This window comes from Macrotis lagotis, chromosome 5 (genome assembly GCF_037893015.1).
Source record: "Macrotis lagotis isolate mMagLag1 chromosome 5, bilby.v1.9.chrom.fasta, whole genome shotgun sequence".
In the NCBI taxonomy this organism is placed as follows: domain Eukaryota; kingdom Metazoa; phylum Chordata; class Mammalia; order Peramelemorphia; family Peramelidae; genus Macrotis; species Macrotis lagotis.
The window spans coordinates 120,860,669-120,932,757 of record NC_133662.1 but is presented as its reverse complement, the minus strand read 5'-3'; the positions used below and the strand labels follow the sequence as shown (position 1 = coordinate 120,932,757).

At 33.7% G+C, this 72,089-nt stretch overlaps 2 protein-coding genes across 2 annotated transcripts in view; one reads left to right on the top strand and one right to left on the bottom strand.

Moving 5' to 3' along the window:
• The first annotated feature begins 12,293 nt into the window (after positions 1–12,293).
• GPRC6A (G protein-coupled receptor class C group 6 member A) lies at positions 12,294–43,274 on the top strand. The gene is made up of 6 exons (XM_074187437.1): positions 12,294–12,563; positions 16,848–17,151; positions 22,401–23,228; positions 34,190–34,402; positions 36,400–36,523; positions 39,684–43,274. The coding sequence occupies exons 1-6, from the start codon at positions 12,370–12,372 to the stop codon at positions 40,799–40,801; spliced, it is 2,781 nt and encodes a 926-aa protein (XP_074043538.1). The 5' UTR covers positions 12,294–12,369; the 3' UTR covers positions 40,802–43,274.
• Positions 43,275–66,335: 23,061 nt separating this feature from the next.
• LOC141489362 (importin subunit alpha-6-like) overlaps positions 66,336–72,089 on the bottom strand; it is a 23,144-nt gene continuing 17,390 nt past the window's right edge. The window contains exons 4-5 of the mRNA XM_074190033.1: positions 71,151–71,329; positions 66,336–69,840 (exon numbers count right to left, since the gene is read on the bottom strand). Coding sequence (XP_074046134.1) covers positions 69,653–69,840; positions 71,151–71,329 — 367 coding nt within the window. The 3' untranslated portion in view covers positions 66,336–69,652. The remainder of the gene's footprint in view (positions 69,841–71,150; positions 71,330–72,089) is intronic.

The following is a 72,089-nucleotide window of genomic DNA, read 5'->3' as shown; positions in this document are numbered from 1 at the left end:
TAGGAAGTTGTATTTGAGCTGAACACTAAAGAAAGATAGAGATTTTAAAAGAGAGAGAGAGAGAGAGAGAGAGAGAGAGAGAGGTAAATACAGACAAAATTAATGCACATAGGTTAAGAAGGCAAGTAGACAAATTATAAAAATAAATAGAATCTTTGTACTAAATTTCTCAGATAAGGGTTTGGTATCCAAGATAAATCCAATGATATATAGATAATTATTCACATATGCATACACTCATGCACATATACATATGTCACTAATACCCATTCCCCAATAGACAAGTGGTCAAAGTATATGAACAAAGAGTTCTCAAAAGACTTGCAAGTTATTCACAACAATATGAAAGGATTCTTTAAATCATAATGATAAAGAGAAATGCAGATCAAAATAACTCTGGAATTTCACCTCACATGATGCAAGTTGAAAAAGAAATTAAAAAATGTTAGTAGTCAATATTGGAGGGATTTGGAATGATAGGAACACTAAAACACCATTGGTGGAGTTGTAATATAACCATTTTGGAAAGCAATTTGGAATTTTGCAAATAAAGTGATCAAAATGCAAAATGTCTTTCTCCTTTGAACTAGGATATTTCATTTAAGGGAGGGCTTGCCCATTGATAAGAAAGAAGATATCAATAAGAAAATCTCTATATACATGAAAATATTTATAGGAGAACTTTTTCTAATAGCTAATATTTGAAAACAAAATAGAGGCTTGTTGACTGGGAATGGCTAAACAAATTATGGTGTATATAAATGGAATATTACTGTCCTATAAATGATGTGTGTGATAAATACAGGAAAACAAGAAAAGATGAATTGATCCATCGTGCAGTAAATAGAGGGGGAAAAATACATACATATAGCTAGACACATAGATATAGATATATACATACATCTACAAAAGTAACTAAAATATACATTGTAACTAAAACAGTACACATGAAAAGAACAGCCACAGACCCAAAAGATCAAAAGTAAACAAAAAGTAACAAATTATAAAAATCAAACAGGGTTCAATGGAACAGATATAAGTGAACACCTCCAACCGACCTTTTAGTACAGGTCCCAAAATGTTATATATTGCCCATGTTTTTTTAACTTTTTCAATAAATTGATCAGTTGTGCTGATATTTTTTTTAATTTCCAAATATACTCCATTATACGAGAAGACTCTTTAAGAGGAATGAAGAAAGGATATTTGGGATTACTATGATATAAGAAAAATAAGTAATCAATTAAAAACTTGTTTTTAAAATAACAATGAGGAGGGTTACAAAGGTACAGAGACAAAGGCACAAGATGGAATATTGTACCTAGGAAATTACAAAAATAGTTGGGTAGAGGAGAAAGATGTCTGAACTCAAATCTCTACCCTCCCACTTAATATCTGTGAGACTTTGGATAAGTCACTTCATTGATCTGTGACTCAATTTCTTCATCTATTTGCTGAAGGGAGTAGACTAGATAACCTCCAGAGACACCTCCTACTACAATTCAAAGAGCACATTTTGGCTGAAGTATGGGATGAGTGTAGGATAGTGACGGAAAATTGGTTTGGAGTCAGGTGGTAGAAAGATTTGAAGATGAAGTTTGTTGTTTATGCTAGAAAAAGTTAGGAACCTCTAGATTTTACCAAGCAAGACAATAATATGGTCAACCCTGTTCTTTAGGACTATCATTTTGTCAGGGAATTGGAGAGGAGGGACTAATTCAATGCACTAGAATTAATTAATAATACATTTGATTATTAATCCCAGAAGAAAATAATATTTTTTAAAAAGTAGTTTAATAAAGTTCTATTTTAAATGAGCTTCCTTTGTGATATTAATTTATTTAATAGTAAATAATTCTTTCAATTTCTAATATATTTAAGGGTATTGTTTTCATTTAGTTTAAGTACATTATTAAGCTTTATCTTATGCATATAAAAGTGTAAATGAGCCAGTATCATTTCTTACTCTACAACATTTAACAAAATGACAGACACAAATGAATAAGTATTTCAGCTGCCAATCACTTGAAGGATATAAAAACCTTGAAGAATATAAAAAACTTGAAGGATATAAAAATCACAGTAGATTTTTCAAATCTCTTTTAATCTTCTATTTTGATACATTGTTTCTTTCATATCCAAATAGAAAGGTTTTCTTTTCACTGAGTTTTCAATAGCTCTGCTATCTTGTTCCACAAGTAGGCCTTTGAAGGAAAGATTTAAATGATTAGTAGAAAGAGAGGCAGAGACAACCAGATCTTCAATGACCTACTATTCATATCTCTCCAGAGCTGGCTACTTTTTTGTGTGAGATAGATTAGATCTGTCGGTTACCTGGAATCCTGTGGAAGAGTTGATAATGGGGAAGACTAGAATTTTTTAAAAGATCACTTTGAAGTAAATATAACCTGAATCAAACACCCTTTCTCATTTTCGCATTATTTTATTCATTTAAAAATAATGCCCATTCCTAAGAGATCTTTTAGATTCCCAAATATCAATGATATGATTACCAATTATTACCAATGATATGACTTTTTATTCTTAACTATTTATCACTCATTTGGAATTTGTCCTACCTGTCTAAATCTAAAAACCACATATGTGAAATAGGTAAAAAAATTATTTTACTTCATAACACAATTGTCACAGCATAAATGAATCATGTTCCTATTGAATATATTGGCTATAACCAAAAACATATTGGGTATGAAGAGTCAGATCCATCATCTTCCAGATGTTTATTTGTTTGCCTCCATGGGAAAGGTGAGGGGGAACAGAGTATCAGGTGAATAAAGAGGTAACTGTGTAATTCTCCAAATAAATCTCTATGCAAGCATGACAAGTTGGAAATATCCAGAATGAATTTAATGTTCCTGTATTTGATGTTTGAACAGGCAATGTCTGTGCTCAACTATTTGTGGTGTTGGAGAAAGAACTCTGGGGATGAAGTCAAGGGAGATCCAAATTCAAATCCTGCTTCTGCCACTAGTAATATGAACCTCAGCTAAGTCAAAAATAAAAAAGGATTTATTAAGTACTAGTGAGTAGTCAGGTGTTTCAGTTTGGAACGAAGAAGACTCCCAAGTTCAAATTCAACCTCAGACACTTACTAGTTGTGTGACCCTGGGCAAATCACTTAACCCTTTTACCCTCAGTCTCCTAATCTGTAAAAAGAATTGGAGAAGGAAATGGCAAACCACTCTAGTCTCTTTGGCCAAAAAAAAATAGTGGACACAAAGAATCAAGTATATCTGAAGCAACTCAACACCAAATAAAAAAATGTTTAGTAAGTTATAACCTCTCTGAGACTGTTCATTTGTAAAATGGGTAGAATAATAATTGGGGTATTTCATCCTTACAGTTACAGAAGTTAAGAATGAAATTTAAAAATGAACATTAAAGCACCTTGAAAACATGAAAGTGATATATCTATATGTTTTTAAAAGCAACTATTTAGTAATAACCTGGAACAAAGTCAGTACCCATATATTCTGTGAAAAGTTAAATATGACAAATTAGCACAATGGGATACTACATATACAATATAATGTTGTTATGTAGTATATATTATATAAATATAATATGTAGTATATAATATATAACATATATTATATACTATATAATACATTAGTATATATTAGTATGTAAACTCATAGATAACATATTAATACATAATATATTATACTATTATAACATAAAGAGAAATTATGAAGAATTCAGAAAAGTTTTAGAAGATATGAATGGAGGTAGAGTGAAGTAAACAAGTTCAGGAAAACAAAATACAGCAAAAATGGAAAGAAAACAAATAAAATCAAATGCTATGCAATTACAATGAACACATTTGGTCCTAAGAAAAACATGGAAAATACAAATCTCCCCCTCCATTGTGAATGTGGAAGACTCTAGGTATGGATTGTTGCACATATGATTAAAGAAATTGATATATTGACTGGTTTTGCTAAACTAATTTTTTTCTTTTAAAAAAATTCTTTAGGGGATATTTCCCTGAAAATAGGAGTAGGAGGAGAGAGATATATGGAAATTAAAGTTGTATAAAAACTGAAGACATCAATAAAAATTGAAATGCATTTCAAAGAAACCACCTCCTTTCATTTTCTAAGGCTGTTTACTCAACTACCAAGGTTGCTAAGTGATTGAATAACTTAGCTCTCTTTTGCCATAGACTGCTAATTCTTATAGAATGACAGAACCCATAAAATATCCAAATTATCCATATGCCTCTACAAGGAAAAGAAAAATTTTTCTCCTTTGAAAATTGTATCAAATTGTCCTTTGCCTTAATCACCAAGGAGACCAGGTTAAATCATCTAAACCTAACTTATTTGTTATCACTGAATTATAGCCATACAGCAAATCATAACCAGAAAACAGAGAATTTCATGAATTTAGAAAAAGTATCATTCAGAGGACAATATAAAGACTCAATTGACATCTGAGTAAGGTTTACCATCAAGGAAATGCATTTGTTATGTAGAAAGAGTTAGGGATAGCATGTGAACAACACAAATGTCCTACTGGTATCATCTCAATGTCAGTTTATTAGTTAACTTTAATCAAGAAGGTTAACTGTAAGTTAACAGGAAAGAAGGTTAACCTTAAGTTAACATCAAGGAGTGAGTTCTGGGAGGAAGGGCATGAATAAAAATTATATGGTATAGGAAGGCATTGATGGGCTATAATTAACATCCCTGGAGAAAATATCCAAATTGATTAGATCACGGATCCATATGGGTATGATAGAGAAAAGAAAGCATGAGGGATCATTTGGGCTATGTCTATACATAAAATAATTTCACTAAAAGTAGAAATTTCAGTCACTCAAAAAACTGTTTAGTTTACACACACCAAACATTGGGTCTAACAGACTTTATCATTGATTTGATCATTTATTCATCTTTTACAATATTCTTTGAGTAGAGGCAGCTTAAAACAGAAAAGCCAATGAAGATTGGGATTTTTTTTAAAGCTGCTGCCAATGACTGAATAGTAGTAACTCAAGTTGTAGGATAAGAGTTTTATTTTAGGCAATAAAAAAAAAGAATATTAAGATGAACAGTGTTAAATACTAAGGTGGACAATTGAAGAAGGTTTAATTCCAAAGATATTTAAATGGAGAAAAGAAAAATATTTGTGTAGAAGAATGGGAAGAAAGCAGATAAATTATTCTTATCTTGATTAATCTTTACATTCCTATATCATGTGAATGCTGTAAATATTCATATCTATTTGGCACTCTAAAGTTCCAAGATTTGTGTTCAGAATGAAAAGTACATGAGTCAAGTCAATAAACATTTATTAAACACTTAGTGTATGCCAGCCCCTGTGCTAAACACTAGGAACTAAAAAAGTAATTTTCATTCTTTTTAAAGTGATTAGATACAAGAGTTAACATTCAAGCCTTAAAGGAGTTCACAATCTAATGAGGAACACAACATGCTAATAATACTAACAAGATCATAGGACATATAAGTGACACAATAAATACAGTGCAGGTCTGGAGTAAAGGAGACTTGAGTTCAAATTCAGCCTCAAATCTTCACTAACTGTGTGACCTTAAACAAGTCACTTAACTGTCTCAGTTTCCTCCTCTATAAAATGAGTTGGAGAAGGAAATGACAAACTACTCTAGTATATAGCAAGACATTCTAGAAATAACAAACCAATTAATCAGTTTTGAAGAGTCAGACACAACTGAATGACATTTTATATATACCTAAAAATAATTTGGAAATAATCTCAAAGGAAGGAATTAAGATCAGGAAAGACTTCTTAAAGTAGATGGTAATTTTAGGTAAAACTTGAAAGGAGCTAGAGAAACCAGGAAAAAGAGATGAGAAAGGAGAGAATTCTAGGCATGGGGAGTAATAGCCATTGAAAATGCTCAGATTGAGAAATGGAGTCTCTTGCTCAAGAAACAACATTGAAGTCAATGTTAGTAGGTTATAGAGTGCATCAAGAGAAGTAAAGGCTAATGCTGGAAAGGTAGAGCATGTGATAGTTATCATATTACTTCAAAAACAATGAGGCTAAAAATATAACAATATTTGGTAAGATAGACAGGAACACAGAATCAAGAAATAGAAAACAGCTATGAGATATGTGTTCACAGTCTAAATTATTATGTACTGTGATCAGAATCTTCCACATAGTATGTATTTAGAGCTCAAATCAACCAGATTACAACCAACCTTCAGTTCACTTTGTAACCAGTAGACCTGATCTTATCAGCGTAGTGATCTGGCTGAGCTCCTTTCTGGGATGGGTGAGGAGTTATTTGTTGTTAATATTACTCTGTTAACATAATATTTTAAATGATGTTTTGGGGTATGCAATATGTAATCAAAGCACGTGATGCCACTAAGCTAGACCCCTTCTAATTTTAGATTTATGACATATAAATTTCATCCAATCCAACTTCATTTTACAGATGAGGAAAGTGAGAAAACCTGAATGATAGCCCAAGGTCAAAAAGATAGTGAGATTTGAGCTCAATTACCATGGTTCCAGAGTTATTGCTACTTCTGTTTTATTATATCTTTTCCTTTCCATGAGAGAGCAGGAATGCTTCATCAAAGTCCCTGCATTACCTTCCTGTTCCTCCAGATGAACTTTAAAATTAATTTTCTAATTCTATAAAGCAATCATTGATAGCTTGACATTATCTAAAAATTTCTTTCAAAGGTGTCAGCATTTTTAGCACATCAACATGGTCCAGACTTAGTTATTTCTAGTTATTTGTCTCCCTTTATGTGAACTATATTTGTGTTTGTTTCTAAATGTGTACAAAATATAGTAAATCATTGCTATAAATTTTATTCATTGACTTAAAAATATAAATTTTATTGCTATCTTTTGTTATTACATCACAGACATTTCTAGATATAAACCATTGACTATCCTCACATAAACAACACAACATTAAACAAGACCATACTTCTGACATGGAATTTAACAGTTTTCATATATAATCTTCCAACATTCTACATATAGGAAGAAGTTAAAATTCATCCCGTTTTCTGGAATTAAGATGAGATATTTGTTCAGTTGTTTTTCAGTAGTGTTCAACTCTTCTTGACCTCCTTTTGGATTTTTCTTGACAAAAATACTGTATTGCCATTACCAGTTCATTTTACAGATGAGAAATTCAGGCAAACAAAGCTAATTGACTTGCCTAGGGACACCCAGTAAGTGTCTAAGACTAGATTTGAACACAAGAAGATGAGTTTTTTCTCAAAGGCCCTGCCCTCTATGTAATGCCCAGACTGGACATTACAATTGTTTGAAATTTAGTCTTTTTAAAAAAATATGTTATTATGATCACTGTGTACATATTTCCTGTTTTTGTTTCCTTCACAACACATTCTTTGAATTTTTTCAAATTTATAGTCATTTCTTCAAACATGATAATGTTCCATTCTATTTATGTACTACAATTTGTTCAGCCTTTCCTCAACAAAGGGAAACCCTTGTTTCGAGTTTGTGTTTTTTATAACAGCAGAAGCATCACCAACGTTTAAATGAATCATTTTCTGAGAAATAAGCTCAAAAAGATTGAAGCACCATGTTCTGTGAAATACTCAGTTGCCAAGCAGTAGTTTGAAATCTTATCTTTGGTCCTATCCTTGCACTGAAACATCTATAAATTTGTAATTACAGGAGACCATTGATATTTGTACAGACAAAGCAATGAAATGCATAGTACATGAGCAGTGTATCCAATTATAAGAGGTGGAACAAATGAATAATCCAAAGGCAAGTGGTATGAAACACACACACACACACACACACACACACACACACACGCAGCTGTAGAGTGTTTTCAGAAAGCCCACACTCAGAGATCCTGTAATAACCTTCCTGGAAAACTGTTACTAACTACTCTTGGTCACAGTGAGAACACCAATATGTAATTCCCTAGTGAATATCATAAGTTAGACTTTAGTAAATCTCTCACAGTACATATGTGTTGAATTGTGGTTGATTTACATTCTGAGTGGCATTACATGCCAATACTATGGGATAAAATACCAATTCTGATCCTAGGAAATGCCAGAATTCTTTTTTGCTCCATCCGCTTTTTCACTTTCATGAAGATTTCTTAAGATCATCTTGCCATCTGTCTTAAAGCAAGAAGATGAATAGGATTTGTAGGGCATTCATATGAGAATTCCACAATGGCATCTCTTAGCCAAGACTGTGAAAATTTGTCCCACTCAAGTTTCCATTTGGGAGCAAATTTGAGCAAAACCTGAAATTTTATATGAAAGGAACAGGAACTCCTTATGAATCATTTCCTTTCAGACAACAGTAAAAAATGCACCCAAACTCAGGTTAATCCAGATTTGTGAGTAGCTCAGGAATGGAAATTAGTTCATGAAAATTAAAAAGGACAAACTTTAAGGAAATTTTAATGACTCTGGCCTAGTTTTTGCTTTTGTGGTAAATATCTATTCCCAGATAAGTTCCCTCATATTTTTGGTTTAGCCATAGCAATAAGCACATATTTATTTTTAATAAGTTCATAACAAGTCTGATATTCATTTAGTCTTGAATGTGTTTTGACATACAAATATATATGCTTATACTTTCAAAAAAATTCAGTGTTTGACTTCCCCTAGAAGAGCAAATGTTTGCTTTCTTCATTCTTTAATTAGTTTTCATGAATGGCTGTGGTTGAGTAAATCATTCTTGGTTGAAGGATAATGCTAGAGTCTAAGACATAGGAGTTAGGAAGAACTGAATTCAAATCTTGCCTTAGCCACTTACTAGCTATGTGATCATATGTCAAGTCACGTAACCTTTCTCAGACTTAGTTTCCAAATCTATAAAATGGGGACAATAAAATCAGCTACCTTACAGGTTTATAGTGAGAATTGAATAACATCTCAAGTGCTCTCTAAACTTTAAAGTACTATGATAATTCTAGAAATTATTATTTTAACAATATTCCTAGAGTCAACTCTCTGATAATGAGTCTTACTATACTTAGCTAAGTAAGTTAGTTCTCAAGGATCTCCACTCCAAAAAGATTGTAATCAGTCTTCCTAAATTAGGGGTAGCTAGGTGGTGCAGTGGATAGAGCACCAGCCCTGGAGTCAGGAGGATCTGAGTTCAAATCCAGTCTCAAGATACATAATAATTGCCTAGTATGTGACCTTGGGCAAGTTACTTAACCCTACTGCCTTGCCAAACCAAAAAAAAAGTCTTCCTAAATTAGTTAACACACCAAGGCTTATAATCCATTAATATAGCCTTTAAGAACACAGATTCACCTTCACACTATAGTAAGGCACAGGAATAGGACATTAAAGAATATCTTATAAATATCATTTCCCAAAAAGTCAAGGCAATAAGTCAAAAAATCTGCTGGAAGAAATTCTATTAATGATAATTTTTTTCATAGTTAATTTTTAAGTTTTTGCTTTTGTACCATCTTATTCACATACAATACATAAATATAAGCACATTTATGTACATACCTTAGCCTACCTCCTGCCCCATTGGTCTACTCTTGTAATAAAGGACAAAAAGAGAGAGAAAAGTACAAGCAACATATCACCTGTATCTGACAGTACATGTAGTATCTCAAATCCATAGGCTCTATAAATCTCTGCAAAAAAATTAATTTTTCAACTTCTCTCCATAACCAAACTGGGTCATTATATTTATTCAGTATTTGTTTGTTATTTTTGTTTACTTTTTAATAGCCATTGTGTACCATTTTCTTTGTCCCACTTACTCCACTCTTTATCCATTTCATATAAGCCTTCCCATACTTCTCAGGATTCTTCAAATTCTATTATTTCTGATGATACATTGCATTTTATTATTTTCATATTCCATAGTTTGTTTAGACATTCTCAATTTGAAGGGCATCTATTTTGATTCATTTTTTGTCACATTAAAAGGCCAAACCACCCCGTCTACTCAATAAATTCCCAAGTCTCCCTATCACATTCAGAATCAAATACAAAATCCTGTTTGTATTCAAAGCCCTTCATAATCTAGCTCCTCCTACCTTTCCAGTCTTCTTACACTTTATTCTCTGCCATATATTCAATCCAATGACACTGGTTTCCTGGCTGTTCCACAACAAAACTCTCTATCTCTTGACTTCTCACATTTTTCTCTTAATGTGCCTCATACCTGGAATGTTTCTCCTTTTGATTTCTGTCTCCTGGCTTCTTTCATGTCCCAAATAAAATCTGAACTTCTATAGTAAGCCTTCCTTAATCTCTCTTAATTTTGCTCCCTTCTGTTAGTTATGTTCTATTCATTATATAGTTCCATATGTGTAATATATATGTGTGTGTGTATTTAAATGTGTATATATAATTTATTTGTACAAATGTGTCTTAGATTAGATTAAATTGTGAGCACCTTAAAGACAGGAACAGTCTTTGCCTTTTGTTGGTGTTATTGTATCTCTAACAATTAGCACAATGTCTGGTCTATAGGGGCTTAATAAATTCCTAATGATTGACTGACTAAATATTTTCAGGTTTGGGGGCTCTTTTGTCTTTGATCTTAAGAGGTTCTCTGGCAATGACATTGATCTCCTAACTATTCCACAAACAAAACACTCCATTTCTTGGTTCCAGACATTTTCTCTGTCTTTCATGCCTAGAATGCTCTTCTTTCTCATTTTCTGCCTTCTGGCTTCCTTCAAGTCTAAAAGTATGAATATCTGAATTATTTTAGCATAATTCCAAATTGCTTTACTTAAAGACTATATCAATAATAATTGCATCAACAATGAATTAATTGGTCTCTTTCCCCACAATCTATCTGACATTCTCTTTCCCCATCTTTTGTTATCTTTGTCAAGTTTCTGAATATAAGATAAAACATGAGATTTTTTGAAATTTTATTTTCATCTTATTTTTGGTTATGATGAGTAACTTTCATATGGTGTGAAGTTTGCTATTCTTATTTTGAGAAAAGTTTAGTCCTGACTGTTGACCACTTCTCTATTAGAGAATGGTTCTCATTCTTGCATATTTATGTTAACTTCTTCTATATTTTAGATAAAGAACTCTTACCAGAGATATTTGATGGAAAGTTTTTTTTCTTACCATTCAATGTTATCTTAGCTGCAATGATTTTGTTAATGAAAAAGTTTTCCAATATCACATAATTAAACTTTTCTACTTAAACTTTCTGTCTCTTGCCTGGTCAAGAATTTTTCACCAGTCATATCTATGAACCATACCTGATTTGTTTATAATTTTATAGTATAATTTTTTAATATTCAGGCCATATTTTCATTTTAGTTTGATATGAGATATGGCAAAATTATATTGGTCTGTAACTAACTTGTGCAAAACTTTTTCAGGTTTCCCCAAAAGTTTTGTAAAATAGGTAATTTATCCAAGTAATTTATTTCCTTAAATCTTATAGAACAGGAAGTTTTTAACTTGATTGAATGTTTCTGATTCTTCCTTACCTAATCTGATACACTGATCTACTTTCCCATTTTTTTTAACCAATTTGAAATAACTTCAATTCCTTATAAAAATAATTTGAGGTCTGAAAGTTTTTTCCATACCATTATTATTTTACTCCTATTATTACCTATGAGATTCTAACCTTTTGTTCCTCCAAATAAATTACACATCAAATATTAAATATAATTTTTCTAAATTTATAATAGTATTATAATTACCTCCTTAGTGATTTGATTAATAAATCTGTAAGTTAATTTATGTAGTGCTGTCATTTTCATTTTACTTGTACAATAATCCAACTATGAATCCTAGATATCATTCAATTAGTTGTCATTCTTTATTTCTCTGAGTGTTTTAATGCTTTTTAATTTGTAATGTATAGTGCATTTCCATATTTTCATGTTTTTCTAAAGGGAAAAGATCAAATTTGATACATTGTAAGAAGGAAAATTGAAAAGCACAGTGACATTCATAGTAGTACTTAAATACTTAATTTCATTTAGTCAGAAAGAGATACAGAACACTGAACTTTGAAAGGAGTTACTTTCTGCAGCTTATGAAAGAACTCACATTTTCCCCTTAAAACATTTGCCTTCTTCCTTAATGTAATAAAAAATACTTTTATCAAAGTGAGTTATACCCAAAGGCTATCAGTAAATTATTTCAAGTTTTTCTTCTTGTTTTGGTGCTTGAGACAGTCTATGTGAAAAATAAAAACAAAAAAAAGCTCAGTTTCTACTATCAGCAAGCAAATGAATATTTAACATGTCTACCTTTTTATTGTTCCCTTTACCTTCACTAGTGTTTACAGATGAAATAAGACCCAGGTTGTTGGTTCTATAATGAGCTTAATTGACTCCCAGGGCATTCACATACAGTGAGCAAATAGAATGGAAACATGGAATTATTGAGACTACTATTTCCCTGCTTTGTGATCATTTTAACTCTCTCCCAATCCTGCCAGATTCCTGATGACTTTGTGGCTGCCAGCTCTCCAGGACATATTGTGATAGGAGGTTTGTTTGCAGTTCATAACAAAATGGTCCATTCAGAAGAATATCCCAGAAGACCAGAAATCCAGACTTGTGAGGGGTGAGTAATGCCACAAAGAACACATATTAGATGTCAAGATTATGCCATGGGAGCCAGTCATGTAAATTGTTCCCTTTTACTCCTATTACCATCTAAATAGCTCTCATAAAACTGAAATCCATGAAGAACTTGATTTCAATGTTACATATGTTTGGTAAGCTGTATATATCCAGTGAATCAGTGAGAAACTTTCATTACTACAGAAAATTAGAAACAATTTTAACTTCAATTGATTTAATGTTTAGATTTTATTGATCAAATATTTTTAAAGGTTTAAAAAGATGAGAGAGAAGATACAAGCGTATGAAGCAAATTTGGGCATATCAATGATTCTTAACCTGTTATTGTGTTAGCACAGGTAATTAAGCAGTAAATATTTTTTAATTATTTCTTAAAAGGGGTGTTGCACTTTACTCAGTAGGCAATAATGAGCCACTAAAGGTCTTTGGACATGTCTTAGCCTATGAATAGTGATAATTAGTCTGGCAATAGTGTGTATTATGAATGGAGACAGTAAGAAATGAGAAAGGGAAGATGTGAAAGGAAGCTACTGCAGTAGTACAGGCAGATGATGAATAGGATCTCACTTTCAGATCTCATTTTGTAATAGGGAGAAAGCACTAAGAATAGAAAGAAATTAATATAAGAGGTGCTTACAGGATTAGAATTGACAGGAGTTGGTAACTACTTGGACATGAGAAGTGAAGATGGGGGGCGGCTAGGTGGCACAGTGGATAGAGCATCGGCCCTGGAGTCAGGAGTACCTGAGTTCAAATCCGATCTGACACTTAATTACCTAGCTGTGTGGCCTTGGGCAAGCCACTTAACCCCATTGCCTTGTAGAAACTAAAAAAAGTGAAGATATTTAAAAAGTTAACTCTAATTCCAAGTTTAAATATAAGAACTGAGTGAATAATGTGCCACTAACTAAAGGAATGAAATCAAGAGGAGTAACTATATAGTAAGAAGGAAGCTCAGTTTGGGGCATGAAAAAGTTGATATATAGCTGGTGATTGGTATTGTGGGCCTGATCCCAAAAGAAATGGTGGGAGATGGGATCTTCTACATAATTATGGTGGTTAAAGCTATAAGACTGAATTAGATCTTCTAGGGTGAATGCATATACAGAAAGAAATAAGAAAGTAGATAAGGATGATAAAAGAACAAGAAGCCAGGGAAGGCAATTGAAAAGAAGTTTGAAGTCATCCTTGATTCTTCCCTTTTTCTTCCACAGTCCCACATTCAATCAATAGACAAGTTCTTTTTCACTTACTCTTTCTTTCACTCTTTCTTTCATCTTTTCCTTACCACCCTAGTTCAGAACCTAATCACCTCTCATCTGGACAACAGAGGGATATATTTGTCCCGGACTCAGAAACCAATTTTATTTGTTTTATTAGTTCTGATTAGGATGAGGGAAAATTGAACTGCAAGTTTCCAGTTTCTTCACTCTCTAATTCATCCTTCATGTAACAATCAAAATAATCTTTCTAAAAGTTCAATGTGATCTTTCATGCTCAAGAAGTTTCAGTGATACCATAATGATCTGAGGATAAAAAGTAAATTACCATGGTGAACAGTGAAAACTCTTCATAATCTGACTTCAACTCATCTTTCCAAATTGATTTTATGTGACTTGCCATCATGCATCCTTGATTTCCACTAAATTGGATTAATTGCTCTTTTGCATACATAACATTCCATTTCTCTCCTTTATATCTTTAAACAGGCTATCCTCCAGCCACAAATACTTCTGTTTGCCACCCCTGACTCTTATAATTTCAGTTTCTTTCAAACATCATCTCAGATGCTTCCTTTCCTATATCTTTTAATTGGCCTCCAAATTATATTCATTTACTTTGCATACATTTTGTAGTTGTCTATCACTATTTATATCTAAATACCTTTATTTCAATCCCATTCCATCACCAAGGAATAGAATATAAATTCCTTGAGGGCAAAGGCTATTTTGTATCTCCAGAGCCTAGCACAGAACTTTGTGTGTGTGTGTGTGTGTGTGTGTGTGTGTGTGTGTGTGTGTGTGTGTGTATATATATGTTAAGAATTAAATAAAAACTAGTGATGTGAATGCATTGATCTAAAGAGAGACCTCTAACAATAGAGCTCTGTCCTTGGTCCTACTCTGAACATTTTTTTAAATCAATGGATTGGAAAAAGATACGGTGATTAAATAACTGGGTAACAGAACTCGCAAGACTTTGAATAATGGGTTGATTCTAATAAGATAATATGTAATGGGAACAAAGATAAGGTCTTATACTTAGGTCCAAAAAATATATAGAAAACATGGCTTAAAAGTTCATGTTAGAAAAGGACTATTGGTTTTAGATGCTTGAAAACTTAATGTGTTTTAAGATTGCATTGTGTATAACCAAAAAAAATCTAATAATAGCACAGTGTCCAAAGGTGCTGGTTTTATTATATTCCAATATAGAATGACTACATCAAGTCTATTGGATTCAGCTCTGATTTCCACATTTAGAGAATATTGACAAGCTTGTAATGTTTAACCACAAAAAGAGAAACTTAGGCATATAGAATCTTACAGTTGGTAAAGTTCTTAGAGTCACTTAGGTCAAGCAATACCTCCAACATGAATAACTGTTTTAAAAAACTTGAAATCTCTTCTGTAGGGGGGGGAAAAAGCTTTTATGGCATTCTTTGGATGACAGGAGGGCAGGTCAAGGACTGACAGACAAAAGTTTCACATAAGCAGTTCGATTTTGACTCAATATATAAAAGAACTTCTTCAACTATTAGTTATTATAAAATTCAATGGAAAATTATAATAATTTCCCTGTCATTAGAGGTTTTCAAGCTATAATTAGATGATATATGTGCCACATCAGGACACTTTTAGCTGCTGGAGATATTATAGAATAATTTCCTAAATGAAGGTTGAATTAGATAAATCCTAAGATTCTATGAGTCTATGATTCTCTTTCCCAATTTTTTCTCTCTTTTCCTCAAAAAAATTACCGTATAAGAAGTAAGCCTTGGATTTGATTGGGTTTTTTTAATCTCTCTAATTTTTGATCTGATAGTCCACTAAGTCAGATTTCACATGAGCATATGTGTATCTCCTGCTAGAAATTAGATTCTCTGTAGACTACCTTAAATCTCTCCAGCTTTAGGTCATAGAGAATTAATTCAGTTTGCCAAGGAGTTTTCTTGGCACTCAAAGAATGGTCATTGTTTGGAGACATATTTTTAACTAGGTCAATGAGAAAAAAAGAATTGGTATATACCAAAATGTCTGACTCTGAATGGGGAAAAAACTTTGAAACTTTAAATCAATACAGTAAAAAATAGTTACATCTTGTAACAGTGTGTTTTTGTTTTTGTATGTTTTATGTGGGATATATATATATATATATTATATATATATTATATATGGGCTTTCATATATCTGTGTATTCTAAGATTTTATTAATTGTAAACTCTCTAATTTTTAACTTTCTTGGAATTCCTGAGAATGAAAGATTTTGTCTTGAGAAAAATTCTGAAACAGGACTTAATTGCTAGATTAAATACAATAAACCATTTCCTCCCCATTTTAACTTGTTTTGAAGTAAACATTGTAAAGTCATAGAATAATAATATTGTGAAATAAGATGCCACTTACCCTTACAGATGGCCAATAACCTCAACATTTCCCTCATCCTAATCAGAATTAATAAAACAAATAGAAATTGGTTTCTGAGTCCTGGATAAATATATCACACTAATCAAGACTAAAATTTTATTCAATAAAGGAGGACATAGGTTCTCACTCCAGCTTATTGATTATTATTTAATTATATAATTCCAAGTGATCTTGATTTAACCATTTTACCAGATAAAGAGAAGTCAGAAGCAGCAAACTAGAATGGGAGTAGGGGCAGGCACAGTGAAAACTATAAGCAAGGACAGCTAAAAGATTTTGATCTGAAAACCTACTATGTTAGATTCCCTTAAATAAAACATAGGAGTGTGTCTATAAAGAGGAAATAGTAATATTAAAAAAGGCAATCATAATGACAATTCAAAGCCATCAAATCAAAGCTATATTTATAATCTGTTTCAAAAATCAGAGTGTGCACCAGAGAAATATTTCCACCAAAAAAAAAAAGACTCAAATGGACAAAGTCTGAAGAAATAGGCTTCAGTTATCTGAGAATTTACTTATATAGATTATTTCATTCCACTAAGTTCTCAGAGAAATGAGGCTAAAGTTTATCAAAGTACAATTCCTGTTTAAAAAAAATACTTATTTCCTGACAGCTTTGAAATCTCAGTCTTTCTTCAAACTCTTGCCATGATACACAGCATTGAAATAATCAACAATTCCTCACTGTTATCTGGAGTTAAACTGGGTTATGAGATCTATGACACTTGTACTGAAGTCACAATAGCGATAGCAGTCACGCTGAGGTTCCTCTCTAAATTCAACTGCTCCCAAGACATCGTGAAGTTTCAGTGTAATTATTCCAACTACACACCAACAGTTAAAGCTGTCATAGGAGCCAGCTACTCAGAAATAACCATGGCTGTTTCCAGGATGTTGAATTTACAGCTTATTCCACAGGTATGTCTTCTCTTGAAATATCTCATTTTTCTATGTTATCTACAGTGGTTAGCATAATATTTTTCAAACAATAAGCATTGAATGAGTGTTTTTTCATTCATTTGAAATTTACTTTTAAACATGCAGCATATATTCTTTTCTGAGTAAGAGGATCTGTGAAGAACCTGGGGAAATGAGCTAGCCAGTATTTAATTTTTGAGTTGATGCAAATGCATCAACTTTGGAAAGGCATGCATGTTGTCTTTGCACAATGTGGTAAAAATTTGGAAGATTTCATTTCCAAGTCTGATTTGGCCTCTTACTAATTATGTGACCTTAACCAAGTCATTTCATGATTTCTGAATTACAAATTCCTCATCTACAAAATGATGGAGATAGTGCTAAAATTCTCTTCTACTGAATGGAAACTAGAAATAGCAAAAGCTTTCTCTTATTCCCAAGAGGGTCAAGTAGGATGATGCATGAAGACCATAGACTTTTGAAACTTAAATTTAGAAAGGATTCTAGAAATTATGAATTTAAATGCATTACATATGGAAGGTGCTGACAGATCTATTTCATTGTTCATCTGTTTGTGAAATTTCATCTTTAAATAGAACTGGCCATAATTGGTCATACTTGGGTCTCATGCCAAGTTTTCTATATAAACTTATTTTCTCTTTCACTGTTTTTCCCTCCATGCTTATAAGGGCATACAACTCATAGTTTTCCATCCTGCTCAGTAAAGATTTTAGTAAATTACTTTTTATTCTAACCTTGTTTTGCCCTTGTTTTGCATGTCATTTCCTTTGAAAAAAATCAAATATGAGCTGTAGTTGCAAACCTTCAACAGGATTTCTCCCACTTTTGTTTTATGATCATACAAAATTCTTTGCAAGATATAACAATGATATTTTGTTCAATGACTCTCTGGTTAATAATATCAAGTGAGATACAAATTAAAAAGAGAGATGCTCATTAAAGGTATTCATTACTTTCATGAAGGATATCTAACATAAAGTCCAAATGGATGATGCACTGCCTATAGATCATGAATTCACCTAGAGGTGAACCTATAGGTGTTTACTTTTGTGTTAATTGCTTGAAGTTCTAGAATATTACAGACTACTAAATGATTGACACAAATACATAAAGAGTTCAGCCTAACAATCTGTACAGGAAAAAAAACAAGTAAATAAGGAATAATTCTTAACAAACTATGTGGTCCAGTTAGATGTACAATCTATTAAACTGGTTGTTCCATCAATACATATAGCTTAGAAAGACATATAGACAGATAATAAGCTGATTCCAGAACTGAATGTCAGAAAGGGTGACAATATAATCTGATAATTAACATATCAGTGATGATGGGAAGTAGTGTGATGTAGTAGAAGCAAAATGACATTGGAAATGAAGGTTCTGTGTTTAAATCTCATCTTGGTCACACATTACATATGAGATCTCAGGCAAATCACTAAACATCTCTGGGCTCAGCTTCCTCATTTGTAAAATGAGGGGGGCTATAATGTCTTTTCTAACTCTAAATCCATGATCCCATGATTATAGATAGGTTCATAATAATTCAATACTGAACTAAAATGGAGTTTATATTAAAAGACTAAAATAAAGAAAAGTTACACTAAAATGTAACTTTTGGGGCAGGTAGGTGATGCAATGGATAGAGCACCGACCCTGGAGTCAAGAGGACCTGAGTTCAAATCTGGCCTCAGACAATAATTGCTTAGCTATGTGACCTTGGGCGAGTCACTTAACCCCATTGCCTTAAATAAATTTTTTTAAAAATGTAACTATTTTCCATTTGAGCTTGTATGTAGAAGGCTATATGAATGTGTGCTTTTTGAGACTCAATTTCTGTGAAAGAACAGGAGAAATGACAAAGAATAGAAGCTAAAGATTATGACAGATATGAAAACCATCTGCTTATATCAAACCGCACAACAGAATTAATAAGGAAGAGGATATTTGGCATAGGCAGAGATATTTAGTATCATGATATTTAGACCTGAAAAACAACTCCTGGAACATATGGTTTATCTCACCTCCCATTCCATAGTTGAAGAAACTGGAGCTTAGATTTAGTAACTTGGGACTTTAGTCCCAAAGGTAGAGAAATTTGAACCCAGATCACCTGACATCAAATACAGTTCTTTTGTTATGAAAGCATGTAGTCTCTGAATAATAAGCCCATAAGTGAGGAAGTTATATGGGACTGAAGTAAGACAAAATACACCCGACTGAATGAAAGAAATAATTCAAAATGGCATGCCACTTTTACAACTAGGGGTTGATTTGACTACAGAGAAAGTAGAAACCATTGCTGCATTCTTAAGTAGATAGTTCTAGGCTATTTGGGAAGTGATAAACCAGGTCATGTTTAGGTATGGTTTTCTTATGATTGCTGATTTCTTTTTTAAAATTGATCATGGATAAAAACAGAAAATTTCTTTTTAAATCTTAGTTCTTTACTTTTAACTATTTTCTGACCATCTCCAACCTTTGAGCTAGCAAATTCAAGCTTTTTCTATAACCTTTCCTATGGTTCCTTTGTCAAAATGGTATTCAGGTCCAATCTGAAAATGGAATACACTATGGAATCAAAGCCTGAAGACAACATCTTTCTTTTTTTCCATTTTTTTTTTTAGCAATTTTATTTAAAATTATTTAAAATTCCAAATTCTATCCCTCCCTCCCTACATTCTTCCCTCCCTGAGGCAGTAAATAATCAGATATAGGTTATACATGTGTAATTATAGAAAACATTTTCCATATTAGTCATTTTGTACAAGGAGATTCAAATAAAAGAAAAAATGAAAGAAAAAATGAAAACTAGCATGTCGCAGTCTATTCAATCAATATCAGTTCTTTCTCTGGTGGCAGATAATATGCTTCATCATTGGTCATTATTCATAGTTTAAGTCATTCACAATTTTTTATTGAACAATATTGCTATTTTGTTATATACAACATTCCCCTGGTTCTGCTCACTTCATTGTGCATCAATTCATGTAAATTTTTCCATTTTTTTTTCTGAAATCGTCCTGCTTGTCATTTCTTATAGCACAATAATATTCCATTACAATCTTGTTTAGCCATTACCCAATTAATTGGCATTCCTTTGATTTTCACTTCTTAGTCACCATAAAAAAACTTCTATAAATATTTTTGTATAAATAGGTTCTTTTCTCTCTTTTGGATATCTTCGGGATATAGACCTAGCAGTGGTATTACTGGATCCAAGGGTGTGTACAGTTTTATAACTTTTTGCCAAATTGTTCTCCAAAATGTTTGTATTAGTTCATAACTCCACCAAAGGTATATTAGTGTACCAATTAATCCATATCCCTTCCAACATCAACATTTTTCTTTTTTTGTCATTTAGTTATTCTAATACATATGAGGTGAAACTTCAGAATTGTTTTAATTTGCACTTCTTAGATGAATAGTTTAGAGCATTTTTTCATATAACTGTATTTAATTTTGATTTCTTTATTTGAAAACTGACTGTTCATATCCTTTAAGGAAAATGTGATTCTTTAGGAAACCCACTAATCTTTGCTCCCAGATAGTACTGAGAGAAGCAGGTTTCCATGGTCTATTGAGAGTTCATTCCATTGCAATGATTTCATTCTGCTTTCACAAACTTATACATCATCAGAAATGAATGGCTGGGTAAAATAAAACTCAGCTTCTTTCCATTTGAGGGTCTCTTAGAAATCATTTATTGATAACTAATAGAACAAGATAGTGTTAAGAAGACAGCTTAGATGTGACCAGATGTTCCAAGATGTGAATATTACTGCTTTAACCTTTTCGGAGTGTTTTGGTTTTTGTTACTTCAAGAAACATATTATGGGTAAAGCAAAATAATGTCCCTGTGGAAATACCTGCTTAAATGCTTTGATGTTCACTTAGCCTGTTAATATAAAAATATGTTCTAGGTTTCAAGTATATCCTAACTAAAAGATGAGAGAAACTTTAAAACATTTCTTCAAAACAGTTTAAGAATAATAAATTGTTTTTCCCTATAATATTTTATTTGTAAACAACTTTCTGGAAACACATTATCCTCTGAATAAAACCTCAGGGTTACATGCTTAAATACACTAATGCTGAGATAACATTTTCCCACATATTTGACATTCCTTTGATATTTTCCTTAACAAAGAAGTATTGATAGGAATTTAATTCTATTTTTAACTTTTTGTTTTATGGAATCACCAAGGGAAAGTTTTTTTCTGTGTTTCTATTGAAGAATCACCTCTATTTAAAAAAAAATGACAGGTACCAACAAATACACAATGACTTTTGCAACATTTCATCAGATAAAAAGTTCCATACACATACACACACACACAGAGAGAGATACATAAGGCAAAAATATCTTCATAAAATGAAATAATCAGCATCTTAAAGCAAGAATAATATTTTGAATGTTGTATATATAAAAACAAAGGTATTTGACAATATAGGTAGAGAGATATGCAAGCAAGTTATGAGTGTACACACACACACACACACACAAACACAAACACACACAGAGAGATACATAAGGCAAAAATATCTTCATAAAATGAAATAATCAGCATCTTAAAGCAAGAATAATATTTTGAATGTTGTATATATAAAAACAAAGGTATTTGACAATATAGATCAATATAGGTAGAGAGATATGCAAGCAAGTTATGACTGTACACACACACACACACACACACATACATAGATATACCATTTGTTCAATACACTTGTAGTTACAATAAGGATATTTTGAAAATGCAAATGACAAAATCACTTCTCTCAAGGAAATATAACCTATTTGGGGACAGTTTTAGCACATATAATATTGTCACACAGAGAGAATAGATTAAAAAAGGAATTACATTGGATAATTAGGTTCTGAATGGTATAGTTTGTATACTAAGACTATAATAGAAATACAGAGGGAGAGGTCAGTGAGGGTTGGATTTAGGGGGAAAAAGGACTTTGATGGAGTAGGTAAGAAAAAATTAACATGACCTCAAACCTTTTTTTTTTTTTTGGCAAGGCAATAGGTTTAAGTGAGTTGTCTAAGATCACATAGCTAAGTAAGGTTTATTTGTCTGAGACCTGATTTGAACTTAGTTCCTACTGACTCCAAAGCTGATGCTCTATTCACTGTGCCACCTAGCTGCTCCAACCTTCAGATCATTTAACAGCCACTTGGGACTTATCCTTCATCCCCGTAACTAAGTTATTTGGTCCACTTTTAGGTGAGTTATGCCTCCACAGCAGAAATCTTAAGTGATAAGATACGCTTTCCTTCTTCCTTTCGAACTGTGCCTAGTGACTTCTACCAAACCAAAGCCATGGCACACTTGATCCAGAAGTCAGGATGGAACTGGATTGGCATCATCACCACTGACGATGACTATGGACGCTTGGCACTTGGCACATTTGGAATGCAGGCCTCAGCAAACAACCTGTGCATTGCATTCAGAGAGATCCTCCCATCTTTCCTCTCTGATAAAATCATTGAGGTCAGGATCAATCAGACACTTGAAAAAATCATAGAGGAAAAGCATGTCAATGTCATTGTGGTATTTCTGAGGCAGTTCCATGTGTTCAACCTTTTTAATAAAGCCATTGAGAAGAATATAAATAAGGTCTGGATTGCCAGTGATGCCTGGTCAGCAGCTGTCAAAATTAGCACCATTCCAAATGTCAAAAGCATTGGAAAGGTGGTGGGGTTTGCATTTAAAGGTGGAAATATATCCTCTTTCCATGACTTCCTTCAAAATCTACACCTCTTGCCTAATGAAAAAAACAAGCTTTTAAGTGAATATATTATGCTCTTGTCATCCTGCTCACATGTTAAAGACAGTGATTTGTATTACTGTATTGCCAACTACTCTCAGGGGAACTGGGACTACAGGATGGTGGAAAGCAACTTCTCCCTGAGAAATGATTTCCTGTTGGACAATGCTGAATCAGGTCAGGTCTATAGTATTCAACTTGCTATATCTGCTCTTGCCTATGCTATTAGGGATCAATGCAAAGACCGAAATTGCCAGAATCCAGCTGCATTTCAACCCTGGGAGGTACTGTAACTATATATTTAATTCAATTCCTTCACAATTATTCTTGCTTCTGTTATTTTTCCTTAGCTTATATTTGTCTGGTATATTCTTATAGTTCTGCTTCTTCTCTAAGTATTGAGAGAGCCACATGAATAGGCCATTGGGGAATTCCCAGGTTAGAAAGCTCCCTCTAGCAAAAGAAGTATCTTTTCTCTAAACTTAAGAGATGTCTAGAGCATTGAGATTAACTTGCCCAAGATCAACCAAACAATGTGTCAAAGACAGAACTTAATTCGGGGTCTTCTTGGCTTTTAGGTCAGCTCCCTATGATTATACTGCTTCTTTAAGAGATATATGTCATTAATTTTTTTAAAATATTGTCATTTTCAAGATAGTTGTCATGTTGAATGATAGTTTTTCTTCAAGTAGAGTGATGATGGTTATCAACTGAAAAACAAAGTGATAGAGCCAGGAAGCTACCTATCCAAAACTAAATCCCAGGTCATTCTAATCTAAAAAAGACTAGAATATACTGTTCTAGGGGAAATAAATGGCCCATGATCTCAGTCACATTGCTAATCTGTCTACTTACTGCAATGAAGTTAAAAATAACAAAGAATTATTAAGACTAGAAGCTAGGGCCATTTTTTTTTTCATTGCATATTGGCAATTCTCAATCTGTTTTTATTTTTTGTGTTTTTACTAATTGTACCACATTCTTTACAATGAGGCATCTAGGTACACTAAATATTTAAGTTGTCAACAAAGAAAGATTCCCAGAGCTCTGGCCTATAAACCCCTTACTGAAGCCTTGAGATTCCTCTTCTTCATTTATTTCCCCAGAATTCCCAACAGAGGAGGCAAATTTACATGTCAATTTGCAATTGTAAATCAAAGAAGTACAGAAAGCAAATTGTAACTGGGGTGAAATCTGAGAATTATGGAAGTCTTAAGGTATGGGGAGGAGTTGAATGGCATACCCTGAGAAATTCAGAACATGCTAATGTATTGTGACACACAGTTGTATGTATGTAAAATTACATATAGAGGATAATTATTTTAAATATTATATTGCTAACATTCTTAGGGAATTGGGCCTAAAGGGGGAAAATAACTTGAGAAACAACTTCCTAAAATATAATTATAGGATCCTAAATGCTTCCTTGTTCATTTATTCCTTATAGGAATAAATAAATATATTTATATATGATCCTAGCTTTCTTGTTCATTTATTCCTTAGTGTTTGTAATTTACAGAGTTTAGACTATAACAAACAATAGATATAACTAGGTAGTATAATGTGAAAGACTTGGAGTTAGAATGATCTGAGTTCAAATGTCACCTCAGACATCAGCTATGGGCAAGTCACTTAACTTCTTTCATTCTTAGTTTCCCTATCCATAAAATGGAGATAATAATAGCAACTACTTCACAGGGTGGTTGAGTATCAAATAAGATAATTTATGTAAAGCACAGCACAAATGTTAGTCAATATTGCTAAGCAATGCTTTCAGATAGATCCAGCTTTTTTCTCTGATGGTATCATCAAGGTATATATGCATGGAGTCTCACTTCTTGGACTCCCTCAATCTTCCCCAGGCGAGGGGTGGGAAGACAAGGAAGACAAAGGAGACAAGTATTCCAAGGAGATCTCCAAGTGCTCCCTTTATTTACCAAAACACCAGTGCTTAAATACCTTTCCCAGTACCTAATCCATTCCTATTCCCCTGGCACTGAGTAAGATAAAACTCTGGTGTTCAAGGACACCAGGTGAAGATAATTTACAGTACTCCCATATACAACAGGTTCTAACATATATGTAAGCTCATATGTATATGAGTGTCAATGACTGTATATAGGTATGCATTTGAGTATTTAAAAAGATGAATAGTTCAAAGCAGCATATTTGGGGGTGTTTAACTTTTGAGGAGAATTATGTCAACAATTAATTGATTAATTTAGTTACTGAAGTTTCAATCCCCCAATGTCTGTCAAATTTAGTCCATGATTTGCCTCACTCAATATAATTGGGTTAAATCAATATGTTAAAGAATAATATACAAAACTGAAGTGGAAAGTAGCCCAAAATAGTCTATCCTTTCACATTAAGGTACCAATTACAAATAGATCACTTAACTCTCCCAGTAGTATTTGCATTTTGTTTGTATTCATGTGCCATACTCCACATAATAGTATAACTATAGCTCTCCTATTAAATTATAAATTCCTTAAGGGCTTCATTGATGAAAACATTTTGGTTAGAATAGCAAAACAGATAATCAAGCCAATAAGCAATAATTATTTAATAGGCACCTATTATGTTCCAATCATCATACTAAGGAAAGGTTTGGGTTTTTTTTTTTCTTTTAGGGTCTCTAAACCTAAAAAGTAGATCTTTAATAAATATTTGTTTAAAGAATCAGGATGCTAATGATCCATCAATTCAAATCTCTAATTGACAAGATTCCTGACAAAGGGATCTGGAAAAAAAATCAAAAAGTATGGGAAAAGCATTTAACAAACATTTGAGAATGAAGTCCACAACAGATATATGAATTCACAATGATGTTTTGTCCTTCATTCTCGAAGAAGACCATGACATCAGGGAGGTGATGCCATAAGCAAATGAATTGGATTTGAGTGGGGGGGGGGGTGCTGTGCAAAGTCATCAGCCTTACCTTTTCCTCCAAAGCCATCTGGATCCAGTGGCCAGATATGAATCAGGATGACTGAAGATGGCCCTGGATGCAAGGCAATCAGGGTTAAGTGACTTGCCCAAGGTCACATAGTAACTGTCAGGTGTCTGAAGTCAAATTCAAGCTTCCATCCTCCTGATTCAAAGGCCACTGCACCATCTAGTTGCCCCTGAATTTACAATATATTGATGGACAAGATAGATAATGGAACAACTGGGTAGACTTCAAACTGGTTGAACAAAAAGACCCAAAGAAGGTTGATTAATATATTGTTACCATTTCAAAAGGAGATCTCATCTAGTGACACACTATGAAACCTAGTCCTTGATCCTATTCTTTTCTTTTTTAGGTCTTTGTAAGGCAGTGGGGTTAAGTGGCTTGCCCAAGGTCACACAGCTAGGTAATTATTAAGCTTCTGAGGCTAGGTTTGAACTCAGGTCCTCCTAACTCCAGGGCTGGTGCTCCAACCATTGCACCATCTAGTCACCCCTCACTGTGCCATCTAGCTGCCCCTGATCCTATCCTTTTCAATAGTTTATCAATGACTTGAATAAAACTTTGTCAAATGTGAAATGACACAAAGGAGGAATAGTCAGTATTCTGGATGACAAAATTATGATCCAAAAAGATCTTGACAGACTGAAACAATATATCAAATCTAATAAAATGAAGTCCTAAGCCTAAATGGAAAACCCTACACTTTAGTGAAAAAACTCATGGGGGGAGATAAGGTCAACTAACAGCTTTTGTGAAAAAAGACTGAGCAATTTTAATGATCTAAATTTCAACAAGAATGAATACCATGAAATGGACACCCAAAAGACTAATGTAACTTTAGTCTTCATTGATGAAAATGTTTTGGTTAGAACAGCAAAATAGATAATCAAGCCAGTAAGCAATAATTATTTATTAGAGACTTACTATGTGCCAGTCATCATACTAAATGATAAGGTTACAAAAACAAAAATAAAACAATCCTTGAAAGCAATGTCAGAAGTGACAATATATACACATATAGGCATGTAAAACTATATATACATATATATATATATATATATATATATATGTATATATATACATATGAAAGAGGAGGTAGAAGGTGTCATTAGTCTGGAAAAGTAAAAGTAATTCCATTATGTTCTTTGCCCGACAACAAGCATCTTCAGTAATATATTAAATTTATAAGTGCCACATTCTAAAAGGTACATAGACAAATTTATGTATATCAGGAGGAGAGTGACTGGAAAGAATCATGGAAACAAAACCATGCCATTCACTAACTGACCCTAAGTATACATTATCATTTTAATGGTGATCACTTTGATCATGGTCTAATTTTAAAATACAGCAAGTCCTATAGTTGGGGCTAATTAATGACTTCCTCTGAAATGTATGCATGAATTTAAATGTGTTCCATTCAAATCTGTAATTATGTAAAATATGATCATTGGTTCCAGCCCAATGGAAATAATGAGAATTTGAATAATTTGAGCACTTTGGAAAATTCATTATTTGAACTAACTTATGCCTTAGCTGTAATGATCCTGGAACTCAGATGATATTGGATAGAGGACCTGAAGTCTAATAGACTTTCTCACTACACTACTTACAATAGCCTCTTAAACTTTCAAAGGAATCATGTATGTTCTTTACCATTCTGTATGTGTTCTGTGTTGGATCTGACTCAGGCCAATACCAAGGTAGTTTATGCTCAAAACTGAGGGATGGGGGTTGGGAGGGAAGAATGAGATACTTGTGAATTATTAAACAGTGAATTAAAGGAATTCACTTAGCCTTAGCCTTTTAGAAGAAAAAAAAAGGTTATTCAACAAGAATATGGGAAAATGGGAACCCTTAAGTCTATTCACCTAAGCAGAGTTTTCGTCACATCTACTAGTCAAGCATTTGAGAACTCCTCCAGGTGTTTCTCATGACTGCTTCATTCATAGATAAGAAAGCAGTGTCAAAGACTGTCTCCTGAACAAACTAAGTCTCAAGAAATTTACCTTTTAAGGTAAAACTAACTTAAAATGTAAGAGAGTCCAAACACATTGCTCATACCACACTGAGTAATTGTAGAATTCTCCAATGTGTATAATGGAATTTGGGAAGAATCATCTGTGAGTATGGGGGCTCTAATTGAGATCATATATTTTAATAGTATAGTATTGTGGTAGTTTTCATTTGAACAGCATAATTACCTATTATCTTATCATCACAGCAATTCTATATATTCTCAAGACAATTCTGTTACATAGTTCAGTCATGTCATTTTATTCCCTAGGTGATTGATAAGCATGTAGAGTTAAGCAAATTGACACCTATTAGCAAGTATTAGCTCTGAGACTAGATTCCAGATTTCTAAATGTCCAGTCCCTGAATTTTTTGTTTCTCCACACTGAGCGCCCTCTGCCTGTGAAAAGGTCACAAAGCAATACTAGAATTTCTGATAAAATATTTTTGGGAATAAAATATATATTTAAAGTTACAATAATGGAATAATTTAAGGTTCTAATCTCTCTCTAGTAGAAGTGCTAATAAACATTGATAACATCTGACAGTTACAGAAAGGTGAGACAGGGGACCAGACAAACCAGATAATCAATCAACAAGTATTCATTAAGTACTTGCTATCTTCCAAACACTGTGCTACAATGATCAAAATGAGACAATCCCTGCCTCTCAAGGCACCTACTTTCCACTGGGGAAATGCAAAATATTCTCATATAAATAAATCCTGGATGATGATGTTTGTCCTTCATTCTCGAAGAAGACTGTGACATCAAGGAGGTGATGCCATGACAAGCATATGAATTGGATTTGAGTGCTCATCCATCAGCCTCACTTTCTCCTCCAGAACCATGTAGGTCCAGTGGCCAGACATAAATCAGGATGACTGGCGATAGCCCTGGATGTGAGGCAATCGGGTTTAAGTAACTTGTCCAAGGTCACACAGCTATTAAGTGTCAAGTATCTGAAATCACATTTGAACTCAGGTTTTCCTGACTCCAGGACTGGTGCTCTATCCATTGTACCACCTACCTGGATACATATGTAGTGAAGGGGATAGGGTGGAGTGGTAATTAGAAGAAACTGAAAAAGAGATCCTTGAACTAATCTTAAATTGAGCTAGGGATTCTAAAAGTGGAGGGAAAGAGGAAGAGAGTTTTAAGCATAAAGGAGCAACCTATGAAAATGTTTGGAAGAAAAAAATGGAATGTCACATACAGGCAAGAGTAAAGTGTCCAGGTTACCGGGAGCACTGAGCATGGGGGGCGGGGGGGGGGGGGGAAGGATCAAAGAGAGAAATGCTTAAGGTACCTGAAAAGATAGGATGTAGTCAGATTGTGTAGGATCTTAAATTTTAAATTTAGATGTATTTCATCCTATAGGCAATGGGCAACTATTAGAGTTTTTGAGCAGAAGATTGAAATAATCAGATCTATGCTTTAAGAATATGAATTTGACAGTTATAGAGAGTATATTTCATAAAACTGAGACTGTAAAAAGGGAGATCAATTATTACTGTTCTACTACTGTAGACCAATTGTTATTTGTCTATCCATTGCAGCAACCCAGAAGAGAAGTGATGGCAACAATCCAGTGAGAGAAGTGAAAGTGAGAGCTATAGGGAAAGTGGAATCTATGACATTTGACAACTAAGAGGAATCAGTGAGAATAAAGACTTGAGTATGGCTCTTAGGTTGCCCACCAGGAGACTGGAAACATGGTAGCACAATCAACAGAAATAGAGGAAAAGAAAAGGAGGAACAACTAGGTGGGATGGTAGCTAAAGTATCAGGAAAATCTGAGTTCAAAACCAGCTTCAGAAAGTATGTGACCCTGGGAAAGTCATTTAACCTTTGGAGGTTAATCTCATGCAGAAGAAAATGACAAACCACTTCAGAATCTTTGCCAAGGACACTCATGAACAGTAGGGTCCGCCAAGTCAAAAAGAGAGATGGATTTAGGGAGAAAGAAAAATAAGTTCTATGTTGCAAGTGTTGAGTTTGAGATGTTCAATGGATGTCTAGGTAAAGATGCCCAATCATTAAAGATGTGGAACTAGATTCCAGGAATCAGATGATGACTGGACAAGGAGATCTGAGAATTATGCTCCTGGAGATGACAATTAGGTCCACATAAGCTCTGGACTTTCATGAAATATTTGAGAATGTAAAAAATTTGTAGTCCATTAAAATCAATGATTGATTTTTCTTATTAACTCTTCTCTAGTCAGGTCTTTCCTATCAGTTCCTATATAGTTAGTTTTTTAAATCCAAATGTAAAATTTAACATTTATCTTCTTTAAATGTCATCATTTTCAATTTAGTCAATCTTTCTTGTCTTATTCCAGTCTTTTTGATTTTCAGTTCAGGCATCTAATGTAGTAGCCAGGTTTATGTTATCCACAAAGTCTTAAGTATGATACTGGTAAAGTACTGTCATTTTTAAGATACTTCCTTTCTTATATGCAACTATTTAAAGTTAAAGAGGGCAAAAAAGAAAATGTACTTTGTGAAAAGAAAAAGAGTTATACTAACTATATTTATATTTATGTCATGGATGAAGCATTTTGTTATCCTAAAAGAGTAGGAAAAGAATTTTGGTTTAATAAAAGCTTCTAAAATATATGTAGGAAGAAATGGTGGGATTTGAGCAGTTTGGAACAGAAACTAAACCATGGCATAAATATAATGATCCAATCAGTTTGTAGAAATTGTAGGGTAATGCCTTCTTTGTATGTGAACAGTTTGATGGTTTAAAGGGAAAGAGAAAGAATTTTTATTTATTATGAACTGAATACATGTGAGTACAACGAAACAGTTCCAAGGGCACAGGATGAGATGAAGCAGTATATTTAGAACTTAGAGTTTCAGGGGATCATGGACTCTCAGAACATTTATACAGTGTTGCTTTAATCATATCAGAGGATTAAATTAAGGATGGATAGACAAGCAAGTAGGCAGAAAAAGAGAGAAATCATGTAATGTCTGAATTACGATCTTTAACAGATTGTTGATAATTTCTTAAGCGAATAGGGTGAGTTGTTACCATTTAAATTAAAGGGGGAATCTTTGAGGACCAGGGACTTCGATTCAAGGTTATGATAAAGGTCAGAGATAGGAGACTAAGAATGAAGAGGGAAGAATTATAAAAATGAATACTGAAGCACCAATCAGGATATTGAAGGTTTTCATCTAGAAGTCAGCAGATAGGGGCGGCTAGGTGCCGTAGTAGGGCCGGCTAGGTGGCACAGTGGATAAAGCACCAGCCCTGAAGTCAGGAGTACCTGTGTTCAAATCCAGTCTCAGACATTTAATAATTACCTAGCTGTGTGGCCTTGGGCAAGCCACTTTGCCTTGCAAAAACCTAAAAAAAAAAAAAAAAAAAAAAGTCAGCAGATAGAGAGCTTCAGCTATGATTCTTCACTGAGGTAAAGAAGCACAACTTTATTGGACAAGAGTTTCCGTTTCAAATGTATTTCACTACCACTTTAATTTTGTGAGGTAAAGTCTCTCACAGACCTGTTATTATTTGCTGCCCCCATCTGGTTTGAAAACAAAGGGCAGAAAAGGGAAAGGTTTTTTCAGTCACTTTGCTGATTATAAGTTGAAAGAGTTTGCAAATGCTGTATCAGGTGAAAGTATAGGATATAGAGTGGTGAAGATGTATAGGCAAGCAGATACCAGAGAAATGGTTCCTGAATGAACCAATGAGTTCTACTTTCTCCCACAGATACCAAATGCATTGATGGGAGAATATGGCCTAATTTTATGCATAATTTATGATGTATTTTGTTACTCATATCGAAGGCTAATATATGAAGGTCTGTGATGTTATAATTATTTCTTTTGCCTTTATTAATATATAAATTATAATGTTTAAGATCTGAAAGTGTCATCATTGTGAACATGTGGTAGTAGAAATGCATCACCAGGGCCTCAAGATCTAATGTCATTTGGAGAAGTGCTTTACCCATTATTAAGGTTATTTTGACTAAGAAAATTTAAATCTATTTACAAGATCAAGGTCCTTCTTTGGAACACAGATATGCTATTGTGAGAGCAAGTGGAGTAAATAAGCCAACCCAGAGAATAAGCTGTTATCTCCACATCTAGGTGAGGTGCTACACTGTAGATGACCACTCCTCTAGCTCATGTTACATATGAGTGTAACACATTTATTTATTCAAGTCATTGATAAACATGCTGAACTGTCCAAGTCCAGGGTACAATACCCATGATATATTGGTGGACATTTGCCTCCATGTTAACATTGATCCATTATCACAGCTGTTTGGATCTGGTAATTCAATCTGAAATTGCCTATTTCTGAAATAAACTTCCTATTTCTTTTAGGGAACAATTATGCATATTGGAAAGAAAAAGGTAATATAAACTAAATAATTTATTGAAATTATTTCCAAGTCTTCTAACTCAGAGAAAAACAATATGTGGGGACAGGGGGGTTAGCATGCCACAGGAAATCACATAGTGCAAGGAATACACATTTCAAAACATTCATATCTGGATAAGCCTTATAGTTTTGAAATACATAGCCAAAGTGTTAAAATATGGTAGCATTAATGGAAGGGAAAATAACTACCTATATACCTGTTACCTTAATGATCAGTATTTATCATAAATAATACTGTATTGTAACTGATGAGTAATATATTTTTCACCTCAATATTTTTCCCATGGAATAAAATAAGTATGTAATTGTTCTAGATTATTTATATCACACAAATGTTATCATTAAAGAACACACAACAATCAAATCTTTACTCCTTGAAACCCAATTAAATTCTGGAAAAGCAAGTAACAATTACAGTTTCAAATACAAGTCAGTGAACTTTGTAACTATTGTTTAAGAATGAAAAAATTGATATACAAACTTTAGCAGATATTGGAGGCATTGTATGAAATATTCTTTTCCTTTTGCCTTTTTTTAAAAATTTGTTTGACTAAGACCTTGTCTGTTAATTTGAAGGACTCAGCAGAACTTCAGATAGAAACTTTCTTATGTTGGGACAAGTACTATAAACCATGCCCTCCATTGGAGATGGATGAGCAAAATGGGATGGAGGAAGACCTTACCCCAACCCTTCCATCTGATACTTTCCTAGTTTAGCTATTTTTTTCTTCCTAACTAGATGCTAAGCACCATTGTTTCTACTCTGATGAAGGAATACAAATACTGTCAGTGCTCTCTAAATTTGGCACCCGGGGGGTCCTCTATTCAGTAATTATTGCTCTGCATCTCAGATCTGATCGATTGTTCCTCTAGATTGGTACTATTAATGTCACAAATCCATCCAGTGAGTAAACAGCTCAAAACAGAAAGACAGCAAAGGCCCCCAACTTGTCCAAACTCTTAGCAGAGATCATATCTATATGACCAGCCTTTCAGCTGCTCAATTGTTTGATGCTATATTGAAACAGATGCGATTAGAACAGTGGACTTGGAGGAGACTACATATTAAAATATTTGGAGGTAAAGTTATATTATAATCAATAGTATCAAAGATAGGGATTTATTCAAGGGTCTCAGTCAATTATTCTGATCACATTTCCTTTATTCCCTCATATGTTTCTTTTCAGAAGAAGATGATTTTGAGATCTTTATATTGGATTAAAGAAGAAATTTTAAAAACAAATTAACTATTGACAAGGAAACTAGAATGTGTTTTCTCTCTTAAAATGAAAAAGCTTTTCAATGAACATGGGAGATATAGGGGGAAATGATATTTTGCCCCAATGCAATCATACAAAGCACTAAATTAATAATACTTTAAGATAAACTTACACCAGTAATTCACAACTATATGGTGCTTTAAAGTTAACAAACTGCTTCTCTTATGCCCACCATCCTATAATATTGTTCATCCTTTGTTCTAAAGAAGACTATTGACATCACAAGGGTGATGTCTTGACTTTCAAGTGAATTGGATTTAAAAGAGGCAGAACTACAGTCAGCAGCCTCAATCTTTCCTTCAGAGCCATCAAAGTCTAGGGAAAAGATGAAGTCAAGATGTAGGTAATATATCTAATGGGCAATCCAATAACAAGGACACATTATGAGAGTCAATCTGAAAACCCTGTATCACTAATTATATGTAACCCTAGGTAAGTTTCTTCATCTCTAGGCTTAATTTTCTTCACATACAGAATCTAGTATACTTTTTTTAATAGCATGCCACACTCATTAAAAATTTCTGGTATCACATTGAGAGAATGTATGTATTAAATTGCTTTCTTTGGGTTTTTTTTTTTTGCATAGTTACTTGAAGCACTTAAAAATGTGATATTTACTGATGGAGAGAGTGAATTCCAGTTTGATTCACAAGGGGACCTTAACACTGGATATGATGTTCTGCTTTGGAAGGAAGTCAATGGACACATGAGCATAATCAACATAGCAGAATATGATCTAGAAAAAGATGTTTTTATTTTTAAAGACAGTGGAACTGAAAAGGAATTCAAGAATCTAAAGGTATTTTAATGCTACCCTACACCATAGCACCCTACAGCATGCCTAATAAGAGTGAGTTTTAAACCACATTAAGGTTTCATACATTCCTTATTTAATGTTCATTCCATTACAAAAAATGAAACATAAAAATATGGCATTGTTGGAAGAATAATAGTAACAAAATTAATAACTGATATTGATAGTACTTTTCAGGGCTTACAAATTACATCCATTGATGAATAAAAGGAAAATTATTTTTAAGCACTCTCTTATGATGCAAACACTATGCTAAGTGATGGGAATACAAGTACAAAAGATAAACCCCTTCTCTCAAGAATCTTACATTCTAATAGAGGAGACGGAAACACATATAGTTGGGGAAGGGAGAAGAATTTATTAGAAGGTATTTTTTGGTTTGGGAAGTTATCTGGATGATGAGTAAAACTTTAATGGAATTCCCAGGAACAACAGCAATATTGATTTTGATTACAATTCCAAAACTAGAAATCAAAGGGGAGGGAATGAGAGGATACCCCCAATATGGAGTCAGACAGATGAAAAGAAGTTGCCTAGGGTGCTACATGACTTTGATCAATTAAAAGCTAATTAAAGGGACAGCTAGGTGGCGTGGTGGATAAAGCACCAGCCTTGGAGTCAGGAGTACCTGGGTTCAAATCCAGTCTCAGACATTTAATAATTACCTAGTTGTGTGGCCTTGGGCAAGCCACTTAACCCCATTTGCCTTGCAAAAACCTAAAAAAATAGCTAATTAAATATGGTTGGTCAAGTGATACACTGACCAATCATCCCCATTATCTCATTCAAATCCTAATAGCAACTCTGCGATATAGGTTCTACAGGTATTTTTATCCACATCTTATATGCCTGAAAACTGAGGTTCAGAGAGATTAAAGGATTTGTCAACAGGCAAAGAGTTGAACCTGGGTCTTCCTAACTCCAAATCCAGCATTCTTTAAAACTATGCCATATTTTTATAAATGTTTGCAGTGTCAGAAATAACTGAAAAATAACTAAAACAAATGGAGGAAATTGGCACTAGTGGAAATGGGAAGTGTAATGCAGGCCTGAAAGTCATTCCCCATTCCTATTCATTTACAGTGTGGTACTATGGAAGGAACACCAGATATGAATTCCTTCCTTTGGAGCAAATGATCTCTGTAAGTTAGTTAACCTACCTTGACTTTGGTTTCAGCAGCTGTAAGATGAGGTGGTTGAAGTCCTAGTTTCTACAAGTTATTTTCTAGCATAAGGTACCTTCTAGTTCAGAGATTCTTAATCCTAAGAGGTCTATAGATAGATTTCAGAAGAAACATGAATTTGGATGGGGAAAAAAATTACATTTTTATTTTCATTAACCTCCAACTGAAATTAAACATTTCACTCAATTATGTATAAAAAAACAGTGTTCTGAGAAGAGGTCTATGACATACAAAAAAAGATTAAAACCCCCTCTGATAGAGACTTTTTTTTTCTGGGGTAAGGGAAGAGGGATAGGATGTGAAGATAAAAGTATCTATAAATCTGATAACTCTTTGAAAATGGTTATTAAAATGGTGAAAATATCCCATTCTTGGTTTGTTAGTTATTTTAAAAACTCTCTTTCCAACTCTGATGATATAAACAATGTTTAAATATACATATTGAACACTCTGATCTAGGAATTTGAAGATGTGAATTCAGATCTAGCCTCAGACATTTGAAATAAACTAGTTGTCACTGAAGTGACAGCTAGTTTAGTCCCAATTGCCTTGCAAAAGAAGAAGAAATTAACAATTTATTACAAAAACGCACAGAAAGTTTAAAATATGGAAGAAACTAAATTCCTCCTTTAAAAATATTCTCCATTTAATATTTTAATTTTTTTTAGCTTTTTAACTTTGTTTTCAGTCTTCCAGTCATAAAAATCATGGGAAAACATGTCTTCATCTCCAGGAATCAAATCTACATTCTAAGTTAAACCACTTGAAAGTATTCATTTTCCTTCTCTTTCTTCCTAGCAAATTCAATCTAAATGCTCCAGAGAATGTCTTCCAGGTCAAGTGAAAAAAGCCACCCAAAGCCATCATACATGTTGTTATGAATGCGTGGGCTGTCCTGAAAATCATTACAGTAATCAGACAGGTAAGAAAAATATGTCAATTTTTCAAGGACTTCAGCCTTTGCCCCACCCCCAGTCAGAACTGACATTTTCTAATACATCCTTCCAGCTCTCCCAAGACCCCAACGAGACCTATTTTCCTAAGTCATAGCTTTCTTATAGAATAAGATAGAGTCTATAACCGTCAGGTCAAGATGTAAAAGAGTTCTCATAACAACCTCTCTATCATAACCTATATAGGGTTGTTGTGAAGATGAGATAATATTTGTAAAGTGCCTTGAGAATCTATGTTAAAGCTAGATGTCATTATCATTTATAATCATTATTATTATTATTCCCTAGATCACACTGTCTAGCAGGCCCTGAATGACAGGGCTGAGCCCAAGAGTAGCTGAAAGGCAACTGGATGTAGTAGGCAGGTATACATGAGAGATCTTATTCTCACCAATCAAAGGTAAAAAAAAAAATTAAGACTTGAAAGAGGGAACTTTGAGCAGGGACAAGGAGGCTGACTCCTGATAGCAGAGAGTCGCTAGTAACTTATTGTTTGTCATTCCTATCTTTAATAATATCATGGAGATCAGACTGGAGGAAGAGAATGTCAGCAGCCATCAGAGCCTTAAAAGAACAATTCATGATCCCAGAAGCTGAACTTAGGAAAGGAACTCTGTTTTATCCTACTGCCTGTTTGTCTTGCTTATAATGCAACTGAACCCCAGAATTGATACCCAGATAATATCGCCCAGGCTATCCTTACTTTTAGGCAAAGGGGATATCGAAATCATTTTTCCCCCTGAGGACATCATTGTACCTCCCTCCCAGAGCTATTATGAAAATCAAATGATATAATATTTGTTCAGTGTTTGCAAAGAAAAAGGCTATTATTATTTTTCCTATCATACCAGTTTAAGTAATATTGCATATGATCTCTCCCCTTTTTTTACAATATTTCATTCCAACAGTTCACACATTCCAATCACTTCAATTTACTCTAATTTACTTCAATAAACACTTAAATGCTACTGCTAAATTCAAAACACAAAGAAGTATCCAACCAATGTCTAAGCAGAAAAAAGTCCAGGCCTGGAAATCTAACTTCTGCAGCAGAGTTGTCAAACATGGAGTCTGGATACTGGACCCATAACACTCCTGAGTGGAGTCTAATCATATTAAAATGTAATTGAGAAATATTTAACAAAAAAATTACAATACAATTATTTATACATATATAAATATGTATATAGTATATATATATGTATAGTATATATATATGTATATTTATATATTAAAAATTAGGTTAACACATACACAGGGATCCTTATATACAAGAAAGTGGGTACAACTTCTATTCAAGTTTGATATCATTGCCCTACAGCAATTTGCAATGTCTATTAAAATATAAGGGAACTGTAGGTAAGTATTCACTAAGGCTCCATTGAAAGCCTCCTTGTGGCATGGAGTTGACCCTGGCTCTTCATACCAATGGAAAAATGTCCTGCAAGTCCTATCCCACTAGAAAGGGTACATATTAGAAAGGCATGCGTTCTACAAACCTTACAAGTATTGTCAAAGTTATCTGGTCAAAATCAAAGATTCTTATCACTAGGTTGACCACTGAGTAAAGAGTTTATCAGTGTGGCACAGTTAGGTAATGCAGTGGTTTGAGCATGGTCCTGATCAGGAGGACTTGAGTTCAAATTTAACCTCAGACATTTAATACTAACTGTGTGACTTTAGCCAAGTCACTTAACCCCACTGCCTCAAAAAAATCAAAAGAAAAGAATTTTCCAGCTATAGCATTCCAAGAAGACTATTGACTGTACTGTAAAGAAGTTATAGTGTGCATTGATGGAGGGAAGGAGTGCTATACTGATAAAATTACAGATTCAAGAAGCATTGGGAAGGGGAAGGGAGAAGAAAGAAAGAAGTCATTTTCCTTTTCTTTGTTAATGAGATTTGTTTTCTTTCTTTGGCAGGGATGGAAAGAGAAATTATTTACATTGAATACCCTGTTGTCACGGTAGTATAAAATCCAGTAACTGGAAACCTAAAGTTTTCAGAATGAACCCCAATTCAAGGACCTAACTGCTGTAGAAAGAGCTATAAGACACATTGCAGCCTAGCAAATAAGAGCTTTGACCTTAAAGCCTAGAAGACCTGAGTTCAAATCCCGCTTCTGATACATACCAACTATGATCCTCAATTAATCTTTCAGTGCTCTAAGTAACTCTCAAAGACTATAAATTCAAGAAAAGTACTAGCTTTCCTAGATAGAGAGAGATTATCTTCACTGGAAGTTCCCTCTATACAATAAAATCATACATCCAGGCCCCTGTAGAATAAGCTAGCTTAGTAATGACCACTGTACTGCCAGAGAAGGGCCACATATGCTTTCTGACATGGCCGGACATAATTCTTTTGGTTTCAAAATTATAAAATAATAACTAGCATTTATATAATTCATTAAGATTAGCAAAATGCATTATATGTTGTCTCATTTTATCTTTTACAACAACCTTGTGAGGTAGATGTTATTTCTATTCTAATTTTATAGATAAGAAAACCAAGGCAAACAGAAATTTAGTAACTTATCCAGTCATTTAGTCACAGTAAATATGTATTTGAGGAAAGATTTGAACTCAGGCTTTCCTGAGATCAAGTCTAGCACTCTGTCCACTGAGATATTTAGGTGTCTCTAAATCCTTAATTATTATAAATCCATAAGAAACCTGGTTCTCTGTAATATATTTCTTCCTTCTTTTTTTTTTTCCTGGAAAACTCTCTAAGTTCCTTTTTATTTTCTTCATGGGTTTTAGGTACTCTGTTACCATGAGTACAAAAGTATGTGTTTTACAAATACACACACAGACACACACAGACACACACACACACACACACACACACACACACACACACACTCACTCTTTGTCCATAAATCTCACCTAAATCTCCAACATCCTTTCTCCATATTTCCTTCCTTGTCCCTTCAACTTCAACTGACTCTCCTCTTTGTAAGGATTTTATATTTTTATACTTAGATCCACTTGACCACTGTCTATGTTTGAGAAAACACCTCTCATTTTAGAGTAAAGATTATCAAAATGATTCTTTATAGTAACATGACCAGGCATACCAATGCCAACTTGGATGCTCCCAATTCCAATACTTTCTTCTTTATTGTAGATATGGATCACTGCCTTTTATGCAACAATAAGACCCACTGGGCCCCAGTGAATAGTACCATGTGCTTTGAGAAGCAAGTTGAGTATCTCAATTGGAATGACTGGTTTGCCATTCTACTCCTGACCCTCTCAGCACTAGGGATTGTCTGCACTCTTACAGTTGGAATAATATTTACTAGAAACCTGAATACTCCTGTGGTCAAATCATCTGGGGGCTTGATCATCTGCTATGTGATCCTCCTTTGCCACTTTTTCAACTTTGTCAGCACCAGCTTTTTTGTGGGCGAGCCACAAGACTTCAAATGTAAAACCAGGCAGACCCTCTTTGGCATGAGCTTTGCCTTGTGCATCTCCTGCATTCTAACGAAGTCGCTAAAAATTCTGCTAGCCTTCAGCTTTGATCCCACACTACAAAAATGTCTGAAGCGTCTATACAAGCCTGTACCCATTATAATGATTTGCACAAGTATTCAAATGATCATCTGTACAATGTGGCTTATATTTGCAGAACCTTTTGTGGAAGAGAATTTCTCTATGCCCCAAGTTATTATCTTGGAGTGTGATGAGGGCTCTCTAGTGGCCTTTGGTAGCATGTTAGGCTACATAGCTATCTTGGCATTTGTTTGCTTCATATCTGCCTTTAAAGGGAGAAAGTTGCCAGCAAATTACAACGAGGCTAAATTCATAACTTTTGGCATGCTCATTTACTTCATTGCATGGATAATATTTATCCCTGTTTATGCCACAACTTTTGGCAAATACTTACCAGCTGTGGAGATCATTGTCATTTTAATCTCTAACTATGGAATTCTGTGTTGTACATTTTTTCCTAAATGTTACATTATTCTCTGTAAACAAGAGACCAATACAAAATCTGCCTTCCTTAAGACATTATATAAATACTCTTCCCAAAGTGCAAGCAGCCTTAATATGAGTCATATTTCACTGGATTCCAGGTCCAGTGAAGTCCCTTTTCCCAACCACAACTTCTGTTGCAAGTCACCAGTCACACTTGAGCAAGGCAAGGCCAGTCAATCACAGATGACTGAGCCTGTACAATCTGCAAGGAGAAGGACTGCTAAAATTACAGCTGGAACACTCCCAAGAAAAAGCATATGAATGGAGAACTCCCCAGTGCATGAATGAATTGCTTTCAGGAAGGAAGAACAAGACCCTTGAGATTAGGTATCACAATCTCCTAAGAATTTTTTCCCTGCACATTTCTTTATTAAAATCATCATCAAAGATTAATTAAACTCATACTCTACTCATAGCACTGAATCACTGTATTGGCCCAATACTTTTCTGGCCTCCTTTAGAGGTTTAGACCACCCCTCAATGTAATGCCAGGGTTACTTTTCCTGATTCTCACTGTAATGCCCTTTGGGATAGATTGGTCAGCAAAATCATCAACAAACAAACAAAAGTTTCGCTAAAGAAGAAAAACAATTTAAATTATTAATTGACTAAAATACAAAATTTTCATCTCCTCCCAGAAAATGTAGAGTGACTTTTTTATTTTATTGGTTTTTATTTGTTTTGAGACAGGGTCTTTCTAAATTATCCAGGCTAGAATTGCAGTGACCACTCATGAGCCCACCACTGATCTGCATAGAAGCCTTGCCCTTCTCTATTTTCCTTCTTAAGGCAAGCTGGTGGTTCCTCAGGGCTTACCATAACAGTGCCAGATTGATCATGAACACCGGGTCAACTTTGTCCCATGAAGTTCAGAACTCCAGAGTTGGTGATCCACAGAATAGGCCTCCCTCCTAGAAGGAATTATAGCTGGATCCCACCCCACCTGGCAGAGAACAACATAAGAAAAAAAAATAACTTGTTATATATTTATAGTTGTGATTTTCTATACTCTGTTGCAAAGCATTTTGTATTTATCTTTTTATAATTTATGTGATGGAAACCAAAGGATACTCTCATAAAACACATCCAAGCAGTCTCCGGGCTGTCAGTTTTTATGTTTGTTCAAGAAAACTTGTAAAAAAATAGGTTGAATGTTAATTACTTGTTGAGATAATTAAAACTGAGTGTGTTAAAGGGTACTAGGGGGATGAATAACTATGAGACAGAAACTAAATGGAAATGTGACTGTTGATATACCATTTTAATCATTGATCCAAAGAATCATATTTAACTAATACAGTGTGTCATTTGGTGAAGGTAACATCCCTCCCTAAGAACTTCAGTGGTTTCTTATTTCCTCTAGAATGAGGACAAATTCCTTGCAATTCCTCAACTTGACATTTAAAGCCTTTCAAAATCTGATTTAAGTGCAATATTCCAGGCAATCCCAAATTTCATGTTCCAAGCAAACTGGCCACTTTCTATTACCTTTGTTTCTTAAATATTCTTTTTTTCTATTGTGAATGTATTAGTAATCAATAAACACAAACATTTCAATATATAATTGTAGACAAGAAAAAGGATAATATAACAAACTGAACTGTTACACATAGGGTTTTTAAAAAAAATTACAAGAAATATATATATATATAAAATTTGGCAAGATATTAAAATTCTGTTGTGGTTTTGATACTATTTTTGTTTTCTGTATGCATTTAAAAAATATTTTTAAAATATTTTTTCAATCCTTTTTTGCATCACTAACATTTCTAATCCTCAAAAGATTCTCCTTATAACAAATACATATAAGGCAATAAAAAATAGCTTGGTTCAACTCACTGATTTCAGAACTCATTCTTTCATCTCCCACTCACAGTCCCACATGCAGGTGTGGAGTCCAAAATTGTCCAATTTGCAAAGCAAATCACTGAGGCAGAGCTCCAAGTCAATAGCATTTTAGTGAAGAGTCCTTGACCTCCCCTCACAATCTGTAATAAGGCATGGTAAAATACAGAATCTTGTTAGTTGATAACAGCAGTATAGTTACAGATTGGGTGAAACACTGAACATCTCAACTAAGTGGTCATAAGAGAGGGTGGTCCAGAGGCACAAAAATAATTTTGGATTTTCTAAAGAATCACAGCATCCTACCCAGGTATGGAATCTGAGGAAAACAGAATGGAGACAACTTTGTCAGCAATCTTGTGGCTGTGCATGGTAAACATGTGATAAATGTTGGATTAAATTTTGAGATCTACCAAAGGAACCTTTCTTATCTAATTATCCATATTACCTCCATTTTACAAGATGCATCATTCATAGAATCCTAAAGTTTAATTCAGCAATTATTATTGCTATTATTATCATTGAACAAGGATACACAATAAATACAAATTGATTTAACTATTGTCTCTTACTTCATTAAAAACAGTTCAGTGGCCCAGTGGATAAAGTTCTAGGCCTAGAATCAGGCAGAAGAGTTGAAATCTTGCCACCAAAACTTACTGACTCTTTGATCCTGGTCAAGTCACTTAACCTTTGTTTGCCTCAGTTTCCTCATTTGTAAAATGAGGGTATTAATAGTACTTCTCAAGGTTCTGAATAGATGATTTAAAGTGTCTAGTGTATGGCATATAATAAACACAATATAAATATTAACTGTTATTATTCCTTCCTCCTCTCCTCCCTGTCTAAATTTACCAGGATTAGTAGCAAGTCAAGCACACATTTTCTACATAAGCAAATTTAAATATTGTACTTTAATGTACAATAGTACATTAATAGACAAATGTATTTAATGCACTATAGTACAATAATAGACAAATGTATATGTTTTAGCTATAAACATTTAGAATATATAATTTAATAGTATATATTGCATTTAATGAAATATATAATTTTTTTTGTTTTTAAACTTGATACTTTTCAACTATGTTAATTTATCAACTAAACCTTGAGTAAATAAAAAGCTGTTGATGTTACTATCCTGTTTCTGGTTTCCTTATCTCTTATATCTGTGTTGACATGAAAACAGTTTCTATTACCAACAAGAGGCAAAACTGTGGGAAAACTTCCAGGACCTTGGATATGGTCATACAAAACAAATCAACAAATAGCACTGTTATGTCAACAAGATAATAAAGTAAATATTGTACCATCAACGCCATTTGACAAATATTTGTTGAATGCCTCTTCTTTAGGAGGCACAGGCTCAGCCTGGACCAGGGAAAGTTTGGCTCTTTAATCCTAGCAGCTGCACATCATTTGACATCCCATTCAAAGTAGAAGAATTTTACTTTGAGAAATGAGATAACACTTATTTAACTTTCATAAATCACATTTCCAAGAAGCACTGAATCTACATGATGTCCAAACAGGATAATAGGGGGAGGGGGATATATATTTCTTTAAATAACACCTACTATTTACCAGCACATACCACAGAAAGGGATTTTTTCATTCTTTGCACTTGTATTCCTGGTGTAGGCACATGTTGACTGCTTAATAAAACCTTTTGATTGATTGATCTATTGGCTAACAGATGGATCAAACAGACTGGATGCTTAGTATCATGTGAATCAAACAATCAAATTTGCAGAATTGTTTTTAGCTTTTTGCAAGGCAATGGGGTTAAGTGGTTTACCCAAGGCCACACAGCTAGATAATTATTAAGTGCCTGAGGCCGAATTTGAACTCAGGTACTCCTGACTCCAGGGCCAGTGCTCTATCCGCCCCAAATTTTTCATTTTTAATATGGATGTTTGAGTATTTTACAGACATACCCAGAATCAAAATTATTGAAAGAAAGTCCTCCATTTTTTAAAAGTCATTAGGAAACAAGGAATAGTCATCTATCAGTTCTATAGGGAAGGAGTTCATAGCCAAGCAAGAGATAGAGGACATTATAAAATACAAAATGGATAATTGTGATTACATTAAATTAAAAATATTTTGTACAAATAAAACCAATGTTACTAAAATTAGAATGAATACAGAAAGTTGAAAAAAACTTGCAGCTAGCATTTATGCATTTCCAATAAAAAAAACATTTCTAAAATGTATAGAGAACTGAGACAAATTTATAAGAATATAAGTCATTCTCCAATTGATAAATGATCAAAGAATATGAACAGGCAGTTTTCAGATTAAGAAATTAATATGGGGGGAATGTAAAATTCAAAGCCTTACCAAAAAATGATAGGTAGAAATTACTATTGTATATAACTGGAAAAACAAATAAAAACATGTGTGTGTGTGTATATATATATATATATATATATATATATGATAAAAAAAGAAATTAATGTGAAAAATGCTCCAAATCATAATTGATTAGAAAAATGCAAATTAAAACAACTATGAGGTACCATCACACCAATAATGTTGGCCAATATGGCAAAAAAAGGAAAATGAGCAATGTTGGAGAGGATGTGGGAAAACTAATGCATTATTGGTAGAGTTGTGAACTGATTCAACATTTCTGGCAAGCAATTTGGCAATAAAGGACAATAAAATTAAGTATGTCCTTTGATCCAGAAATATCACTAATAGATTTGTATCCCAAAGAGATTATTTATAAAGGAGAAATATAGAAAGATCCGTATGTACAAAAATATTTATAGCAGCTCTCTTTATGGTGGTAAAGAGTTGGAAATTAAAGGGTTGTCTATCAATGGGGAATGGCTGAACAAATTGAGGTATATGACTGTGATAGAGTACTATTGTTCCATAAGAAATCATGAATGAGTGGACTTCAGAAAATCCATGAAAGACCCAAAAGAACTGGTGCTGAGTGAAGTGAGCAGAACCAGGAGCAGAACCATTGTACACAGTGTGGTGATCAAATAAGACCGACTTAGCTCTCCTCAGCAATATAATAATCAAAGACATTTCTAAAGGAATTGTGATGAAAAATACCATCCAGATCCAGAGAAAGAACATCTAAACATCTAAATGTAGACCAAAACATACTATTTTCCATTTAATGTTTTTTGATCTGATTTGTCTTTCACAACATGACTAATATGGAATAACCTATATCAGATTGCTCACTGTCAAGGGCAGGGGGGATGGAAAGGAGGGAGGGAGAAAAATGTAAAACTCAATTTCTTACAAAAAAAATGAATGTTGAAAACTATCTTTGCATGTAGATGGAATAATAAATAAATAAGTTTAAATTAGAGAGAGAGAGAGAGAGAGAGAGAGAGAGAGAGAGAGAAAGAGAGCGAGAGAGCACACTGGACCTGGAGTTAGGTGGATCTGAATTCAAATCTAAACTCAGACACTTAATAATTACCTAGTTGTATGAACTGGGGCAAGTCACTTAATCCTATTACCTTAAATAAATAAAATTAAAGGGAAAAAAAGAGAGTAGTTTATCAACATGTGTATGTTTTTAAAATACTCTCCCTTTAAGGGAAAAATCCTCTTTTACATGGATACTCTATTATTAGACAAAGCAAAATCACTTTTCAAAGATATAAACCAGTCCTTATTGTCCTAAATTATGCCATTATTTTATTTCCTTTACCATAAGACTGATTAATAGTATCAGAATACCCTTAACACTCAGTCTGAATAACCTTCACATTCAAAGTCAAGCACATAACAATTTATCATAGCTTCCCCAAATACAAGTATTTTCATTCCAGCCACCAGGCCAACTTTATGCTTGTTAAACAGATGATGATTCAAAGAGATCATTTAAAGGCACTTTCAGCAATCAGTGTTTTGTCAAATAATCAATGTTCAGTGAAGCAAAATAGCATAATCTTGCTTCATTTCTAAAAGTTTTCATATTTAAATTTTTTATTTATCTTTATTTATATATTATTTATTATATATTTATATAAATATGTTTTATATTTAAACTAATTCTATTTATGGGAAAAAAATTTCTTCAGCTGTAACTTCCTTCTTTTCTAACATGCCACCCTGGTTATACTCTCGCAGATACTGTACTGAACAATTGACAAATGTTGTCAAACAACTCATTAGAAAATCTACCAGATGGAAGAATGATAACAAAAGCAAAGAATAAGTTCAAAGTAGGAAAAAACAGGGTCTTCCAGCCAAGATGGAAGAGAGAAGCCAGGTCCTTTGCTAAGGTCTCCTGATCTTCCCTCATAAACAATATGAAACAAACCTCTTAATGGAAGTCCTATGGACAAAACCCAGAAAGAGAAGGCAGAAAAACAACAGGTACCTCAAGGTCTGTCTTCAGGGATGGGGGGGTGTGCTGAATGTAGAGTGCCAACAGCCAGTGGGGGAGGGGTGAGAGCCAGACTAAGCTAAGATGAGCCCCAGGGACTTTTGCTGTGAGAACCACTTTCCTCTGAGAAAGTGTGGAGAGTGGAAGCATAGCAGAGGGACTGACAGTCTGGGACTTACAGGAAGGGCTGGAGGGTAGGTTCCAGCATCTACCACCCGCTACTGGCTGGGAGAAGATATTACTACAGTGAGAAAAGACTCCAACACCCCCTACTAGCCACTCAGTGAGAAAAGCCTTCAGCACCCCTTACTGGACAGCTGCAGAGTCTACACTGCATGAGTAAAGCCTCTAAGGGATCTCAATACCAAACCTCTGTGAACCAGCCCCTCCCCCAACACAAGATCTTAGGAAAATGAAGAAAAACCAGTGAAAAGGGAGACCACAGAAAAATTCTTAGAAGAAAAAGACCCTAATTCAGAGAGATGTAGAACCCCTGAGGAGAATATGATTTGGTCTCCAGCACAGAAATATTTCCTTGAAGAAATCAGGAAGGAGTTTAAAAATCAATTGGAAAATTTGGGAAAAGAAACCCAAGAGAAAATTAACACCATGCAACAAGAAAACAAATCCTTGGAAAATACAATTGGACAAATGCAAAAAGAAAATAATTCTCTCAAAACCTCAAATGATCAAAGAGAAAACTCTTACAAAAATAGAATTGACCAACTGGAAAAGGAGTTGCAAAAGGTAAATGAAGAAAATTCTTCCCTAACAAAAAAAAAAATGGAGTGTATCGAAACCAATGGCTTCATGAGACAACAAGAATTTGTTAAGCAAAACCAAAAAGCTAGAAAAAAATAAAAGAAAATGCTAAATACCACATCAGCAAAACCACTGACCTCGAGAATAGATCAAGAAAAGATAACCTGAAAATTATTGGTCTTCCTGAAAACACTGAAGAGAAAAAAAAAGCCTGGACTCAATTTTACAGGATTTAGTGATGGAAAACTGCCCTGATATCATGGAACTAGAGGTCAAAATAGTTATTGAAAAAATACATTGATCCCCTCCAGAAAGGTATCCCAAAATGAAAACACCAAGGAATATTGCAGCCAAATTCCAGAACTATCAGATAAAAGAGAAAATCCTGCAATCAGACAGAAAGAAACAATTTAAATACCAAGGAGCCACAGTAAGGACTATACAGTACTTGCCAGCATCAACATTAAGGGATTGAAGGGCCTGGCATGGAATATTCCAAAAAGCAAGGGAGCTTGGAATGAAGCCAAGAATCCACTATCTAGCAAACCTGAGCCTTCTCTTCCAGGGCAAAAGATGGACATTTAATGAAATAGGAGGCTTCCAATTTTTCCTGATGAAAAGACCAGAGCTTAATAGAAAATTTGGACTTCAAACAAGAGACTGGAGACACATGAAAAGGTAAAATTTTAAAAAAAGGGGAGAGGGGAAAAATTTTATCAGATCAGATAAAAACTAGCAATATCCCTACCTGGAAGAAAGACTTTAACAACTCTCGAGAATTGTAACTCTATTAGAGAGAATTTAACTAGCCAGAAAAGATGGATATGCATGACTTATTTGAAAAACTGCTATCCAATAAGATGAAACTGGAAATATCCTTACCTGGGAGAAAAACTTTAATAACTCTCAATAATTGTAATTCTAGTAGAGAGAACAGACAGAAGTTATGGACACTCATGACCTTTCTGTGACTCAGATAGAATGATTTAAAAATAATACCTCCTTTAAAAGGAGGACAGTAGGGGTGGTTAGGTGGCATAATGGATAGAGCACTGGCCCTGGAGTCAGGAGTACCTGAGTTCAAATCCAGCTTCAGATACTTAATAATTACCTAGCTATGTGTCCTTGGGCAAGCCACTTAAACCCATTGCCTTGCAAAAACAAAAAAAAATGGAGGACAGTAAAGATATGGGAGGATGAAGGAGACAGAATGGGGTAAATCTCAATACATTAAGAGGTACAGGGGTGGCTAGGTGGTGCAGTGGATAAAGCACTGGCCTTGGAGTCAGGAGTACCTGGGTTCAAATACAGTCTCAGAAACTTAATAATTACCTAGCCATGTGGCCTTGGGCAAGCCACTTAACCCCATTTGCCTTGCAAAAACCTAAAAAAAAAGAGGTACAAAGGACTTATTGCAATAGAGGGGAAGAAGGGAGGATGTGAGAACCACCTGAATCTTACCCTCATCAGTTAACATACACACACTCAATTAAGAAACTTATCTTACCTTTAAAGTGTTAAAAGGGGAAAAGGGGAGAGGGAGGAAAGAGGGAATCAACAGAAGGAAGGGAAGAAGAAGGAACAAAGAGAAAGGGGGGGAAAGGGGAGGAGAGCTGGATATAGGAGGGCAAACACACTATATCCACCTAAAAGGTACCATAGACAAAATATGTATGCACTCAGTGGTATAGCATCCAAATTCTTGGAAGAGGAGTTAAAGGAGTTACAGGAAGACATAGACAGCAAAACTCTACTAGTGGGAGACATCAACCTCCCACTCTCTCAGATTTAAATAAATCTAACTATATAATAAACAAGAAGAAAGTTAAGGAGGTAAATAGATTGTTAGAAAACTTACACAAAAACTGATTTTTAGAAAACTTACACAAAAATTGCCCATGTCATAGGGCATAAAAACCTAATAATCAATTGCAGAAAGGCAGAAATAGTGAATACATCTTTCTCAGATCATAATGTGATAAAAATCATATGCAAAATAGGGTCAGGGAGACCCAGAATTAATTGGAAACTAAATAACCTCATTTTAAAGAACAAGTGGATCAAACAACAAATTATAGAAAGAATTAATTATTTTATCCTAGATAATGACAATGATGAAACAACATACCAAAACCTGTGGGATATAGTCAAGGTGGCTGTCAGAGGATATGTTATATCTTTAAATGTATATATGAATAAATTAGATAAAGAGGAAATCAATGAATTGAATATGCAACTAAAAAATTTAGAGAAAGAACAAATTAAAAACCTCCAGTTAAATACCAAATTGGAAAATTTAAAAATTAAAGGAGAAATTAATAAATTTGAAAGCAAGAAAATTATTGAACTAATAAATAAAACCAAGAGTTGGTTTTATGAAAAAAACAATAAAATTGATAAACCTCTGGTCAATTTGATTAAAAAAAGAAAGAAGAAAACTAAATTGCTAGTATCATAAATGAAAAAGGTGAACTCACCACCAATGAGGAGGAAATTAAAGTAATAATTCAGGAATTATTATGCCCAACTCTATGCCAATAAATTTGATAATCTAAATGAAATGGATGTATATTTGCAAAAATATAGGTTGCCCAGGTTAAATGAAGCAGAAATTAAATATCTAAGTAACTCTAATCTCAGAAAAAGAAATTCAACAAGCCATTATTGAACTCCCTATATAAAAATCTCCAGGGCCAGATAGATTCACAAGTGAATTCTATCAAAGATTAAGGAACAACTGGTTCCAATTTTGTATAAACTATTTGGAAAAATAGGTGAAGATGGAACTCTGCCTAACTCTTTCTATGATACCAATATGGTGCTGATACCTAAACCCAGAAGAATTAAAACAGAGAAAGAAAATTATAGACTTAGCTCCCTGATGAATATAGATGCAAAAATCTTAAATAAAATCTTAACAAAATGATTACAACAAGTTATCACTAGAATACTACATTATGATCAAGTAGGATTTATCCCAGGAATGCAGGGTTGGTTCAATATTAGGAAAACTGTCAGTATAATTAATTATATAAAGAACAAACCTATCAGAAATCATATGATAATATCAATAGATGCTGGAAAAGCTTTTGACAAAATACAGCACCCATTCCTACTAAAAACACTAGAGAACATAGGAATAAATGGATTGTTCCTTAGAATAATAAACAATATCTATCTGGAACCATCAACAAGCATTATATACAATGAGGATAGGCTAGAGGCATTCCCAATAAGATCAGGGGTGAAACAAGGATTTCCACTATCACTACTACTATTCAATATCATATTTGAAATGTTAGCTTCAGCAATAAGAGAAGGAAAAAGAAATTGAAGGAATTGGAATAGGGAAGGAAGAGACAAAACTCTCACTCTTTGCAGATGACATGATGGTATACCTAGAGAATCCAAAAAAAATCATCTAAAAAAGTACTGGAAATAATTTGCAACTTTAGCAAAGTCGCAGGATATAAAACAAACTCTCATAAATCCTCAACATTTCTATATATAACTATCAAGATGCAGCAGAAAGAGCTAGAAAGAGAAATACCATTCAAAGTAACCTCAGACAATATAAAGTACCTGGGAGTCTACCTGTCAAAGCAGACTAAGAAACTTTTTGAAAACAATTACACAACACTTCTCACACAAGTAAAATCAGATTTAAATAACTGGGCAAATATCAACTGCTCATGGTTCCAAGCAAATATAATAAAATTGACAATTCTGTCAAAATTAAACTACTTGTTTAGTGCCTTACCAATCAAAATTCCAAAAAATTACTTTAATGAGTTAGAAAAAATTGTAAGTAAATTCATAGAGAAATAAAAAGTCTAGAATCTCCAGGGATTTAATGAAAAAAATGCAAAAGAAGGTGGCTAAATTATATTATAAAGTATCAGTCATCAAAACTGTCTGGTATTGGCTAAGAAATAAAGTGGTGGATCAGTGGAATAGATTAGGTGCTACTGCACCTAGGAAATTATTATAGTAATCTGCTGTTTGATAAACCCAAAGATTCCAGCTATTGGGATGAAAACTCTCTGTTTGATAAAAACTGTTGGGAAAATTGGAAGTTAGTATGGAAGAAACTTGGATTAGACCAACACCTCACACTCTGTACCAAGATAAGATCAAAATGGATACAGGATCTAGACATAAAAAACAATACTATAAGCAAACTAGAAGGTCAAGGAGTAGTTTACATGTCAGATCTATGGAAAGGGAAGCAGTTTTATGAGCAAGAAAGAGATGGAGAACATCATTAAAAACAAACTAGATAATTTTGATTACATCAAATTAAAAAGCTTTTGCACAGACAAAACCACTGTAACCAATATCAAAAGAAATGTAGTAAATTGGGAAACAATTTCTGTGACTAGTGTTTCTGACAAAGGACTCACTTCTAAAATATACAGAGAACTGAATCAAATTTAAAAAAAAAAAAGACAAGCCATTCCCCAATAGACAAATGGTCAAAGGATATGCAAAAGCAATTTACAAATGAGGAAATCAAAGCAATCCATAATCATATGAAAAGTTGCTTTAAATCACTAATTATTAGTGAAATGAAAATGAAAACATCACTGAGGTACCGCCTCACACCTCTCAGACTGGTCAACATAGCAACCAGATAAAATGATCAGTGTTGGAAGGGATGTGGGAAATCTGGGACACTAATACATTGCTGGTAGAGTTGTGAACTCATCCAACCTCTCTGGAGAGCAATTTGGAATTATACCCAAAGGACAATAAAAATGTGCATATCCTTTGATCCAGCAATACCACTACTGGAGCTATACTCTGACGAGATTATGATAAAGAGTAAAAACATCACCTGTACAAAAATGTTCATAGCAGCAAAGAAATGGAAACTGAGGGAATGTCCATCAATTGGGGAATGGCTAAACAAACTGTTATATGTATGTGATGGAACACTATTGTTCTATTAGAAACCAGGAGGCCTAGGTATTCAGAGAAACATAGAATGATTTGCATGAACTGATGCTGAGCAAGATGAGCAGAACCAGAAGAACATTGTACACCCTAACAGCAACATGGGAGTGATGATCAACCTTAATTGGCTTGCTCATACCAACAGGGCAACAATTAGACACAATTTGGGGTATCTGTGACAGAGAATGCCATCTGTATCCTGAGAAAGAATTTTGGAGTTTGAACAAAGACCAAGGACTAGTACCTTTAATTTAAAAAAAAAGTTGTCTTATGTAATTCTGCTATATCTCATACTATATGTTTCTTCCTTAAAGATATGATTTCTCTCATCACATTCAACTAAAATCAATGCATATTATGGGAATGAAACTAGCAAATTGCCTTCTGTGGGGGGTGGGGGGAGGGAAGTGATATTGGAGGAAAAATTGTAAAACTCAAAATAAATAAAACCTTTTTAAAATAAAAAAACAAATTAGGAAAAAGTATTAAAACTGAAATAAGAGGCAATCTAATGTTTGCTTCTGCAGAACAACTGCATTATCCATAATGGTTTTAAGATGACTTATAATGCACATGCCCACCAATTTTTTTCAGACAGCCTGACATTTGCAAACAAGAATGCAAATTATCTATTGTATAATTATAAGCTGATAATGGATTATTTCAGAATCACAGAGAGGCCTGATATGCAGTGTACAAAATACATGCATACACATGCATATGAACATCTGTTGGGAATTGATTTGCACTCGAATATTGAACTTTTGTCACAGTTTGGAATTCATTTGATGACAGGTTGAGAAACTAAGAATATGTGCTCAGTCAGAAGCAGCCAAAATTTGATCTAATCACTGCATTAACATGAAAATCGCTATATACATGATGGCGCAGTGGATAGAATGCTGGATCTGGAGATAGGAAGACCTAAGTTCATAATTGATCTCAGACACTTACTGTGTGACTTTGGACAAGTCACTTAACTTTTGTTTGCCTCTGTTTCTACATTTTTAAAATGGAGATAATAATGACACCTACCTTCCAAGGTTGTTTGAGGATCAAATGAGATAATAATTGTAAAAAGCTTAGCCCAGTGTCTGGCAAATAAGCACTATATAAATATTTGCTAGTATTAGGGTGGTTTTGAACCACTGCATAAAAAAGGAAACTACTATGCTTCAAACATGCTCATGTTTGTTGTTATAGAGGAAAATTACATTTGTAACATAATTGGGCAATTACTGACCATTTGAAAGTGCTATTAAATGATCTCCTTAGACCATCATCATGAACATCCTAGGGGATTGTGTACCATTAAGTAGGAACTAATAATGCTTTGCTATGGTGCCTTTTAATTAATACTTTAAGAGAGGCTAGAATGTGATTTACCACAAAACATAAAGTATCTGGCAAAATTGCAAATAATTTTATAGTAATAAATAGACTTTTAAGAAAGGAAATGATAATCAAACATTGTTAATGAAAAGGTCAGAATGAAATAGATACTTTGAAATTAGAATCCAGGAGATAAGAGAAGCCTAGAAAGGTGCACGCGCGCGCACACACAAACACACACACACACACACACACACACACACACACATTGATTTGGCTAATTAAAAGAGATTATGTGAGATTTTATACTAAGGAAGGAAGAAACAAGTATTTTCTCAGAGTCTTAATGTCTTCAAATGTCATAGAGAAAACTGAATAAGATGCTACTCTGGTCCTGCCTCTTGCCAAAAATAAGAATGGGACCCCTAGGTTGTTCCATCATAGGAACTAGATGGCCCACCCTCTCTTCTGCTTGAGACTAGAATGCTTTGTACTTCTCCTTCCACCCATACCAGATTGTTTCTACTGTTTCTATTGAAGAGATAGAGGAAAGGCTTCATGGAGAGGGTACTTGAGCTAGACCTTGAAAGAAAATTATTCTAATAAGCAAAGGTAAAGTGGGAATACCTTCTGGGAATGGGGGATAACCAATGTAAAAGCAAAGAGAATAGAGATAAAGTGATGTGTGTAAGGAACAATAAGAAGGTCAGTTTGGCTGAATTATAATGTGGATGGTTTGGAGTAATGTATTACAAAATTGGAGAGAGAATCCTTCTTCAGGATTCTGACAGTCTTTTTGCACAGTCCCAAAAGAAATGGAGGAATTCAAGATTATTCTGTAGTTTTCTTTACATTATTCCATTACTTTTATTATTAAAGGTTTTCTGGGAAGCTTGTGGACAACATCTGGGCTTCTCTAAGTCTCAACATGTTGTCATCTTCCATTCCCTATATCTCCTAGATATTTTAAAAATACAAAAGGATGCTTTGGATTCTAGAAGTATGTAGCATTGGCTTACCTACTCAAGCACAACTTAGTATAAATGTGAATTTGAAAAATGATCTGAGCAGTTAAAGTGGTATAGTGGATAGAGAGCTGGACTTGGGGTCAGGAAGATCTCAAACACTTACTGGCTGTGTGATTCTGGGCATGTCATTTAATGTTTGTCTCAGTTTCCTCATTTACAAAATGAAGATAGTAAAAAATAGCATCTTCTTAATAGTATTAAACTAAGGATTAAATTTTATTATTATTATAAAATGCTTAGCACAATGCTTCGTACATAGTAGGTACTATATAAATGTTAGTTATTTTTACTGTTAAGGACTATATGCATATTCAAATTTTTCTAAATTCCCATATAGGAAAAATTCCATATTATCTAATCAGATTCTTATTTTCTTACTTTATATTCTAAAAACTTTATCCAAATAGCCTTCCTTACATCCTAATCTCAGAATTAAGACACCTGAGATGCCATTGATATTATCTTCAACTCCTCACTGTTACTATACATTTAATCAATTGTCATATCTAGTCATTTCTATGCCCACAATATTTCGTACATCTGCCCCTTTCTCTCTACTCACTCAGTCATCACCCAAATGCAGGCTTTCATCACGCACTGCATAACCTATTAGAATAACCTTCTAACTGCATAGTCTTTCCCCACTCCCATTCACATAGCTACCAAAGAGATTTTTCTAAAACTCTTATATGATCCTGTTAATATCCTATTAATTTATTCTAGTGTCTCCCTATTGCCTCCTGGGTTGAGCAGAAACTCAAACTCTTCTGTTTGGCATTGAAACTCCTTCACAATCTGTTCCTATCCTATCTTTCTAGTCTTAAATTATATATTACTGTTTGACGTGTCTCCTCTTCACATACATTATAATTGACCTTACTCTTACTTACACAATGCACTCTATCTCCAATCCCCTTGCCTTTGTCTTGGCTATTCCCCATACTTGGAAGGCATTCTTTCTTCACCTTTGCTTATTAGAATAACTACTTTGTTTTAAGGTCTAGCTTAAATGCCATCTTCTCCATGAAGTCTTTTTTGATTCTTTAACCTCTTCAACTGTTAATACTTTCTTTTCAAAATTACATTGTATCTACTCATGTATATATAAGTAGAAATGCATGTATGTATGTAATTTGTAGTGTGTATAGATGTATATGCAAGTAAATGTGTCTAAGAATGCATGTTTTCTTGATTTTAATATTAATGCCATCAGTTTTGTCTTTATATTTCCAGCATCTTTGTGCCTGACATAAAATAAATGCTTAATGATTCTTTATTGATCAATCTGTTATATACTTATGATCTATTCTTTTTTCTTTTTTAGGTTTTTGCAAGGCAAATGGGGTTAAGTGGTTTGCCCAAGGCCACACAGCTAGGTAATTATTAAGTGTCTGAGACCGGATTTGAACCCAGGTACTCCTGACTCCAAGGCCAGTGCTTTATCCTCTACACCACCTAGCCACCCCTGATCTATTCTTTAATACAATAAATTTACATTTATGACTCATCTCTCCTTCTAGAAAGAAATAAAATATGCTATTCTTTAGAATGTTTAAAATTTTACTTAAAAGAATATCAGACATTTTAACTACAAAAAGATATGTGGTGTATTGTCATAAAGCCCATTGTGCAATGAATTTTTGCAGCTCTGGATTTTTCCAAAGCACTGAAAGGATCATTGATATTTTAAATGAAAGGTTGAGGAATCTGAACCTCAAAGGATTAAGATCACACTGGCTTTGAATACCAAGGCCATCCTGTGTCTGACTCATGGTAAACTGCCATTTAACTACTTTTCAGAATAATCTGAGGATGCCACTGCCATCTAGTGGGCAATTTTAATGTAAGTTTTCAATGACATTTAAAAAATCATTGAGTGTTACCAAAGATGCTAATAAAAATATCCACAATAACTTTGGCTTAAACAATGATACAGATTTTTTTCAGAATCCAGGAGGTAACTGTTCTGTTGTACTCTTCCCTCACTTAAGGTACTGTTTGATAATGGGTTGTTGTTTGTCCTTCGTTTTCAAAGAGGACCATGACATCAGGAAGGAGATATTGTGACTTGCAAATGAACTGAATTTAAGTGAGTAAGGGCTATGCAAAGTCTCTCCATAAAGTCATCTAAGTCCTGTGGTAAGATTTAAATCAGGTCAACTGGAAATGCCCTGGTTACAATGAGAGGCTAAGATCTTCCCCACGTCCCAGTTTCACTGAGGCAACATCCATTCATTGATTAAAACTGGGTAAAAATGAGGCAAAGAATGGCCTCTTTTATCTAGTTAAGTGCCACATTTTTTTTTAAAAAAAAGGCATTTTTAAAACTGGACTTACTTGGAGGAGGGCAGTCAATGTAATAAAGGGACAAGAAGTCTGGTCACATGAGGGTGGGATAAAGAAACTGAAAATGTTTAAACTTGAGAACTTAGAGAAAAGGAAAATATGAAACATAAAGAGTTGTTTTGGCCAGGTTGACTTTGAGATGCCTATTGAATATCCAGTTCACTGTATATTGTACATCAAGTTTCCAAAAGGCAGTTGATGATGAAAAACTGTTCCCCCAAAACCTCATAAGATTTCAGTCATCTTTCTGACTCTCAATTACAAACCCCCTAGTCTCATGGGTTTAAATAGTTATCACCTTTAATGTTATAAAAGTTATTAAAAGAGCAACCAATATAACTAAGTATATTCCCTGTGAGCCAGGGAAAAGCTTTGAATTCTAATGTGAATTCTGGCAATTGTAGACCCAAATAGATATGGTGCCTTTTACTACTCTGGGAGGATCTGAGGCAATCACAAGTTCTAGATTTTTGGTCTGCTACACTGGAACTTTCCAACAAACCTGTGTAAAGAAAGTGATGTAAAGGTGGGATGGGGCTCAATATAGGAATAAACAAAGTTGTGTGATACAGCTAGAACTTTCTCCTGTTTTCCACCTTATCTCTTAAAAGACTTGGAGGTGGGAGAGTTAGAACTAAGATTATGGCTGTGACCATTCCTTTTGAGAACTAAAAAGTTTTTCTTCAACCATTTTCCCTGTGCTTTTTTGCTGGCAAATACTTCATCATTTTCTCTATTTCTTTAATTATACAATTCTTGTTTCAAATAAAATAATTATTTATAATAGCTTCTTTATGATGTATGTCTGGTTATTAATCACAGTCAGATGGCAATGAAGGATGCCAATGATTGGGTTAGTAATTCACAGGCTAAAAATAGTTCTGGAGTTTAAATCTATCAAAATTGTTATAGATTCTTCCCTCCTCTAACAAGGGGATCTAAGCATAATAAAAGCACAACGATTTTTTACATATAAATCTTAACAAATTTCCTAAAAGGCAAAACTAAATCTGGTTTCTTTTTTTCCCTTTATCTTATGCTAAAAATGAGTCAGAGTACCATTTTTCACTGTTTAAGACAAGGTTGAAAGTTCTGGGTCACATAGCTTCACTCATTTCTTCCCTTCACCTGTTTTCTGTTGGGTTGAAGGGAAAGGTGATCAAGAGACTAATTGGTGGGAAAGGAATTGACTTATTAGTCAATAACTCTCATTTTCCTAAGGTGGGAGACAACTAAAAAAAGTATATTCTGCTTTACATTTCTCTTATATGACCAAACCCTTCCAGACAGCCCAAAAACATGATTGGAAATGAATGGCTCTATACAGAAGTATCTGATCTAGTTTTCTTTTCATTTGATACTATGAACAAGTGATGTGATCACAATTTGCTAAGTCTGAATTCATAAGTGAACAGAGAGAGGCACATGAACTATGGAATGAGGTCTTTGATCCAGCTACATAGACAATATATTTCACATTTTATTATTTTGAGCACCTCCTAAGTTAAATTGGGACAATGCCAACAAGGGAAAAGATAATAAAAGATGGTCTAGCACTTATGCCACCTTCTAGGCTTAGTAAGGCAGGGAATAACAGCACCAGTATTTGCAGACAGTGCTCTGGTGACCATCAGGAACATTTTGTAGTCCCTGAAAAAAGAGCTCGCTTCCTTGTTTTTTGTCATTTGTTCCTGAAGAGGACCACGATGAAAACCCATGATGACATCAGAGATGATACAATGATATGTAAGGAAATTGGATCCAAGTGAAGGAGAGCTGTACAAAAATCACCAGATTCATTTTCTCCTCCAGAGACATCTGGGTCCTGTGACCAGATGTGGTTTGGGTGACTGGAGATGGCCCTGGATGCAGTGAAAGACTTTGTGTGTAGCTGAACAAAGTTTGAATAGATACCTTACCTAGATCACCAACACCTGGTGAACAATTCAGATAATTCATTTAGCTAATTCCTGGATGACTAATTAACCTTGATTCCATGACCCTGAACTCAAAAAAGGCAACACTCCAATCCCAAGAGCAAAGGGCTCCATTTAGGACCAGTATCATATATGTAACATTAATCTTAATGGTCATTAATTATGTTTAGTTAATACTTTTAAGATGAAAACTTCAAATCTCATGAAGATTTCCAACAAGTTAGAAACTTAAAAGATCACCTAAAAATTATTACAAAATGATATGTTGTGGCAAGATCACCAGATTTGTACATGAATGCCAGCTCCACCATTTACTGATTATTTGACCTTAAACAAATCTCCTAACCTTTCTGAGCTTCAGTTTCCTATGTAAAATGGTTAAGACCTGCACTTCCCATGCAATTAATTACAGACACCCCCATCAGACAAAGCCCATAGTGCCACTTTTGCCATAATTGGTCAGCTCACAGACTCTGTGGCCTGATGTAGGTCCCAGGTAAACCATCTCCTTATGATGATCTAAACTTTCTTAACTTAAAGGTCAAATTGGGTTATAGCTCCACAGCTGTTCTTGGATCCTTCTTCTTTTGCTTAATCATTTTCTGCAATTAGAATTCCCTGTCATCCTTCCTTTCCTTCTCCTTATATTGAAATGAAACCCAAAATTCATGACATAACTTCAGTCCATATTGCTATCAGGATACTGATATCAGTCCTTTGGAGCTTCCAACCACATTTTTCTTTGCCAAATCTTGAATATCTTCTTTCAAGAAAGGGTATTTATTTGTAAAAATTAAATTCACAAATTATATAACAAAAATAAGAGGACAGTGTATCTGCCCGGCAAGTATCAGTGGGCAGCTCTCAAGCTCCAATTTTTCTTGAGGTTATATCATGACCTCTGACCTGATACATACTTGGTATCAGTTATGTTCTAGTCAGAAACCCGAACCAACCTAATCTATAACTGTAATTATTTAAATCATGAGAGACCTTGAAGGGGGAGTTACAGGGAATTAGGAAAGATACAATTCCTTCCTTTTCTGAGTCAGCTAACAGAAACATATCAAACTAGGTAGTATACTGGGTAGAACATAATACTTTGAGTCAGGAAGATCTGAATTTGAATCCTGTCTGAGAAATTCCCTAACTTTGTGATCATGGGAAAGTCATTTAACCTATAGAAATTTCAATGTCCTCATCTGTAAAATGCAGTAATAACATCTATATCCTAAGTTGTGAGGATCAAATAAATGCAAATCATCATCATCATCATCATCATCATCATTATATTCCTAATTTTCAGGAATTAATTAGAAGGAAACATTTAATTCAATGGAACATAAAGTCATCCTTTATAATCCCTACAAATTGGACATCTTTGGTTTACTAGTCTTCCTAACTCCTATATTATTCTTTTAGGCCAAAATAAACACCATGCCAGTTTAAGCTTCCCAATGCAGAGCTATGATTGTGTTATTCTTCTTTTCAAAAATGTTCACTGGTTCCTATTGTTTACTGAATAAAGTCAAAAGTTCATAATCTAGAATTCAAGACTAAATAACATATTTCATTTCATACTTCTCCCTTTCCCTTACATCATGGTCTAGTTAAATTGGTCTAGCTCCTCTTAGATTTTGTTTACATAATCCTTCTCAACTGGAATTCCTTTTCACCTTCCCACCTTTTCTCCTTTCATTAAAATGCAACCCAGCCTTCATAACACAATTCAAATACTACTGCCTATGAAAAGCTCTAATATCAAATTTCAGCACCCCAACCCCAACATCACAATCATTAAACAAGAGTGAGAACACTCTCCTTGGAATTCTGATAGTTTTAAAAGTATCTGCTTATTCATTTAATGCCTCCATTCTATAACATAAGCACCTATTGCACACAATGTGTTAGACATAAGGAAGAAAATTAAGTGCTTTATCAATCAATATTCATCAATTACTTTTTTTAAAAAATGTATTTAAGGCAATGGGTTTAAGTGACTTGCCCAAGGTCACACAGCTAGGCAATTAAGTGTCTGAGGCCAGATTTGAACTCAGGTACACCTGACTCCAGGGCTGGTGCGCTATCCACTATGCCACCTAGCTGCTCCCACATCAATTATTTATTATGTATCAGGAACTGTGCTAAGGATTTTAAAAAAAAGGCAAAAGTTAATCCCTGCTCTCCAGGGACTCACAATCTAATAAAGAAAACAACAAGAAAATATATACTCTATGCTGGAGAGGAAATAATTATCAGAAGGAAGGAAAGCACTAGAATTCAGAGGAATTGGGAAAGGCTTCCTTTAGAAGGTGAGATTTTAGTCTGAACTTAAAGGAAGCAAAGAAAGCTAAAAGCTAAGAAATTAAGTAGGAGAGATTGAGGAATGGGAGACAAAGAAAATACCCAGAACTGAGAGAATGTAGTATCTTCTTTCTAGGATAACAAGAAGCATAATTGGATCAAAAAAGTACTTGGGAAAGGAACAGTGTGAAATGGTAGATAAGAAAAGAATCCTCTCAAAATAGGGAATAAAAATAATTATTCCTATTCCTCCATGTTAAGCACTTGAATATGGGAATAGGGTTCAAATCCCAACTGTGTTGATTATTGTCTGTGTAACCAGTTAATCCCTTACCCTCCCTATTGGCAAATGAGGTAAATGGACTGTTTGGCTTCTGAAGTTTGTCTATCTAAGAGCAGCATAATGTCCAAGACTGGGGAGGCAACAATTCCACTAATCCACATATTCTCAGTTCTGGGTATTACATTTTAGTAGTAACATTGATCAATTATAGGACAGCCAGGATGGTTAAAGTATGAAAAAAACCAAAATTATTGAACCTGAAGAAAAGATGTAGGAGAGGGCACAGTAGTTAATTACCTTTAAATATTTGAAGAATTGTTACATGGAAGAGAAAATAAATTTATTCTATTTGGTCCCAAGGGCACATTAGGATTAGGTGTCATGGTTGAGGAATGAAAAAAGTTGACTTGATATAAAGAAAATCTTTCTAATAATTAGAATTCCAAAAGTGGAATCTACTGCCTCAAAAGTGGTGGATTGCCTTTTCCTGGATATCTACAAATCAAGACTGTATGACCATTTGTTGAGTATGATATAGAGGGGATTTTTGTTCAGGTAAGGTTCAGGTAACCACTGACATCCCTTTCAAAGCAAAGGCTGTAATGTTAACCAATTTATCACTGATGTTATCGTTTTGAGAAGCTTACATTAAGAAAGCAACTCAGATCTGCACATAGAAAATGACCTCAGAATTCCATTTTGCTATAAAATACCTTTATGTAGCCAACTAAAGCTTCAACACCTTTCACAATCTTCTGGGAGAGTCTATGAACTAGCTTTTTAGCTTTTACACCAATTTTAGAGGAAGTTAGGAAACACTTAAGGAAGAACATGGTAGTCATAATAGAAGCAAATGACTATTTAAGGGCTGAGCACACAAATCTCCATCTTCATTTAATTTTTATTGAATAATATAATCAGAATCTTTAACAATTCAATCAATATAGCGCATCCTGTCAGCAGCAGTCTTCTTTTAGCATGACCAGTTCTCAGAGGAGAGTTAGAAATGCCAAAAATAATTAAGTATGCAGCTTATACAGGGTGAGTGGTGCCTTTCATCTTTTTGACTCCTGTGCTTTTTGCTGTGGGGAAAATTATACTTTTATATACAATATTCCTTGGCAGTTCTACGGCTGATGGACTAGAAAGAGGGGAGGCTCGAATTAGGGATATCAATTAGTAAGATATTGCAATTCCAATTCTTTAATATTCACTAGTTGAATGACTCTGTACTTCAACTCTCCAAATTTGCTTCCTCATTTATATTAGGCAATAACACTTACCTCCCAGGGTGCACATAAGATAAAATATGTAAAGCAGTTTGCAAGTTTGAAATCAGCTATATAATTATCAGCAATTCTGAATATCATGAGAAAATCAGAAGATTCTTAATCAAGATTCCTAAGACACTAGGGTTGGGTTAAGTGATAGGTCGGTCATGAAAAAAAGAATACCCTTAAGTCAGGAAGTTTCAGCTATAATACCCTTAAAAAGCATAGGTTGGGCACAAATAGTCACAAATTTTTGAAAGAGATGCCTCCAAATTCATGTATCTCATGTTTCTTTTGAGCTACTGCTACTCTGCTTTGCTCATGGAACACAGTGCCTTCTTTGATGAGGGACATCATGCAGAGTGGTCCTTTGCCAGTGTCTCCTATATCTCACAATCAATTCCAAATTTCTTCAGAGACCTTGAGGATGTCCTTATATCTCTTTTTTCTGACCCCAGGCAAGTACCTTCCTTTCATGAGTTCTCTGTTAGAATAGTTATTTGGCATCAACATGGCCAGTCCACTGGAATTGCCCTCTCTGCAATAGAATTTGAATGCTTAGCAATTTAGCTCAAGAAAGGACCTCAGTATCCTGTATCTTATGTTGCCAGGTGACTTCAGAATCTTTTCAAATGGAAGCAATTCAGTTTCTAGGCATGATGCTGATATACTGTTCAGGTTTAACAGGCATCCAATAATGAGGTCAGCACAAAGACTTTCTAAGAGCTTTGATCTGGTAGACAGCCTCTTCTCTCCCAAACTCTCCTTCAGAGCTCCCAAACACAGAACTAACTCTGCCAACGGTTATGTCAACCTCATCATCTACCTTTGATTACATCCTTGGAAAGTATATTGCCACAGTAAATAAACTTATCCACAGCATTCAGAATTTCTCCATTTGATGCAACCATAGTAAAAACTGGTTTGATTATCTTGGTGTTGATTGTTAGGACAAATCAGCACAAACAGCAGAGAACTGATCCATACTTTGCGGCACCTCAGCTTCAGAGAGTGCTTTCATTTCAATTTTGAATTCAACATTACTGATCTGGTGGACAATATCAGACCCATTCAATGTAACAGTCATGATTTATTATAGTTGATATTTATCCTTTGTTCTAGACCATGACATTAGGGAGGTGATGCCATGACATGCAAATAAGTGAACTGGATTTAAGTGAGGGGGTGCTGTGCTAAGTCACCAATTTCATTTTCTCTTCCACACCCCATTTGGTTTCAGTGGCCAGATATGAATCAAGATGACTGGAGATAGCATTGAATGTGGAGATAGTAATTAAGGTTGTGACTGCCCAAGATTACACAGCTAGTACATATTAAGTGGCTAAAGATTTGAGCTCAGGTCCTCTTGACTCCAGAGCTAGTGGTCTATCCACTGCACCACCTAGTTGCCCTTATTACAGCTGAAATTGGAAGTGAACTCACTTTAACAAGATAAACCTGTATTGCAGGAGCTTATGACCAAATTGTTTCCACCAGTAGCTATTTTGCTTGCTGCCATTCTCTTGGAAGCAATTAATATAAGCATGATGGGAGAGTAGCAGTTCTTAGCCTTAACACTTTAGCCACAATGAAATGTTAAGTGTTGGTTCTATTTGGTATCTTCCTTAAGTAGTGTTTCTAAACCAATTTATTTGGGTAGACAGACCCCTTCCCACAAAGAAAGGAAATTCCTGTGATTCTAGTTGATGTTTCTGACAATGCTCTGAGCATTTTCAAGTTAACCTTCTATATCTATCACACTTTTTCACATTTATCTTTTGAGTCTGCATTTAAAACTAGCTTTAACTTTCCTAAATATTTCAAAATATGTCTACATACCTTTGAAACTACCTTTTTAAAGTCATTGGGGGGGAAAAAAACTTTGCATCATTCTTTAATGACAGAAGTTCCTAATAAGTAAGAACTGAGCAAACAAAGCTAATAAGTACAAGGTTAGGACTGCTCAAAAAATAATTTTGTTGGGACAGCTAGGTGGCGTAGTGTATCCACTGAGCACCCTCCCTGAAATCAGGAGTACCCAAGTTCAAATCCAGCCTCAGACATTTAATAATTACCTAGCTGTGTGGCCTTGGGCAAGCCACTTTATCCCATTGCCCTGCAAAAACCTAAAATAAATAAATGAATGAATGAAGTAAATAAATAAATGAATAGGTGAATGATTGAATGAATGATTTTGTTGGAAGAAATAGTTCACCTATTCACTATTACCTGATGACAGCAACTCTATGTAAACTAGAACATTAAAGTCAATTTAAGTTTTTGTTTTAGTAGTGAAATGCACTATTTTTAAGTGTAATAAATTTTAATTCTCAGAAAAATCTTTCTATCATATTCAATTCTACAACTTCATCTTATGACTCAAAAGGCTAGAAATATTTACTGGAAAACTATTAATTTTCCTGCAGTATCTAGATAAACTAGGAGACTTCTGGTTAGTTTCATTCAGATAACACTATTCATCATTCAAAAAAGGCTTTATATAAACTTCAGTCATTTTAAATGAATTTGCAGTTTAAAATTCATAACTACATTTGTATAAAATCCACCACTATATTTGTATTAGTAAAGAACTCCAAATAAAAAAAATGCTTAAAGGCAGAAGACACAAACCAAAAAGTAGTCTTTTAGCTGTTAACAAAATTGAAACCGAGATGACAGTTTAACTTCAATTGACTTTCCTGTTACGTGAAAAATAATACTTAACTTGGGAAACTCAAAAAAAAACCCTTATTCATACAGTTTTGATTTACTGACAACTGAAATATACAGAGCTACCATCTTGCTGTTATATAGTGAAAATTCTGTGGCAACTAGATATTTTTAACCTAAATATTTCAAAAGAAGTGATTTCATCAATATGGTTACTCCAGTTAGGCCTCAAGTTATTTCCCAAGTTCTATAACTAAAAACATTCATTCACACTGGCTAAATGTCCTGCATTCAATTTAACTAGTAGGTTGAATGAAATAATTCACCAGATTTCTATTTATTTGGGTTCTCAAGTGGAAGTTTTTCATACAGAATAAAAATATAAATTATATAATTTAAATTCAAATTTGAAATTCCAGGTTGTAAAAATGTCAAATATTCATATACACCACTATAAACAGTGCAGGCCAAAATAAAATGAGGTGGTATCTTGGTCATATAAGAACTTCAACTGTTTGCTTTGTATATTAACTGAAGCTCAATAAATTAAACTATAGATGCAACACAAATGTAAAATAATACTTTTATTATTTTGATAAGTATTATGTTGTAACATTCCATAATATTGCATACTGCTCATGTGTTGTTTAGTTACATATATTACCCTTACTTCTCCCCACCCCCCCCACCCCCATCCCACTCCCAAATAAGAATTTAAAGATGCACTATCCCCTTAAAGCCCTATAATACAGGCTTTTTTTAGCTTCACACATTACATATAAAACAACAATGCCATGAACTAAAACAAGTAAAGGTAATTTTGCTAACAGTATCAATGTTTAGTTTAATTTCACAGTTTCACAAGTAAGCAGTAAGTACTTAAAAGATTAATTTTTTTAATCACAATAAATCTTGTCATTTTTTTCTCCTAAGTGCTTATTCTTAAATGAGAAAAGAAATAGCATGAAGGAAAAGGAGTAGTGCTTCTTTTAGTCCCTCATCTAACCAAGCAGATCATTCTCTAACTGCAAAAATGTTCTACAGTTAAAGATGAGTTACTTTTGTGCCAACATTTTGATTACAACTTCAATTTTTTTTTGCCTTCTGGTTGCTATCAGCAACAGTGTATAAATAAAATATGATATTAAAAATTAAATAGCAATATTAATTCTTAAAAGGAAACAAATAATGAAAAACTTTAGTAGAAAAACTAGTTATGACCAATGAGTCAAGTACATAAGGAAACAGAAGCCAATTTGCATAATTGCATAGATTAACTAGTCAAAATTCAAATTCAGACAGAACAGTATATTTAATTAAATGAATAAAAAGGGGCACTTTCAAGTACTTTTTCCTGATTTTTGGTTTGTTTTGTTTTCCAAGTGTGCAAGCCCTTTAAAAAGACTTAAAATAACTTCAATACACTCTAAAGATTCATTTGGCAAAATTATTTCTCCCTTTACATCTCTGATATAGTAAACTGGAGGAAAACAAGAACAGGTACAACCTTTTTTTTCCTCACAAGGATCATTGAAGATGAATGAAACCATTGATCTAGGCATTTTAAAATGTAAACTTGTGAAAGAGGCTGTCTTTCCAAAACTTTCTGTGACAGAGTGGTACATTTTAAGATGTTTGTATACTTTTAATCTAAAGAACTCATTATTGTGTAATACTTCTTAATAAAGTTCAAACTTTGGTCCCAAACTACTAGATAGTGCCCCTTTTGTTCAAATTAAACACAATGAATTCAAATCCAATCAAATTAGCTTTGCTATTCAAACAACAGATCCAAGGACTAATGGTTTGTATTTAAATGTGTAAACTGCAGTCACTTCACTGCTCAGAAACTTCTCTGTATTTTTTACCTGCAGAAATTAAAAACCCTCTCAAGAAACTCATTACCTATTTTCCCCCTTCAATAAGGATTATTTTGCTTGAAAGATTTGGCTTAGAGAGGCATATTACAGTGTCTACAGGGTCCTCAAAATAAAAGCAGGCACAGCTGGTTATTTTATTTATGAATTATGCTGCATGCAACATTATCAAAATAAGTTAGAAACAGTGGAATACCCTGTTACCTGATATTCAGAACTGTTCTTAATAACAAAAGAATGAGTTTATCTGATAAATTCACCATTAATTTGGTATTCTTTAATATCATCACCCTGTTCTTCTGAATATATATAATGCAAAAGAGATACTTTTTGTACCAAATCTCAGATTTCCACTATAACAAAAAAAGGACACAAATACAATTCTCTAAGTACATTATTAAAAAAGTTTGGCAGATATAGTCTAGCATTATGGACACTAGTCAACCCCCATCCCTTGCCTATATTTTGTTTATTTGTAGGTTTTAAATGTTCTGCTAAAAAGCTTTGTTTTATTATATATATAATTTACAAAGTATTAATAGCACTCCCATGTACATTTTTGTTCGGTAACATGCCTCTGATTTCCAGTGGAATCAAACTGTAAATGTTGCTACATATCAAATTAAATCTTTCTGTATAATTGTCTGAAATGACTAGGAATCTTATCAAAACTGCATCAAATACCATCCTAAAACAGTTGTAAACAACAACATTTAAAAACATTCTAGGTAAATATTAATTGAAAATGTAAATAGCTGGCTATTATTTAGTAACTATAAATAAAAAATGAATTCAATAATACTACATCTGCTTCAAAATTTCTATCAAGCACAGTACCAAGGGAAGAACACTTTTCACAAAGTAAATAATGCATGATTTTATTATTTTTATATTTTTTGAAGGTTTTTCCTTTAATCTCAATACATGAAATCTGACTTTGAAAAATGGCTTAAAATGATAGTAATCTGAAACACTGAATCATTAAGTTATCTAAAGTATATATCAAGCAGCAATGTGATCATTTGAGTATTATACCATAAAATCTAATATAGATTTCAAACTCAGTCAAGAATCCTTATCATTTCTCATTGATATTGGTCATTTAGTGCCCAAATAACATTAAACACATTTTTCAAAGTTAATATAGAACGATCTGACTTCTTTAAAATAATTTTGGCATTCAAGTAGTTTATTACAAAGAAAAGCACAACTTTTCTATTATTGTTCTGACAAAAATCAGAGAAATATTGTATGTTTTTGCTATGCAGCAGTACTTTACATTCATAACTAAATATCTGTCATGATGTACTGCTGTCTAAAATTAAGAGGAAAAAGCAGCAAAAAAAGGCAGCATATTTGGTCAAACTAATAGAATCTGAGATTCTATGAACATTGTACATTTTCCAAAAGAAACAAGAAATGATTAAAGAAAAGCAAACATTGTAGTGTATGCTCAACATAAACCAGAATAGCTTTTCTTTTTCTTAAACTGCCATTTTTTTAAAAGACAAATCTGTTTTTCAGCACGATATTTTAAATTTTTTTCATAAATAGAATTCACATGTTTTTCCCCCACAAAGTATAATGTACAACACAGTGTTTCACAATTTAAAGTAATAAATATTTTCACATTCTAATTTAGCTTTGACTAGTTTGTCTTTTATTTTTATGCTTTTGTTCTGAAGCAATATATTTTTTGCTTCAGGACAGAGGTAGATTTAAGAAACTGGGCATGTCAGACTTACTGTCAAAATGCAATTATCAACAGCTGTTACTGCCGATAAGCAGTTTCAAAGAATGCCTGAAAAAAATTCAGAACCACTATTTAATTAATACTTTACTAAGGTTCTCCCTTTCAAGCTCAAGTTATTAAATTATATATTTAATGCACACAACTCACAAGTCAGTTACAAAAAAAAAATCTAACAATAAAATATATAAATACAAAAGACAAAAGCTATAAATGAAGACAGGTACATCGAAACAGAATTTTTTTTTGTTTTTGTTTTTTTTTTAAAAGTGCATCAACTGCTTCATTTTTTGTCCTCTCCAAAACCACATCAAACTTTCTGACTGGCCAAAAAGAGGAGCTACACGAAGCCAACATTTAACATTGTTTCTTTTCACTTAACTATTTACAACTGAAACCCTTCCATTGGTGCTTCCTGCTGTTGAAAAACAAACTGTTGCTGGTTTTCATCCACCTGAGGGACAATGTTAGCATCTTCATCTTCCACCCCAAAGTAGTGTTCAATTAGATCAAAAGCCTTTTGGTAGATCTCTTGATTTTCGTGGCTTTGAAGAAACTCAATTTTATCCAGACCTAAATTTTTAAAAAAGCACAATCTTAAAAAATCATATAACTAAAAACTGAAACCCAAAATAAAGTTGTCACAAAATCAGCATAGTCATTCACATTACTGCTAATGAGATTCTCTTTCTGACATATAATTTTTCCATCTCTTAAAACAACAGGTGATAATAATTTTATAAAAGATTATGAAGCAATATTATAGGATCAACTTCTACTATAATAGTTTAATTACAAAATATGTATAATGTTCGACAGAAGATTGTGTTTCTAACATTAGATACAGGGAAGTAGAAGATCCTATTTGCACATCTCTAATTCTACTCCCCAAAACAAGGTCTGCTTCTCTGAACCTGGCTATTAACAGTATCTACCAAGGACAAGGACAAAGTAAAGATCATTTTGTTTTTGGAAGTAAAGCTGTGTGAGGTATAATAAGTCCTGAATTGAATTATCTGTCAAAAAGGCCTTTTCTGTTGGGAGTAGATGGAGAAAAATTTCAATCATATCTATAGTTAATATAGGGCAGGTTTTAATTCATAGGAATTATATCCATTTACCCTATGTAGGCAAGTGGTTCCTAAATTAATAAAGGTAACAATGTATTGTCTTAATCACTAATTTAAATAAACTAAAAGCTTAACATTATTAAGAAATGCCAAATAATCCTTATCAATAATGTGACCTGAGACAAAGAAGGAAAAGAAAGAAGAAAAAATTCAAAAGAAAAAACATTCTGAATCTAATTAGGTACTTTATTCTGGCAGTGCCTCTAGTAACTAGCACCTCTGATTTCCATTTAAATCTCTCTCAGATTAGCTATCCTGCAAGACTATTTAGAAATACACAAATAAATAAATAGATAGATAGATAGATAAAAAGAAATGCATCAAAATATCCTAATATAAAGTTTATTAGGATCAATGCATAACTACAGAAATAATACTTTACTATACTCAAAAAGTTTTATGCTACTTTATAAAGGAGTGAATTAAAACTGAGAGGCTAGGTGTCTTTTACTTCCATTCATAATGACCTCAGTCACAACTCCTGGACAGTGGATTGAATAATCAAAAAAAATTTATATTATCATTTTATACAAGATATAAGCTAAAGAGATAAATGTTTTTATTTAGTTTGGGGATGTGGTAGGGAGACAGAAGAGGAATGAATATAAAGCAGATATATTTCTAGTTCCTGAATGCAAATTAATTCAGCAGAAAGAGTGTTACAAAATGTGCTAGTTTCCAGAGGAAAGCCAGAGATTTAAAATGTTTGACGGGATAATTAAATTATAAATTATAAATGGATAAAGTCCTTACCATATGCTTCTTCAATCAAAGCACAGTATGGATTGATGCCCACTCCATTTTGTCTAGCTTCTTGCTCCCCAAGGCGTAAAATGTTTTCAAGACCATTTAAAGCCACCTGGACTATTTTGGAATCCATCACAGTCAAAAGGTCACAGAGAGGTTTAATACAACCTAATGCTACCAGATACCTTTAAAATAATTAAGGAGACAAGGAAGAATTTAATGGATTTTAATAGTTTAATAGTACTAACTCATAAAAATGCTACACACAGAGGCAATATAAGTAAAGCAAATAAGCAAAACATTCCCTAGAATATAAACTAAGTGGTAAAAAATGAACAACAGGCTGATTTACAAGTTCTCATTTCCACAGGCTCAGTTTATACTTCCAAACTTCAACAGGCTATCTTATAAATAATGTATTTTTTCCTAAGTCAAAGATAGGAAATAAAAAACAGGACAAAGCCAATATGATTAACTTATATCAAACTTATCAACATACTTACATTTAAAAAAACTAAGAGAATAGGAACTACAAACTTACATATTTAATTTCCTTAAAGTCTCTGTATTTTCATTTGTTTCACCTTAATCTTAGGCACTTATTTTGTTATTCTGATGTATGACAAATCTGAAATTTTCATATACCTGTTTTATATTCAAATTAATAGGAAGGCAATTGAAGGAGAGAAAGTAGTATATGTAGGATAGAACTATTAGAGTAATCAAGAAAAAACTTGGATAAGAAGTAATATGCTGGGGCAGCTAGGTGCCACAGTGAATAGAGCACTGGCCTGGGAGTCAGGAGGATCTGATTTCAAATCCAGTCTCAAACATTATAATTACCTAGCTGTGTGACCTTGGGCAAGTCACTTAACCCTCACTGCCTGGAAAAATTTTTTAAAAAAGGAATAGCCTTTGAAGAAAGCTAGGTGTTCATGGAGATAA

Coding starts and splice junctions, on each gene's coding strand:
- GPRC6A (XM_074187437.1), top strand. CDS start 12,370: ATGGAATTATTGAGACTACTATTTCCCTGCTTTGTGATCATTTTAACT. Junction 12,564..16,847: donor GAAATCCAGACTTGTGAGGG/GTGAGTAATGCC, acceptor ATTTCCTGACAG/CTTTGAAATCTCAGTCTTTC. Junction 17,152..22,400: donor ATTTACAGCTTATTCCACAG/GTATGTCTTCTC, acceptor GTCCACTTTTAG/GTGAGTTATGCCTCCACAGC.